This window comes from Mesoplodon mirus (assembly GCF_964341445.2).
Source record: "Mesoplodon mirus genome assembly, chromosome: 10".
Classification (NCBI taxonomy): domain Eukaryota; kingdom Metazoa; phylum Chordata; class Mammalia; order Artiodactyla; family Ziphiidae; genus Mesoplodon; species Mesoplodon mirus.
This window is the reverse complement of record NC_138986.1, coordinates 24,121,687-24,193,775: the sequence shown is the minus strand read 5'-3', so window position 1 is coordinate 24,193,775 and position 72,089 is coordinate 24,121,687.

Below are 72,089 nucleotides of genomic sequence, written 5' to 3'. Positions count from 1 at the left end.
CCCTCTGCACCAGGAGGTCACATGAATCCCTTTCCCATATACCTGGACCCCATTTTACAAAGAAGTCAAAGAGGGAGGGTTCAGAAATAAGAGAATTGAGTAATTAACTCAATAGATTGGGCACACTTAGAGTGTTTAAAGTATTAAACCAAACTAAGTTGCCAACTATATTGGATATTGGTCATTTTCCCATTGCATTATCTAGTGGATAGGGTGCATGTGGAAGACCAGAACACTTAGAGATGAAAATAGAGAAAATACATCTTTACTGCACATTCTGGTTATAATGTGAGTATCATATATATGGCAAAATAATCTGAGAATTTGACAATGGTTTACCTTCTCCTGGAAAAATTTCATGAAGGAATAAATATAGCAAGTATTTTTCTTCACACACCTTTTTCTCTCCAACCTCAGTCACTACTCTATATAATCAAGTATCTATAGACTGAAGTCAGTAATTATTTACCTTACTTAGGAAAAGGTGAACAGATTGCCATAAGGACAGATAGTATCATGTAGTGGCTAAGAACATAGACTCTGGGGCCAGAATATATGGATATGAATTCTAGTTCTTCTCTTCCTGGCTTAATGACAGGTCACCTAACCTCTCTGTGCCTTAATAGTCTCATTTTTAAAATGGGTACAATAACAGTACATCTTTCCTCATGTTGCGATTGTTAAACAAGTTAATGCATTTGAAGTGCCCACATATAGTAAGTATTATTATTGAGCTTGGCTCTTATTGTTACTGTTTTTGGAAAACCCAAGCTCACTGAGATCGCAGCCAGAATTTTCCAGCCCTGAAAGATGTTTGGAGCTCTGTTTGGAGAAGTATAATAAGCAGAACGTGGCCAACTTGTGTGTAATTGTGGCTCCCTGTTCCTGAAGAGTGAAGAGGGTGGTGAGTACATAGGTGATGCCAGCTTGATGGTGGGACCCTGATGTGGATGGAGGCGTGGTCTGGAAACAGACCCCCAAGAGACACTGCTCCGGGACGTGGGCAATGGTCCCAGAGTCAAGATGGCTATGAGGAGGGCAGAGGCTGGGAGTAGTGGAGTTGTCAGCACAGCCCTAGACCGTGATGGCTTCAAGGAGAGAGGCTCTTACATAGGAGTACCTGTCTCCCAAATATATGTTAGGTTTTCTACTACCCAGGCTGGTGGGGTCAGAACTAGAAGTAATTTGATTTTATAAATAAAATCATGTAATTTTTCTTCTCCCTTAACATCAATGAGAAAATCAATAACCACTGATTATAGTAATAGCCAAAACTAGAATGTATTTGACAAACCTTAATGGTTTTAAGATACCATTGAGCTGTGTTTCATGCAGTGCTATTTTTAGATGGGTTTCTTCAGTATTGTTAATTAATGTTTTCTTCTAAATTGTTGAGAATACAGATTAAGTCATATTGTGATGGACTCTCTTCTTAAAATTATCTCAGAAGAAAAAAAGAAGACTGAAAACTCCTACTTTAAGAATGTAATTGTAGCCCCTATGTTAAGTCTCTAGAAAATGTCTAAGTCTGAAACCAAAATGACGTCTGTGAAGTTGGAGAAAAAAATCTAATTCAAGAGCTACAGGGCAAATATCATGAAGTAGGAAAAAATTAATGTGATTCTGCAAATTTTTAGAGCTAATAAGTCTATACTATTAGAAAAATTCAATCACATGCTCATTACACTGGCCTATGCTTTCATTTCCTGACTGGGCCTGGAAATTATTCTCATTAAACTAAGGCATATGGGGAACACAGTCCCAGGGAATAGAAATCCAGATCCTCAGAACAGCAATTTCTCCCTAATGTAAGAAAAAATATAAGAGAAGCAGATTGACTAAGACATTCTCCCAGAATAAATTGGGAGTACCATGATAACAACTTAATTTTTCCTTCCTCAAACTGTAAGAAAATGTTTATTTCTTTTGAAATATGGAAGAAAAGTCACTTTTCATGGCCTGAGATTCCATAGCTAGCACCTCTTTGCTATTTTTTGCATACTTTCCCCCCCAAATTTTAGCTAGTAGGCAAAAAATAATATTTAACATTGTTAATTTCCAAAGTAAAAATGGCCATTGTTTAAATTAATGGAAGTATAAATTCAATTATTACATCAGTGATATGGACAAAAGAATTTGTGATTACATGATGATAAACTATAAGCCCTACTGATTACACAGACACAAACATACACACGCTCTCACTCACACAACACACACTTTGCAGCCCAAAGTAGTAACATTCACAGTGCCTTTCTGAGTCAAGTTTGCACAAAGTAATATGATATTTTTAAAAGGTAGTGTGGAATCCATGCAGGAATGAGGGCTATGCCAGCATGTCTGGCAGAGATTCATATCAAACTGAGACCATGAGGGTACAGTTTTGCGGGAGGACATGATGTCACAGAACTCCAGATGCTACTGAGCTCCACTGTCATGCACATCAAAAAGTTTTGTTTATAGAGCAATTTTGTACATCAAAGTGAAACCCTCATATAAGTAAAAAGAGTACTTATATTAAGAAAAGTGTGTGTACATGCACTTGGGAGGCACGGCACTCTTACAAGTATACCAAAGATTCAAGATGGATTGTCTTACTCTATTTTCATCATAGAACTAGGTGGCAGATAATTATTAATGAGTCAAGTTTGGCAAGAAAGTCATCAAATAGTTTTATATAAAATGATAAACATGCAAGTTATTTATAGTGTCTTGTACTACGTATATCATTCTTTATGTATGCATGCATGCTTATGGACCATATAATCAATATATGGGTATTAGTTAAGTGATATTCAGTTATATTAATAAATAATTTTTCATAGAAACATCAAAGTAAGTAGAATCCTGTCAGTGATATATTCTTATTTATTTATAGCTCCCAAATGCTTTGACTTGTAATCCAGGTGCTTCTAATTATCTATTGAATGTTATAGTTAGTACCTAGAAGAAAACAAACAGCCTGACATAACCTAGATCTTGAAAATGTAGGTAAACATCCTAGCAATAAACACTAATACAAAGAAACATTCAGTATAACAATGATTTTTTTGTTTTAAAAGCTGATACAAAGAAACAATGTTTTGTTACCTCGTTTACAGCCCATTCTGCACAATATGCATTGTTGGTCTCGAAAAAGACTTTGTGTATGTAAACAACCTAACCTTACATCTAGAGCAATGAGAGAAAGAAGAACAAAAAAACCCCAAAGTTAGTAGAAGGAAAGAAATCATAAAGATCAGATCAAAAATAAATTAAAGAGGGGCTTCCCTGGTGGTGCAGTGGTTGAGAGTCCACCTGCCGATGCAGGGGACACGGGTTCATGCCCTGGTCCGGGAAGATCCCACATGCTGCAGAGTGCCTAGGCCCGTGAGCCATGGCCGCTGAGACCTGCGTGTCCAGAGCCTGTGCTCCACAATGGGAGAGGCCACAACAGTGAGAGGCCTGCGTACCACAAAAAAAATAAATAAAATAAAAAATAAAAAAATAATTAAAGAAATGAAGGAAACAGTAGCAAAGATTAATAAAACTAAAATCTGGTTCTTTGAGAAGATAAACAAAATTGATAAACCACTAGCCAGACTCATCAAGAAAAAAAGGGAGAAGTCTCAAATCAATAGAATTAGAAATGAAAAAGGAGAAGTAACAACTGACACTACAGAAATACAAAGGATCATAAGAGATTACTGCAAGCAACTATATGCCAATAAAGTGGACAACCTGGAAGGAAGGGACACATTCTTAGAAAAGCAAAACCTTCTGAGGCTGAACCAGGAAGAAACAGAAAATATAAACAGACCAATCACAAGCACTGAAGTTGAGACTGTGATTAAAAATCTTCCAACAAACAAAAGCCCAGGACCAGATGTCTTCACAGGTGAATTCTATCAAACATTTAGAGAAGAGCTAACACCTATCCTTCTCAAACACTTCCAAAATATAGCAGAGGGAGGAACACACACAAGCTCATTCTACAAGGCCACTATCACACTGATACCAAAACCAGACAAAGATGTCACTAAAACAGAAAACTGCAGGACAATATCACTGATGGACATAGATGCAAAAATCCTCAACAAAATACTAGCAAACAGAATCCAACAGCACACTAAAAGGATCATACACCATGTTCAAGTGGGGTTTATCCCAGGAATGCAAGAAATCTTCAATATATGCAAATCAATCAATGTGATACACCATATTAACAAATGGAAGGATAAAAACCATATGATCATCTAAATAGATGCAGAAAAAGCTTTTGGCAAAATTCAACACCATTTATGATAAAAACCCTCCAGAAAGTAGGCATAAAGGGAACTTAACATAATAAAGGCCATTGATGACAAACCCACAACCAACATCGTTCTCAATGTTGAAAAACTGAAACCCTTTCCACTAAGATCAGGAACAAGACAAGGTTGCCCACTCTCACCACTATTACTCAACATAGTCTTGGAAGTTTTAGCCACAGCAATCAGAGAAGAAAAAGAAATAAAGGGAATCCAAATCATAAAAGAAGAAGTAAAGCTGTCACTGTTTGCAGATGACATGATACTATACATAGAGAATCCTCAAGACCCTACCAGAAAACTACTATAGCTAATCAATGAATTTGGTAAAGTAGCAGGATACAAAATTAATGCACAGAAATCTCTGGCATTCCTATACACTAATGATGAAAAATCTGAAAGAGAAATTAAGGAAACACTCCCACTTACCACTGCAACAAAAAGAATAAAATATCTAGGAATAAACCTGCCTAAGGAGACAAAAGACCTGTATGCAGAAAACTATATGACAGTGATGAAAGAAATTAAAGATGATACAAACAGATGGAGAGATAACCATGTTCTTGGATTGGAAGAATCAACATTGTGAAAATGACTATACTGCCCAAAGCAATCTACAGATTCAATGCAATCCCTATCAAACTACCAATGGCATTTCTCACAGAACTAGAACAGAAATTTTCACAACCTGTATGGAAACACAAAAGGCCCCAAATAGCCAAAGCAATCTTGAGAAAGCAAAACGGAGAAGGAGGCATCAGGCTCCCAGACTTCAGACTATACTACAAAGCTACAGTAATTAAGACAATATGGTACTGGCACAAAAACAGAAATATAGCTCAATGGAACAGGGCAGAAAGCCCAGAGATAAACCCACACGCATATGGTCACCTTATCTTTTATAAAGGAGGCAAGAATATACAATGGAGAAAAGACAGCCTCTTCACTAAGTGGTGCTGGGAAAACTGGACAGCTACATGTAAAAGAATGAAATTAGAACACTCCCTAACAGCATACACAAAAATAAACACAAAATGGATTAAAGACCTAAATCTAAGGCTGGACACTATAAAACTCTTAGAGGAAAACATAGGCAGAACACTCTATGACATAATCACAGCAAGATCCTTTTTGACCCACTTCCTAGAGTAATGGAAATAAAAGCCAAAATAAACAAATGGGACCTAATGAAACTTAAAAACTTTTGCACAGCAAAGGAAAACATAAACAAGATGAAAAGACAGCCCTCAGAATGGGATAAAACATTTGCAAATGAAGCAACTGACAAAGGATTAATCTCCAAAATTTACAAGCAGCTCATGCAGCTCAATATCAAAAAACCAAACAACCCAATCCAAAAATTGGCAGAAGACCTAAACAGACATTTCCCCAAAGAAGATATACAGCCAGCCAGCAAACACATGAAAGATAGCTCAACATCACTAATCATTAGAGAAATGCAAATCAAAACTCCAATGAGGTATCACCTCACACCAGTCAGAATGGCCATAATCAAAAAATCTACCATTAATAAGTGCTAGAGAGGGTGTGAAGAGGGAACTCTCTTGCACTGTTGGTGGGAATGTAAATTGATACAGCCACTATGGAGAACAGCATGGAGGTTCCTTAAAAAACTACAAATAGAACTACCATATGACCCAGCAATCCCACTCTTGGGCATATACCCTGAGAAAAACATAATTCAAAAAGAGTCATGTACCACAATGTTCATTGCAGCTCTATTTATAATAGCCGGGACATGGAAGCAACCTAAGTATCCATTGACAGATGAATGGATAAAGATGTGGCACATATATACAATGGAATATTACTCAGCCATGGAAAGAAACAAAATTGAGTTATTTGTACGGAAGTGGATGGACGTAGAGTCTGTCATACAGAGTGAGGTAAGTCAGAAAGAGAACAACAAATACCATATGGTAACACATATATATGGAATCTAAAAAAAAAAAATGGTTCTGAAGAACCTAGGGGTAGGACAGAAATAAAGACACAGATGTAGAGAATGGACTTGAGGACACGGGGAGGGGGAAATGTAAACTGGGATGAAGTGAGAGAGTGGCATGGACATATATACACTACCAAATGTAAAATAGATAGCTAGTGGGAAGCAGCTGCATAGCACAGGGAGATCAGCTCAGTGCTTTGTGTCCACCTAGAGGGGGTGGGAGAGGGAGGGTGAGAGGGAGATGCAGGAGGGAGGAAATATGGGGATATATGTATATGTATAGTTGATTCACTTTGTTATACAGCAGAAACTAACACACCATTGCAAAGCAATTATACTCCAATAAAGATGTTTTTTTTTAAAAAAAGAACCAGAGTGTAGAATGCTCCCTATTCCACCACTGCCACTTCCTTGGGACAAGGGAAACTTACATTCTGGCTGTGTTGACCAAGAGCTGCTCCATGTTGGGGAAGTAGTCAATCAATGCAAGGGCAGTAGGAGCTGCCATCGCTCTCTGTTTCCTCATCATCCCAGTGATACGCTGGATTCAATTTTCCCTGCAATAGAAGAAAGCAGGAAAGATGCTCTTTCTCTCTTCTTCCCACACCTCCTCATTTGCAGTCCCAGTGGTGTTTGCAGGTGCAGAAAAATAAGTGGCAGAAATGTTTAGCTGTCCTTTAATAATCTTCCCTTCTTTCCTTAGTTGCAGAACTCTGAATCGTACTGAATTTTTATTGAGTTATTGACTATTCTCTAAAACAACTATATTCTCCTGCCTCCATTGTAGCCAGATGTGGCCATATGATCAAGTTCTGAACAACAAGATTTGAGCATCAGTGTTGAGTGTAATTTCTGGTTCACATCCTTAAGGAAAAGAGGTGTTCCATCCATTGTCCTTTTCTCTCTTTCTGCTGATTAAAAACAAAGGCATGATGGCCAGAGCAGAAAGAAGTATCTTGGACCATGAGATGAAACCAAGCATTAAAGATAGAAGAGCCACAAGTTGGAAGAGGCCTGGGTTCCTGGTTGTCAAATCTCTTTCCTTGTCCTAGACTACAGTGCTCAAACTTTTCATGGGAGAGAAATAAACTTTTAACTTACTTCATACACTGTTATATTGGATCTCTCTATTGCAGAATTGGGGCTGTAATATCTCCAAAACTTACACATAGCTAAATCAGAGCTTCTCAAACTTTAATGTGCATATGAATCACCCAGGGATAGTGTTAAAATACAGGAAGTGTGATGGATACACTTTCTGTGCCAACCTGTCTAGGCTATGATGCCTAGCTATTTAGTCTAGATGTTGCTGTGAAAGTACTTTGTAGATCTGATTAACATCTACACTTGGGTGACTTTAAGGGGTTTACTATCTATAATGTGGGTGACCTCATCCAGTAAGGGAGCCACTTGAGAGCAAAAAGTGAGGCTTCCCAGAGAAGAAAGGAATTCTATCTCAAGACTATAATATAGAAATCCTGTCACAGTTTCTAACCCCCTGGCCTTTCTTATGGATTTCAGGCTTGTTTGTTCCCACAATCGCATGAGCCAATTCCATGAAATAAAGCTCTCTCTACACACACACACCCTTTATTGGTTCTATTTCTTTGAAGAACTCCAATTAATACAGTAGGACAGTAGGATCGGGGCAAGTAGTGAGATTCTTCATTTCTAATGCATTCCCAGTGCTCCTAGTCTGAGCGCTGTGCTTCGCATAGTGAGATTCTGGAGAACTGGCTGTCAGGAAACATGTGTTTCTGTCTAGACTTGGACAGAAATTTACTGCATGAGGCATGTCAGTTGATGGGTAGATCTCATTTCCTCATCTCTGAGGTGAGAATGTGGGACTAAATGACCTCTGTGTCCCCTTTTGGCTCTAATACATTAAACTTCTGTGATCTTAACCCTCATGGCCAGAGGTCCTGGTGAGAAAGCACCCCGGGGCTAGAGCTGGTGTCAGGGCCAAACCCTGAGGTGCATAAAAGCGTGTGGCCCCGGTGCCCGGCTTCTTGGAGAGGTGGTGTTGGTTTGTTGTGTTGTTCATCTAGTGTGGACATTTATAAGTGGAATGGATGGCTGTTCAGCTGGTAACTTCTTATGTCCAGAAACCTGATGCCCAAGGAAAGACAGTAAATTTTTCTCCCTTTGATTAGGAAGAGAAATTCAAGACCTTGATCACTTTTTCCCAGGACACCCATTTCCCAGTGCAAAGGACAGAGACAGGTCTAGTGGCATAAATGACTGCTTTGTGTTATTTCCTTACACATTACCCACATCACACGTTACAATAATTTTGTAGAATAATCTTACATATGAGAGAATTATATTAATGAACTTACCTCCTTCCTAACTTAGGCATTAATAAATCTTGGATTTGGAAAATTTTAATAATAGCATCATTACTTGATTCTTTAAAAAAATAGCAAAGAGCTTGAAAATGATAATCTGTTAAATTGTGCTTCTCTTTGAATGCTCTCATGCCTTGTCAACCAGCCTGTGATTTCGAATCAGATATTCTTTCTGATAGTATGATCTGTACCTATCTGTAAGCTTTGTTTTCTAAAATCCTAAATTGAAAAGGGCTTTGTTGTTATCCTTTGGAAACACAACCAAAATGAAGCTGTGATCATTCTTTAATGGTGGGAATCTGTTTCCACCTATAATATAGAACATTTATTCTTAAAATCAGTAAATGTACAATTCAATCCAATAGACCCAGAGACAAATTTTAGTGAAGGATTGAAATTCCTTTACTTGCTCATTGTCTTAGTTTCCCACAATAAAGTGGCATGAAAAATGTGTTTCCTGCATTGTACAAAATGCTAACAGATTGTTTACTGATGCTGCTTTGGTTAGGCTTATACAGACAGAGCAGCAAAGGAATAGAACTTTGGGAACATATATCTACTTATTTGAAATAAGGATTTATATATGTGTATGTATATATATATATACATAATCTGTTTGAGATCTATCTATCTATATATAGAGAGACTATATAGCTATGGTCAGTCTGAGATAAATAGGTTTCTTATCTCACCTGAAACACCACAGGAGGAGGAGGTGTGTGTTCACGCCCGTGTGACATTGTGTATGTGTGTGCACATTTGCTAAGCATGTGCATGTGCCAGTGTGTGCACATGTGTTAAGTTGGGGGTGGGAGTGGAAAGAAAGAACTCATTTCCTCCTTCTTGGCATGTGAATCTGAATGCAATCGAGAGCTTGAAATCATTTCCTTATTTTCTCAATGTCAAGCACTTTTTCGTCTCTTCCCTTCCCCCTCCAACACAATTACCTTAGGAGATTCTTCTAATAGATGCAACTCCTTTTTATGTCTAAAGGGGAAGGTTCCTAAAAAAAAAATAGAAAGCAGCAAAGGCATGGAAGGCTCTCAGTCAGAGCTAGGAACCTGTTGCTGACTCTCACTGATGTACTTTTCTTTCTCAACATTTGAGTGTGAGGGCAGGGAGAGAAATGAGGGTGCAAGGGGAAAAATCTGTGAGTGTACAAAAGCTTGTATTTTTTAAAAGATGTGAGCCCATTTCTTTCTATTTTAAACTTCCCCTAGAAAGGAAAACAGGATAGAAAGCTAAAAGAGATAGAACATGACATCGGTGTATTCAGCTCTTCACCTACCATATTAATATAGGCTTGTTTGGGGCTTCCCTGGTGGCGCAGTGGTTGAGAGTCCGCCTGCCGATGCAGGGGACACGGGTTTGTGCCTCGGTTTGGGAAGATCCCACATGCCGTGGAGCGGCTGGGCCTGTGAGCCATGGCCACTGAGCCTGTGCATCCAGAGCCTTTGCTCCGCAACGGGAGAGGCCACAACAGTGAGAGGCCTGCATACCGAAAAAAAAAAAAAAAAAAAACATATATATATATATATATATATATATATATATATATATATATATATATATATATAGGATTGTTTGCTCTAAAGGATGTTGATATAACCTTTTATGAACTATTAATGATGTATTAGAAATCCTAACATTCTTCATTTTCTGAAAAACAAACAAACATCTTTCACAGTGTGACAGAAAGCACCCTGGTGGTCTGATTTGTGGGTGTTTGGTTTTTTTAATTATTAACTTTATAGAAGTATTGAAGATTGAATGAATGTCAAAGTAGCAACACGTATAGCTTATATTTGCTGCATTTCTCGTGGCATGATTTTCATGTATTGAGGAATGACAATATCCAGGAGCTACTGGCAAATGAAATCAGACCATGAGAATTTTAGCTTAGCTCAGAGGTAGTGCTCTTGTAACATCAGAGTTCATTGCATTGTTTAAAACTGTTCAGAGAATTGTTAAGTGCTTTTCACAAGGAATTCACTTCATTTGGTGGCAGAATTTATATTCATCCACTTTGACTGCTTCATTCCTATTGCAGTGTTGGTCTACTCAGAATGTGGGATCAGCTGTATGTCTTTGGCCTTCTATCGAACCCTGAAAATATAATGGACCTATTCTGTAGTTAATTCACGGTGTCTGGTATGTCTCCAGCAGCTTAACAGATGGATCTCTAGTCAGCTTCCTCTCAAACTCTTTATTAAATATTTATAGAGCCAGATTGCAAATAGACCCAGCTTCTTTGCTCCTGGAGTTATGTGCACTGACCTCTGGACCAGGGAGGATATCAGCTTGGTCAGCTCAGGGAGGAGAGACAAAATTTTTTTTCCAAAAAGTTTCCAGAAGCACGTCGAGGGGTTAACTTACACACTGTGGTGAGATTACTGATACCCTAGCAGTATTCTCTATAATAAACAGAACATTACCTTGAAAATACAAAGCTATTATTAATGTGGGAAGGTAAACATGTCCACCAAGTTCATGACTAAACCTAAATATATGGGGACAGGTTTTATCACTCCGTGAAACAAATGTTGAAATGAATAATGGCGCCTTTTGCTTAAGTAGTACATATATATATGGAGAGTTGCCAGGAGAAAGTGCTAATGAGATGAGTTTGTGAGAAACGAGTGAACTTGGAGATTTAAAAACACTTAAAATATCATGCATTGGACATGTAGAGGAAGGTGTTAAAATGAAAATGCCAAAGTTGCTCAAGTCTTTTAACTGAATCAAGGCAGAGAGTGGTGGTGGGGGGGCATGGGAAGGGAGGGGGTCCAGAGGATGCTCACCCCAGAAGAGAGGATTCTTGGTGTTCTCAGAGGTGGCCAGTATTTGCAGAACAAATGGTGCTTGAGTTAAGAGCAAAGGTAGTGGTCATTGGGCTGTAAATCTGTGAGAGAAGATTCTGGAATTCCAAGATGTGCTGTCATGCCTCTAGAAAAAATGCCAAGACCACAATCTTCATGCTGTATTTATGAGTTAAATAATCACTGGGCCAAAGAAGACTTCCAGTCCATCTCTTTTTCTTTGGACAGTCCCCTTTGAAATTGTTCCAAAGACTTAGAGACTAATCCAGGGAAATGTCATCGTGCCAGATTGTAACCACATACTTAATTTTAATGCCACAAGATAAATTACTAACTCTATCCTTTAAAGGTATTTCAGTGGTTTCAGGAAATTTTTCAAGATCTTCATATGTAAAATTTTAGATGACAGTGCTAATTTGGCAGTATATGAAACCATAAATGTCCTTTTCACTTGGCTAACTCCTTGAATGAAATCAAGTTATATTATGATAATAAATGCACTTTATGGTAAATAATCTTTATTATTATAAATACTGGACATGTTGCTTCTCCTTTAGCCAAGAAAGTTGCTAGCTGTTCTTATTTTTTAAAAAGCTTCTTTTGTTTCCAGTTCTATTGACTTTGTTCTTTGTCACTAACATTCTAAGTTGTCCACGGCACTATATTAAGAGCTATAGAAAGGCTATAAAAGAAATAGATTCTTGACCCAGTCCTAGCTTTTGGGGAGTTTATAATCTAGTCCACAGGGAGGAGATATGAAGTATAAATGAAAAACTTTAAGAATATGTCCATAGAAAACTGAGTTTGACATGCCAAGGACACACATACAGTGAATAAATGTTATGAGCAGATAATCAAGTTTTTTCTTAGAGATGTGTTGATGTTTCTATAGTACTGCCAATGATGGCTGAGTTTAGTGTCTGGTATAATGTAGGAACTAATGAGTATTTGTTGTTGATGATATGTTAAAGCAGTGTTGGTCAGAATGTTTATATCCTCCTAAAATTTGTGTATTGGAAATCTAATCTGCAAGGTAATGATATTAGAAGGTGGGGCCTTTGGGAGGTGATTAGGTCATGAAGGCAGAACCCTCATGCATGTGACTACTGTCCTTACAAAAGAGGCCACACGGAGCTCCCTAACCCTTTCTGCCATGTAAGAGTACCAAGAGAAGTCTAGTCCTGGAGGAGGGCCCTCAGATGACTCTGCTAGTACCCTGATCTCAGACTTCCAGCCTCCAGAACTGTGAGAAATACATTTCTGCTATTTATAAACCACCCAGTCTGTGGTATCTTGTTATAATAGCCTGAATGAACTAGGATAGATGGGATCCCTGAAAATATTCTTCTATTAGGATATGATGTTAGCATCTCAGCTCTGGGGCTTTGTGGGTCAGAGAAGCTCTTAACACTGACTGTCACTATTTAGATGATGTAAGCAGACACAAGTGCAAGGTTAGGAACCTCCTCACTCAAGCACATCTATGGGAAATGCTGTAGTTTAGGGGAAAGGCCCAGGTGAAATATTAGAAATGCAGCACCACACCTCTGCTGACAACACACAGTTCAGACGGCCTAGGAACTCAAATGCTCTAAAGGAACCTCTAATTTTTCAGGGTTGCCTCACTGGAGGGGTTGGCATGTAGATGCTGCTCTGTGTCTTCCTCCCCAGAGTGAAAACTACACTGAATCATGTAGCATCAAAGGCACTTGCCCCTTCTAGAACCAGTTCTGAAGATTCTAGCCATACTTGTTAATCTGAGGAAATGGCTTTGTGGATAACACAGCAACAAGGGTGCTGTGGGTTTCTGATATCAGGCCTGGTTTGAAGGCTTCTTCCAGTCTCTCAAAGGATATCAAAAAGGAAATGAGACATTTGTATGATTGTATTTAAATTCTCAGAGGTAGAAGAATAGAAGATTATCACATATGCCCACCCTTGAGATGTGTGAGGAACAATGAAATGATACAGAGTACCTGTTAAAGTCTTCAAAAAGAAAAGCAATAGAAAGTATGGTCATATTTCAGACTTTGTTTTGGGGTGACTTTGGGTTTTTATTTCTCTTTTTACAGACATAACCTCATTGCAAAGGAAACTTTTGGACTTCCTGTTGAAACAGATGATATTTGTCTATTATATAGTGAGATGACCATTGTGGGAAGCCGATTTTACTGTCCACAAAATCCAAATAATAAAATGCAAGAGAAGTGTTTTCTTTTCTTTCTGTTAAAACTCATAACGTCCAAAAAAGCACATTTCTTATTTTTCTTGTTTCAGAGTTCACCAACTAAGACAGACTGAGCTGGGCCATTACCATTCTCTTCAGTTGAGATTTATATGATGCATGCATTGAAATGAACATCTGGACAGTTAGAGAATGAATTTCATTTGGAGGCCCTTGTAGCATTTTTTTTTCACATTTGAAATGTCCCTTTGGAAAACAGAATAAATAGGAAAACAATATCCACTAAAAGAGAAATATTTTTAAAAGCCAGAATTTTTAGAAATAGGATTATCAATGAGATTTTTATTGCACACAATAAGGTATAAGTGGGATCGTAAAGCACTGTACAGAAATAAAATCTATTGATGATTTGGGCTTTATCTTGCATCCAGAGAATGAGTGAACTTAAACTTATCTGTGACTTCCAAGGCAACTAACTCTAACCAGTTTCCACTGTCTCCCAGGCTTAAGTGGAGATTTTCAGCCTGGATAAGTGTTCCATGGACACATTTGATCCAGGTGCTTTATGTAGTAGGATTGGTGATTCAGTGTGTGACATTTAACAATGTGAGTCAGAATTAGATGAATGTCTCAGTTTTATAGTTGAGTAGCTAATGGAAGGGCCACCTCTTGGATGAGTCATTGAACACAGATCCTGCTGTGGGCCACTTGGTAAAGACTGTGCAATCATTTTCCCAAGCAACTAAGATGGTGACCTTGATGTTTTGCTCTTTCTGAGTTTAGGTGATCAAGCTGCTCATCTCTGTTTCCTTAAAATAGATTTAAGCAACAAAACTACCTTTTATCTTCATTCATTTTTTTTTCTGCATGGGTGTGGTGCCCTATTCATTACATGTGAATAATGCAGTTATTATATTTTAACCTAATGTATTCTGCTAGGGATAAACTATACTTGTTATTTATAACCTCTCTTTCCTCCAAAAATATTTGAGGCAGCTTGGAATAAAAGATACAAAAGATATACCGAAACTATTCAAACAAGGGCAGATGAATGTGATTATGGGCTATGCCAGGTCAAGAGAGCTATACCAGAATTTATAGGCTAAAGATAGCTCCTGAAACATAGCAGCAAATTTAGCTTTGAGCTTCCCGAAAATTATTTTCAACATGTATCATTTTGCCTTTTTTGTAAATGTCAGTGTCTGCATTAGAATCTTCTATGTCAGAATATAAATTCCATATGAGCATGGTTTATCAATCAGATGGCAAGTTTTATTGAGGATTAGTTGTAGTCAGAATATTATGTGAAGAGTGGGGAAGTAGAGCAAGACATCAAAGAAAAAGAGAAGCGATTACTTGTCTCTGTCCTCAGTGAGGTCAATGGTCAGTTAGATAAAACAAATCATACACTTGAGAAGTCTCTTACCACAGAACACACAAGCTAATAAATGTTAATAGAGTCCTAATTGGGGAGATGAGTGTGGGAAAATATAGCTCTTAACATATGCATGGCCTGATATTTGTCTGAGCAGTTGTAAATGAGAAGCAGAAGGCTGGTTTTCAAGGGAAGTCTTTCACTCCTCTACCGGGCTGATGCATGGCTGTCCCAGGACAGCTGTCACAAAAGAGTCCTCGGACAGTCTCTGTGGGATTAGGGTGACAGAGACACTGTCTAGTCAGATAATAGGACTGGGCTCTATTTAACCTACGTGTCCCTGTACAATCTGGACATTAAAAAAAAGAAGGAAAAAAAAAGAAAGAAGGAAAAAATGAAGGAAGGAAGAAAGGAAGGAGTGAGAGAGGGAAAGAAGGAGAGAGAGAAAAGAAATTTTGACCAACTTCATGGACTTCTTTTTATGCTAAGGTGAAAACCATTTAGGTAAATTTTTTGTCTGTTTTTTTTTCTTAAGCTTAATTGGTATAACAGAATTAGAGATTGTTGATGTTTTATGGAGTGATAACCATATATATTTCTCCTGTGTTTTAGGAAGCAATTTTTGAAAGGAGACAAAGAGGCTGGACACATAGAGATAAATTATTAGGTTCATTACTGTCAAAGCTGGGTTGAAAAATGGCATCAATATATAGCCACACGTGGCTTCCTAACATTTACCCCAAGTCAGACCCTGATATGACCTAACTGAGGGGCTTTTTGGTCTGTGGGGGAGACATACTTACCCAGGTGTGCTGCTTTATATCTCCACCAAATTTGGGACAGACACACACACTAGTCTCCAAAATCCATCTTTAGAGGACTAGCCGGACCCTGAACCAGGTGTGCCCACCATGTGGAATCAGGAGGTCCAGAAGGTATGGATTCATAAGAGAAGAAATACAAAACATAGGGAAAGGAAGGGGCTGTACCACACATGTTGGTAAACGTCTTCTGCTCTTACCCATCCCAAATAAACCACACTATCACCAATAAGCCACACTATGGTGAGGGATGAGTCGGGGTGAGGAGAGAGACCAGACAGACTACCCAAGTGGAGTGGTTCTCAACCCTGGCTGCCCAGTAAATACACAACACAAACTTGCGTGCACACACACACGATGCCTGGGCTCCATGTGTGTAGCTAGAGTTGAAAACAGGAGAACAGGGAACTGAAGCTCCCCCAAACAGAGGCCTTTACTGAACTTACAGTAAATGGCTGGGTGTACAGTAAAGGTTCAGTTGATATTTGTTGAATGAATTCCTAAAGAATGTATTGGATATTGACCATAGGTGAAGTTCTCCACATTTAACTCTGTGCCACATTACAGGAAAGTGGTAGTCTCCTTGCCTGAGCCCTGAGAATTCTTCTTTGGGAGACTCCACCTTTGTAAGAATATGCCTTGATTAACAATCATCAGGCCTAGACTGGACTGGCAGGTGTGCTCCAATGTTCAAAGGGAGTTACTTTGTATAAAGCAGAAGGTGAAGATTGGGAATCTATGGGAAAAGGAGAAAGAAAGAGGAGAGTGGCAGAAAGATGGCAGAGACAGGCACACTTAGTGTCGTAGGATGTGACCTCCCATCCCATGAACACCCAGATCCTCCCTGAAGACTACAATGCACAGTAACACTTTGTATGCATAAATTTCTCATAGAAATCCGTGAGAGGGCTAAATGCTGCACTCTGGGTCAAGGGCTAAAATAGCCTTACTGCAAAAAGGCAGCTGTGGATGAAATTAGGTGGTGTAAGGATCCTGAATGCCTCAGTCAGCACCTGTATTGATATCTAAACACAGAATCCATAGACTCTTATAAAAGTGAATTTTTCTACAGAGGCTGGTAATGTACCTATTTACCCTAATCAAAAGTAGGTTAATTTCTCAGGGACCTGGTTAGTATAGCATTACATCAGAAATACAATAATAAGGCAATAAGTGTACCAGACTTTTCATTCTAAAATATGACATTTTAAACCTTGAAGCATGAATAGAAATGCAATAATACTCAAACTTTTTAATCAATTTTCACAACTTATAATAGATATTCCAATTATTTTGTATAAATTACATTACCAATTCTAAAAGTTGCATAAATTTTTAAATCTCTGGAAGGAAAAAGGGTTATAATTTGACTTGCAAACATTTTTAGCAAACAAAACAAGCTTTCGAAAGCAACAAAAATGAGAATAGGATGTATACAAATATAAAGTGTTATTTAACATAGTGGGATATCTAAATCTTCTGTGAAGCTGAGAGATTTGTGCATGTAAGAAAATACCAATTTAGTTACTATTGTTTGTAAACTTTGTATACACACAAATGTGTCTCTTCCCTTCCTTTTGTACTGTCACCAGCTTAGAGTGCCTTCATTTTATACATCCTTCATTATGACAACCAACTTCTCTCTGATACTCAAACTCAATCTCAATATCTTAAAATACTCTCCTGTTTAAAAATGACAAAAATACAGTGTATCCCAATGACTTATTTTATCTCCTAAACATTAGTCATTCAGATACTGTATTTTCTGAGTTCTTGTATGGTTCTGAAAACACTTTTTATTACCTTTGTACCTGAAACTTGGCTGGATACACAATTCATGTGGCACATTTTCTTCAGAACTTTGTAGATTTTCCCACTAACCTTTTAGCCTTAAATGATGCTGTGGAGAAGTTTCAGGGGCTCCTGATTTTATCTTCTAGTGTGTGACTTGGGTTATCTGGAAGTAGCCTGGAGAAATCATTTTTACCTTTGAAATTCAATAGTGAACAAGGATATGTTTTGGCTTTGAGTATTCTGAATTAATTTTGCCTGGATTACAGTGCATTCTCTTTATCTTTACGTATTTTTACCCCATTATCTTATGGAAATTTTGTTTTATATCCTTTAATATGTTTCTGGTTTTATGGTTGAGCTTTGCTCTTCAAAGAACCCAGTTGTCTTATGTAGGCTCATCTTTATATGTCTTCAACATTGTCTTCCTTCCTCCCTCTCTCCCTCCCTCCCTTCCTGCCTTCCTTCCTTTCTTCCTTTTGTTTCATCCTTCTTTGCCCCTTTCTTTCTCCCTCTCTCTATCTTTTGATTTTTTTTTTTTTGCATTCTCTGTACTTGTGATTATAAAAACTTAATTTAGGGTAGCAATGTTTATTTTTAGCCTTGCCTATCGCATTTCTTCTTGTTTAAAATTGATTATTGTGTTTCATAATGTCACTCTGGACACAGATTTTACTTGATACTGGATGCTTTCTTTTCAGGTCTTTCAATTTTCTTTTTTAAATCAAAATCATCTCATTACATTTTTCTATAGCACAATGCATTTATGGAGAATTCTTTTTCTTTCCTTTTGCTGTGCTTTCCTTCATACATTTTTTTTTGACTTGGGCATTTTTTTTCTGTTTTTTCACTTATTACTTATTGATTGGTTCCCTGCCCACCTCCCCACCCCATAATGTCTTTGAATTGTTGGCATGAGGGTTCTTTTATTCTCGCTTATACTTAATGTGAACTATTTGGTGCAGACTATCTGGTTTGCTGATTTTAGTAATAAAATGCAAGCAAATTATTTTTTACACCTTTCCAACCATGGTTGATAGCTATTTTTTGTTGCTCCTCCTTGGAGCTACAATTTGAGAACATGATGAGAATGAGCTAAGTTGAGGCTGTGTTGAATATCTTAAACCATGGCTTTCTCTAAGCAATAGGGTTTTTATTTCATCTTCATTCAGATTACCCCCTTTTCATTGTGAACTCTGAAAACTTTATTCTCATGTTTTATATTTCCTCCTTTTCACCATCCCTCGCAGGAACTATTTCCACTGCTTGTCAGTTAGAAGAAAAAAATTTAATTTGCTTCTCCAGAGTTTGGCAGTGTTACTGAAAATCATCAGTATGTTACTGACTGAGCATTATGTTTCCAGAATATTGGTGAAGGTTTGGAATCCAATTAGGTTTCCCACACTGCATTGCTCTAGTTTAGAATCTTCTGTTGCTTCATTTTAGTTTCTTTACTTATTAATGTATATTACTTTCAGTTGTGCATCTTTCTTTTTTTCCCCTTATTTCTTAAAAAAAAAGTCTGTTCATTTGAGAAAGCAGAATGGAAAATGGAAATGATATGACCTAACTTTACTCTATTATCTATCATCTTTACTAAAACTTTCAGCCATCAACTTTTACCTTATTATTCCCAAACTTATCTAAAGATGGATTTATTTTTAGAATTTCAGCCAAAAAATACCACTTAGACAATAAGTCTTATATATTTATTACCTGTTGAATAGAGTGATTTTTTTTCACTTACCCTATGTTACAGCTTTCTAATTTAATGTAAGCTATATTCTTCTATTCAGGGTGTGTTGTGTAAGTCTGTGTGCAGTCTGTCCATATGGTTTATTGTTTTGCCAAATTTGATCATGGACCATGTTATTCTTTGTTGTGAAAGTACTACACTTTTTCACTTGCTGCTTTCATATGCTGATTTCATAACATGCTTCAAACTCTCTCATTATGTTGTAAAGGTTTTTCCATTATTCTGTGAAATAATAGAAATTGAAATGTTATAGATGGAGAGGAGATTTTATTTAATTAAACAAAAATAATGGATTAGACCATGCTATTGAAAAGCAGAGGGGAGTGTTGTGGAAAGCCCTTGTATATAAGAGGAATACTAAGGGTTGATTTAAGAAGAAAAGATGAAGTTAAAATCAGAATCTTTATTTAGAATGATATTAGTAAATGAAGGAAACTGGTAGAGTCAGTTATTTTTCATTGTGTAGCTCATAAAAAATGTTAGGTTGTCATGATTTTTAGTTTCTCAACTGGTGGCCTTGGCTGGGTTCCCACCCTCAGTGTCAGCACTGACTCCTTGTTGTAAGGAAGAGCACTACAGATGGCTACAGGCTGGGTACAACAAGGGCCAGCCTCACTAGGGACAGGGCTGGGAGGGGTAGAGAGCATCTCCACAGGTAGTAAATACACCTCAAGTTTGGTAATAATAATACGGAATTGCTACATTTGAGTTACTTGAGCTTTTTCCTTTCATTTTTCTAATGTTTAAGGTGGTTGAACACAATTTTTTTCTGTGGCATAACTGGTTACATTTTCTAGTGAGCTTTGTGGCTCCCGTTGTTTGAGAGGAAAAACACTAGGAAATATGCAAAGTCTTCTTGAGTGAATAATCTGAATTGTAGAAAGGATCCACTGACTTCTTTCTCAGCAGTGATTTTCCATCTGAGTGGCTCCTGGGTAGCTAGTGCATAAAGCTATGTCAGTGCTGGCTGGGTGCAAATTGCCTTCTTCTGAAGATGCCTGCTTTGTACCATTACCTGCCTACAGCACAATAAGGCCCTCCCAGTAGAGAAGCCCCTTAACCAAATATCAAACAAATTAACCTTTTAGTGTGTTCCTAGGAGCCTTTCAAGAGAAGGAACACTCTGGTGACATCACTGATGGCAAAGGTTAGCCTAAAAGTAAAATGAAATCATCTGGCCAGGCAGACCCTGCAGGAGAATCAAGCCTTGTAATTAGATTGAAGCCTCCTAGGAAACGGAGCCCTGTTGCAGGAAGAGCGTTTGCAGAAGCTAATTGGGGTAAGCTTTTGAATCAGTGCTGGTCCACCGCATCACTTACAGACTTGAAAATAGCTGTGATGGTGTATGATGATTGAGTCATCCCTTAATTTTAGCAACCTAGGCGAACATGAATTACATGACGAATGTGCGCTTGAGCTTGTCCTATTTGTGACTTCAGACTCCAGAAAGATTCCAGTCCTCAGATTGGCTGATAATGGGGGTGTTTTCTGAGAGTTACAGGGATTGGGCAGCCCTGTTGCAGGCAGGTGCTGAGAGCTTTGCCCTGATGGTTCTACAGATTGACCTCTTCTAACTGGTGCTGTCCCTGCCTTGTCATCCCACCTCTTTCCCATACAGTTTCATCAAAGTGTGAGTCCTTAACTGAGCCTAGCAATTGCTCTAACTGATTTCTGTGGTGAATTAATGAAAAAAAATCTAGTTATTAGGCCAATAATTTGTTTTACCCCATTTGGGCCGCTATAACAAAATACCATAGACTGGGTGGCTTATATATAACAGAAATGCATTTCTCACAATTTTGGACACCGAGAAGTCCAAGATCAAGGCACTGGTGGAGTCAGTGTCTGATGAGAGACTGCTTTCCCAGAGACAGCTCTCTTTTTGTTGCAGTAAAAACCCAACATGGTGGAAGGGGCTAGGGAGCTCTGTGCAGTCCCTTTTATAAAGGCACTAATCCCATTCCTGAGGATGGAATCCTCATGATCTAGTCACCTCCAAAGGCTGCCAGCTCCTAATACTATTGCCTTTGGGATTTAGGATTTCAACATACGAACTTTGGCAGGGGGACACAACCATTCAGAATGTAGCATAAGCTGAGAATCCTCCTTGCTGTAGCAATGCAAACCAGAAACGAACTGAGTTTGAAAGAGTGAAAAGGTGAGCTGAGAACCAATTTTTACCATCTTACCTTATCCTCAGACGATTACCTCAACTTTGATCTACACAGAGCCCTTCTAGCATTTTTAAGGAAAAATCAACTGAAGACTTTATGTTTCAGGATTTCTTTGGGTTTCAAGTGGCTGTTAGTCTTTGAGTGACATTAGAGTGTCACAGTAATTAAGTCCGGGACCCATCACTAACTGCCTGTGTGACAAAGGCATGGTACTTAAACTCTCTAATACTGACACTTCTTACCTATAAAATAACAATGATGGAACAGTCCCTGGCACATAATCAGCACTCATAAGCATTAGAGTGCTGTTATTTGGGGCAAAAAGGTAAAAGTAGGGTTATGTGAGAGTTGTTATTTATTTTGGTAACCATGTTGTAAGAACACTAAAAAAAACAGCTAAAATGTTTGAGTGTTTATGGTCTGCCAGGTACTGTGCTAAGCACATAATATGATGATGTCATCCAGAACTGTCACCAACCTGCTTTATGCTCATTGCACAGGTGAGGAAACTGAGGCATCTGGGTCACATCCCAGGTACTAACACAATAAGTAATTGTTCATCAAAGAGTCACAGAAAGAAGCTCTAAGAACAGGCTCATCTCATGAAAACATGCATAATGATAATGAGTCATCTGTTCTAATCACATCACTGTAGCTATCCTAAACCAAAACCCCCCTCTTGAGCTCACGTTAAATTTGTTTATTTCTCATATCTGGATTGCTTTTACATTCTGCACCAGCTAATCTCTGGTCCTATTTCAAGTCAGAATCTGGATATTATTTACCATCTGCCTCCAAGGGAGGTACTTGCCAAGTCCCTTAATTTGCTATAATTGGCAGGTTTTCAGTGTACATAATTTATATCAAAAAAAGCTACCCTGAAAAAGAAGATTAATTAAACCATTTCTTCTGGGTCCCTAAAAGTGCGGCAGTTTCCAAGAGGATGACTTTAAGGCCTTAAGGTCTTCTGTGTGTATAGGCTGTCACAGCTGAGCACATTAAAAATGTATGTTGGGTTGGTCCCTGGTGCCTCTGAGCTGGTCAGAAAGATGTCATTGGCACCTGGGTAACATCACAAATACTCACTGAATTAAGCAGCTTGCATTTGCATTTGAGTCTTTTGTTCCAAGCTTTCCAGGCACTAGAAACTACTAGACTGCAATATAATTTATGGATACCTCTGTGTTGGCAATTCTGTCACTGATATGATAGGAAACACTAGAAAAAATAACACCCAGATGTACAGAATTCTAAATAGAGTAAGTGAGAGACCACAAACTGATTCAGACAGGCAGCACATGTGGCTAGTAAATAGACGATCTACAGGGTTTTTTTGGTCTTTTTTCCCTTCTTTCTCTTTCTCAGGCTTCCCCGAAGCTCATGGTCCAAAACAGGGCATGCCCTAGGCTTTGTGGAGGCATTCTTCTCTCTCCCCAGCTTCTGGATAATGCTATCCCAGGAGTTTATTCCTTAATCCATGCCTATCAAAAGTTGGCAAGTTTATACCGCATTCTAAGAAAGAAACTTCTGTGTTCTCTACCTTTTTCCAGAGTGGTTTTGTGATTTACCAGTCTGTGGGTGGATTACATAGACTAGCACAAGAAAGGACATAAAGTTGTGACATCCTTCCCCTTTCCGAGAATGCCTGTCTGCCCATCCTTATGTAATGTTTCCCCCACTTACCTTCAAAATCTCAGCTGAGATATTGCCAGGTTTGTCTCTGTCCCATCTTGACCCCAAGTGATGAAAGTACTCTCTTCTGTGCTTCAAAAAAGATATCTGGGGCTTCCCTGGTGGCGCAGTGGTTGAGAGTCCGCCTGCCGATGCAGGGGACACGGGTTCGTGCCCCGGTCTGGGAGGATCCCACATGCCGCGGAGCGGCTGGGCCCGTGAGCCATGGCCACTGAGCCTGCGCATCTGGAGCCTGTGCTCCGCAATGGGAGAGGCCAGAGCAGTGAGAGGCCCGTGTACCAAAAAAAAAAAAAAAAAAAAAAAAAGATATCTGAAGATTATAAATAGGGCAAAAATGCCTTATGAGAGCAAAGGTCACCCAAGGATTAACTAGGGGAATGGATTAATACTTAGGTCACCTCATTGTTCACTCAATTAAAAATCCCAGACCTTATGAAGTTACACATTAACATGTAGCTTTTTGCATAATAGAGATGCAAATAATTTCTGCCAAGTGGAGCAGATAACTCCAAAGGCTTATGGTCCTGTTGGATATGAACCAGTTTTGTATCTACTCATCAATTTATCCTAAGATTGTCTCTATCAAGCTAGTTTCTGAAATGCTCTTTGATTTGGTTATAACATCTGACTCATTAATTGATGAGTTGACTAAAATGTTCATTTTCTATGTGGGTGGGAGTCATGGTTTTGACCTCCATTAGGGTACAGCACTCTCCATGCTCTCCCAGGTTGACTTGTCTACCTTCGCCACTAAAGTATAAACCCCATGAAGGCAGGCTCCTGAAGGAGGCTTGGTGACTTTGAACCCTCAGTGCACAGTGCAGTGCTTGACACAGGACTCACTCAAGAGGAGTGTGTTCTATGAAAAAATGATTTTTCAGTTTAATTCTGAGTCACTCAGTTGGTCTATGCATCATTGTTCCAGGTCAGTGTGAGGTCTCTATTGCCCAAAGAACAGCTTCTATTTTGAGAGAACATAGACATGGAGTTGGAAATGTTATGAAAGTCTTTTTTATGACTTGATGAACTCTATGTAGTAGCTTTAGTCTTAATGCCTCTTTATTACTTTCATTTTGTTTTGCAGTGTCTTTGGATTAAGAATAGACAATGTTGCTCAATACCCATCTAAGTCAGGACTCTTTGCAAGGACAAGTAGAAATTTGAAAGATAGTTTTACTTGTCTTTCTTTCTTTCTTTTTTTTTTTTATTTTTAATGTTGCTCCTAGTTGTTGTAGCTGGTTGAGAGGTTGAGGGAAGGTTTTTTGTTTCCGTTTTTGATTTTTTTAATTTAAGAATTTTTTGACCGTGTGTAAGAAAAACAAATTCCAAATAAGCAGTTTCATGCCTAACTTGATCTTATCAGCCTCTGTGGTATTGAAGTTAGGCTTTAAAAGTGTTTACCTAAAAACATCAGTAGACATGTAGTTTGCAATTATTGATATTGAATTATTGTTTAGAAGATCAAATATATCTATATATATATATATATATATATATATATATATATATATATATATATATATATGACCTCCTACAAATCTAGAGGCAATTTCTGTGTCTTGCCTTCTTGTCTTTTCCTTTCTTTTATACTTACTATCACAATAATACATTTCCCGTCAAAGTACTGCTTTAGTAGCCTATTTTCCATTTTGTCTATATTTAAAGAGAGTTCTGAAGAGAAACATTGACTAGGATAGTTGTTTTCAGAAACTTATTTGGAAATCATATCATGTGATAGAGAATTAAATATGCTTCCAGTAGGTATCCAACATTGAAGGCAACAAAAATTAAGATAGCATCTAATTTTTAAGAACATAAAAATAACCAGATACGTTAAGTTTAAACTCCATTCACTGTCTAAGGATTGTCAACAAATGAAAATTTGTGGAAGACCACAGACATAAACTTTCATAATATCATTAAAGTTGTGTTCTAGACCAAGAGTTGGCAAACTTGTTCTATAGAAGGCCAGAAAGTAAATATTGTTGATTCTGGGGATCATAAATGTCTGTTGCAACTACCCAGCTCTGCTGTTTTACCACAGAAGCAAACCATAGACAATACATAAACAAATGAAAATATGACTGTGTTTCAAATCAATAATACTTTATTTACAAAAACAGGTGGTGAGCTGGATTTGGCCCATGAGCTGTAGTTTGCTGACCTCTGCTCTAGACTATCCTCATAGCTCAGTTTTCTCTAGTTGGTCTATGAAATTAAAGTCACTACCCTTGTACTGTATTTTGCAGAGTTATGAGGAAAAAACCCACCTAAATTGCTTTGACCAGTAGAAGACATAATTATATGTCTAGGTCCTTTCACTTAAGAATCTAAATGTTTTTAAAAGAAAAACAGGTATTAGAATGCTTGGAAAATATGTATTTTAAAAATAAATATTACATGTATTGAATTGTCTCAATATTGAGGACAACTAAGATGTTATGAAAGAGGGAATAAAGTGTCTATCTAATGCTCCAAAGGTCTCATTAATTCACAAAAGCCCAAAGTAAGTTTGTCCAGGATTCTAGGCTGTAAACCTATTCTGTAATTTTATCCTTTACCACAGGGCAGTAGCAACTAAGACATAGAAACTACTCACATGTTAATTCCAGGGCTAGGTGATAACTTGACTGGTGCTTTCTTCATATTACAGGAGGGTAAAAACCTTCAGGCATTTGCTGTAGGACATACTGAAACTTGCCACTGCTCTTTTGCAATTGAAACTCAGTCCTAAACTCATTAATGATTGAGTACATTGGGGATGTCCTTTATGTCAGGAATATTTAATCCATGGCCTTTATGCCAGGGATATTTAATGCATGAATTCGGTATGCATTTCATGTCCAGTTCATAATGGAAAATTAAATAAATGAATAAAAATACAAACAAAGTGGAAATCCAAACCCTCTGCCCTACTCCCAGAAACTGAGGATGATGGAAAACTACCAATGAATAGGCTCTAAAATATGGTGATTTGACAAGATAAATAAATATTTTTTCTTACATTTGATTCCATTCTTTGTTATTAACCCAAAGGCATTTTGTTAGCAATTTACATATCATATTAATGGAGACATCCCTGTTTCTGATCCCTTTCCAACTTTATGTCCCAAAGAGAAGAAATATAGGAACTTCAACTAATTTAAATGTTCTTGCTTTTGTTCTTATCTGAACCTTCAAATTTAACCTTGGGGTTGCAGCTGAGAACTTGGAGTAAATCCCACCATCATGGCCTTTGTTGGAAGTGCAAGGATTGCATGAACTCCTGGGACAATAAAAGAAATGGGACCAATTTTTTTGTAGAAATTATGCCTTTTTTGTATAATTTTTTACTATCATTTATTAAGTACTATGTTCTTATGAGGACTTTTCATACAGTATTGTTAATCTAAACAATTATGGAGCCTATAAATTATTATCTCTTTCTGATAATTGCAAGGATCAGAAAGGTCACATGACTTGCCCTAGGCAGGCACATAGGCAGCACATGGCAGGTCTGGGTTTCAAGCTGAGATCTATCCATTAAGAACACCTGTTACAGAGACACTCACTGTCATTCTTCATTACTGTGAAAACGGAAGACATTAACAACATATCATTTAGGGAACACGGTGAGATCCCAGCTCCCATCTGGATGATATTCCCACCATTGAAGTCTCTGGTTCAGGTTACAACTTCTTCCCATGGGGCTGGCCACAGCTATCAGAGGTCTTTATGAAGATACGTCCATGGGAACTGGGGAGCCTTCCAGCTCTCTTCCATTAGCCTAGATAATCAGCCAGATAACATGACATTTCAGAGAAGGAAAGAACATAAGTGGGTATGTTGGGGCACAATATCTGTACAACAGGAATTAGGGGGATCCAGCAGCTTCAAGTAAAACATTTTGGGAGAACATCAATGAGATGAAAAGTCCAAGATACTGTTTCTCCATCTGAGGATTTTAGATCTTCTAAAATTGGGTCACCTGGAGTATTTTTTAAATGCTAGGGCTTGTTCCTCAATAATCTGAGTTTAATAGGACTTATTGGCCTCCAGGAAGTTTTGTAATTACCATTCAAATTTAAAAGCCACTGATGGGGAGTATTTGGGCAAATGTGGGAGTGTCTAAGGAAGGAGATGACTGCCAAAAAGAGGAACTCAAGGGGAGTTTCTAAAAACTGATGCTACATAGAATAAGTGCACCAATGTGTGTCCTGTGCCCTAGAAATGGTGGGAACACAAAAATCCCTGAGAACTGTTTTTACTGAAAAATATTATAGGATCAGTACCATATATTCAAGCATGTCCTGTTTCTCTTTTATTTGGTTTCTGCTCATTTTTTTTCTCGCATTTTTAACATTCATGGGCAATAATATTAATTTTATCAAACAAAGGGTCCCTCTTTCATTATTTAATGATTACACAATGAAATTGCATAAGTTGAGAGGATAGCAGATACAGATCAATCTGAATTAGGCAAAATTATATACTTTAACCAGGTAACATTTACATGGATGTAAACAAATATATTGTGGATAATGAGTTAAAGGAATTGGTATGAAATTGAATTCAAAGCCTTAATTTAAACAAAGTGTGTTCTCTAGTTCATACCAGATCAATACACGTGGCATACGAAATTTCATAAAATACGGTACAGTACATTGCTTCCTCTTTACACCATTCACTATTTTTATAAGTGCAGAATATTTGGGGTTGATAAATATAATTAAATAGAGCAAAACCATATGAATTGAAGCCATGAAGATTTTTTTTTAAAATAGAATTACAGGCTTGCTACAGAGCTTGAAGGCATTACTAGTATAATATCAGAGAAATGTATTAGCCCTTAGGGACACATTCTTATTATCAGTTATAGATTCTGTGGGATTTAAATTAGAAAGAGAAATGCTATGATATTTTTCTTTGAAAGCAAGGGAAGGAAACTACTGAAAATTTTAAGCAAACAATTAATATTAGCTTCAAATATAAGAGTATTTGAGTTTGTACACAGCTTGCTCCCTAGTTTAAGCCAAGATCTACACTGCATGCACAATTGCATGCAAATTGGACTTGATTTACTGCATGCTTTGCCTCTTCAGTTAAATAAAATCAGAAGATGATTTTTACTTTAGAAGAGTAAAAATTCAATGAGTTAAAATGTTTTACCTCTAAGTTTTCCATTTGTGTAACCAAATGTTTATTTTAAATAATTTATTTAACCAGTATATATTGAGTTCAGCTTTTCATGAAAGGCATAGGTTCCACCCTCAAGAAGCTTATAGGCTCATTGGGAACAGAAAATACATTGACATGGTAAATGCCAATTATAGATTTATCTTCTCAAAACACCTTTTAATTTTTTTTTTTCTCTTTCAACTCGTACCTTCCAAGCCCTTAGTCTTCCAAGTCTCTATCACTGTCTGAAATACAAAATCCAAACACTTTTATTATGTGTGTTAATTTCTTAGGACTGCCAAAAAAATGTACAACAAACTGGGTACCTTAAAAAGAAAATTTATTGTTTCCCAGTTCTGGAGGCCAGATGTCCAAAATTAAGGTGTTGCAGAGCCATTGTTCCTCAAAACCTCTAGGAGAGAACCTTTCTTCATCTCTTCCTAGCTTCTGGTGGTTGGTCAACAATCTTTGGTGTTTCTTGGCTTACAGCTGAAGCATTTCAATCTCTGATTCCCTAATCATATGGCATCCTCTCCTGTTTCTGTGTCTAAATCTACCTCTTCTGATAAGGACACCAGTCATATTGGATAAAGGGCCCACCCTAGTCCAGTATGAGCATCTCTTAATATAGCTAACTATATCTATAATTACCTTATTTCCAAATAAAGTCATATTCTTCAGAACTGGGGGTTAGGACTTCAACATATCTTATTTGTGGAAACAATTCAACATGCTACATGAAACATTTAAGTCCTTTCGTAATCCTGCCTGTTCAGCCTGTCTTCATTCCTCATTCATTAGGGGAGAAAGAACTTGCTAATTATTGATCTCCTTCTCTGTGGCAGGCACTTTACATATGTTAACTAATCCTTGGGAGGACCCTAAAGAGAAGGCATTATTAGATAATAATTTATTGGTGAGGAATCTGAGACTTACAGAGTGTAAGTACATTTCTCATGACTTACTTGTTCTTCAGGTCTTAACTCAAATCTTACCATATCCAGAAAGCCTCCCTGTAAACCCAGACAAAGTGGGGTTTCCCCAATATATATCCTATGGAACCCCAGATTTTTCCTTCATAGAATTCATATCATATTGTAGTATTTCTGACTCAGTCATCTGATGAGTGTTTGCCTCTTTATCTAGACCATAAGCACCATGAGGTAGGGGCCATGTATTTCCATCACTGAGCATATAAGCACTCAGTAATATCCATGGAGCAAATATTTGAAAAAATGACTCTCATAACCAGTAAGTAGTAGAATTAAGATTGAAATTTTACTCCAAAATCCAGAGTTGCTCCACCCATAATGATTAACAAACATTTACCAGACATCTGTAGTGTAGTAGGCACTCTACAATGAGCTCAGGACGTTAAGATGAATGAGATCAAATCCTTGTACTCAAGGAGTTCACAGTCAGTAGAGAGGACACACAAGAGGAGGGGATGACTAACTTCCTGAAGCTGGGGATGGACAGTCAGGAAAAGCTTATCAAAGGATGTTGTACTAATGTCATATCTTCTAGTCACAAGTTGGAATGATTCAAGGGAAGGGAGTTGGGGGGCTAAGAAAATGTTTGTGGCCATCCGGCAGAGAAGCAGGTATAAAGGGAAGCACAAGGCTGTGGGAAGGTGATATTTTCACGGAGAGGTAGATTAAGGAGGAAGGTTGTTGAGTTAGATGCACCTCCTCTAAAATAATATTTTCCTGAGCCAAATTGGTCTACTCATGATCTCATCAATATATCCCACATATTTGTGACTCATCTCAATGAAAAGCTGAGTTTTCTAATTGTTAGAACTTTCCAAATCTGGCAAAGGCTCTCTTTAGAGGTAGTGAGCTCCCAGTCCTTTGGACGTGTTTAAATGTTGTTGCACAAGTAGTCAGGACCTATGTTACAGCAGTGCTTCCTATCTGTTCTCATGCCACAGCACATAGAAAACCTAAGTATTTCTACTGCACATTGGGGTAACAACAAGAAGCACTCTGTTTTTCTAGGGCCGAAGTGATCAATATCTCATCCTCTCTTTACTCTTTCATGGCACAACATGTGTGATGTTCTAGGATAGGGATTCAATCCTTCTGGAGTTTTAGCTATAGGAGAAATTAAGATATCCTTTAATCCTGAGGTTCTTTAAACAGAAACACTCATTTATCAAATTATTCATATAGAATCCAGGGTAATGTATTAATGGTGCAAATCAGATCATGTCACTTCCTTTCATAAAACCCTTGATTTATTTCTTGAAAATTTTCAAAGAACATCCAGAATTCTTACCTTGTACTACGGGCCCTGCACAGCTTGGTGCCTGCTTACCTCTCCCAAGTAATTGCCTATAACTTTCCCCTTTGCACACTAACATTCAGCCCCAGGGATTTATTTCAGACTTTCAAATAAGCCAAACTCAGTCCTGCCTCAGGGCCTTTGTACATGTGGTTACCTCCAAAGGCAAAGATACTAGGGTGACTCTCATCCTTCAACCCTCAGCTTAAATATCATACCTTACAAAGGCTTTTCATGACCGATCTATCTAGAGAGTTTCTATGTATTACAGTCTATTGCACCACCTGTTTGTTTCTTTCATAGAAATTATCAAATATTATATATATATATGTAGTTTTAAAATTTCACCCTTTTATTGGCCCACCCCCATCCCCATATACCACACTTACCCTGCATCCTTTCCTTGACCTGTGAGTTTGACTAGGCTGAGAGTTTGCTCTACTCATCCAATGCACACACTAATGCCTGGTACATGGTAGGAGCTCAATACTTATAAGTTGAATGAATTAATTAAAACACTTCAAAGACAATTTGACAAATAGATAAATGGGAATATTGTAAGCTCAAAGACTATGGATGTTTCATGAATGAGATGGGTACGAAGGATAAATTTAAAGGATTAATCACATCAGGATGCAAGAATTGAGAAAGATTTCATGGAGGAAGCTCTAGATAGCTCCTGAAATATCAGCGTATGAAACCAAGGGGTGTGTGTGTGTGTGTGCACGCATGTGTGTGCACACATGGGAGGGGGGTTAGCAAATACTTTGGGAGGAATTATTATTGATAAAAATGCTTTGTTAGATAGGAGAAGAGGATAATTTAGGAACAATAAGTAATTCAACTTGATTTGATTATAGCAGTGCTTCTCAACAAGGAGTGATTTTTTCCCCAGGGGACATTTGTTAGTATGTGGAGACAGTTTTGGTTGCTACAACTTAGAGGTGCTACTGACATCGATTGGGTAGAAGCGAGGGATGCTGTTCAACATTCTTCAATGCACCGTACAGTCAATCTCAACGAAGAATGATCTGGCTCCAAATGTCAATAATGACTAGTACTCAGAATATTGGATTATAAGAACATATAGGAACATTACAGGAGATAAGGTTGAACCAATAAGGCAAGGCAAAACTATAGAAATATTTAAATATAAAGGTCAGGTATTTGCTCAGTAGGCAGAGGGCAGTTAATGCTGACTCCGTGCAGAGGTGAGATAGGATTAGAGCAAGACTTGGGAAGGTCAAACCCAGCACTTGTATGAGGGCAGCCTGTAGCAGGATTGGAAAAGGACTGTTTGGAGGCTACTTTGATGGTCTAGATAAGAGATTAGAAGGGCTTACACCAGAGGAATGCCAAAGGAGATGGAAAGGACTGGGTAGATTTACGTTATTTCGGCATTGCAGTATTCAGGGATTGCCAATGACAGAACACATCCATTTTAGATAAGAAGTCTTAAATACAAATTCTTATGTCTCTTTGATTCAGTTCACATGAATTTTGAAGGGAAATACCACGAGTCTTGATGTTTTTGTTCATGAATGCTTGGAATACCCCTGAGGTTTCTTCAGTATTTCATATCACATGATTTTATCAGTGAGTGGAGAACTTAAAAATATGTATTGTAATCACTAACAACACTGTCCCTTTGGTGAAGGAATTTGTTATTGCACCATATTTGGAGATGGGATGGGTGGAAAAGAGAAAGTAAGAGGACAGAGAGAGAGAGACAGAAAGAAAAGGAGAGAGGGAGGCAAACACACCAAACTATAATTGTAGAATTTCTCTTATAGGACATTTGTTTATAGGTTACTTGAAAGATGAGGATATTTGAAAAATAGAGCCATGGAATCTTAGTGTTGGAAAGTTATCTAGTTCAGTCTTTTTTATTCAAGCACAGGATCAAAAAATTAAATGGGATGGCTGACTACTCCTGCCTTAAAGATCTTCAGTGCTTGGCCAGCTGCTGGGTTGTTCAAAATCTGTGCTCACATTTGCAGTGGGTTTCTATGATTTCAAGATATTGGCAATCTGACAAAACCCTATTTCAAAAGGAACTTGTAACTTTATTAATGTATGACAAATGAGATGTGAATAAATACTTTGCAAAAGAGCCAAGGTAAGAATGCAATGTAATTTTCATTTGGACTTGACCCTTTATTAGATGTTTCATAGACCTTAGCAAAATGAAGTCTCTATGGATGTTTTTTTAGTCCTTAAATCCTCCCATCTAGGAAGAGCCAAATACTGTGATAAATAGATGTTATTTGTCAATCAGCAGTAGCCCCATCATGTCTTGATGTCAGCCTTAGGAATTCTGACCTCTAGGTAACAGAGCACATTCTACCCCTTTGTGGTCAATAGGTCAAGCCTGACACTGTTCTTCTAACTCCTAGATATGAGGGAGAGAGGCTGAGCTCTGCAGCCTCCTGGCTTGGTTCAGGGCATCAAGGCACATTTAGTTCACTTATACTCTTGCACTCTTGATAATGTGTTTTTAAAATTACCCCTGCACTTTGATCACAGAAGTCAAGAGCATGTAAGGTCCTTACCTTTTCTGGAAGGAGCATTAGATATGGAACTTTAACTCTCCTAAGAGAGCAGATGTCTGGTCAAAGTGTCGCAATTCATAATAAATGGAGCCCAGGAGAAGGAATCACTAATGAGGACTGGGATTGAGTAAGGAGGGGAAGTCTCTGTCAGCTATTAGGATAGATGGTTCATGTAGAAAAGGGTGATTAGCAATGTAAGTTTACATTCTGGATTTCTAGATATGGCCATATGTGGCCGCAGATTGGAGATACAGGTAGAGATTGAAGGTTACCTTTGCCTACCATGATTTCAATGAATGCAGGATTATAAAAATGTTGCCTTAGGTCATCCTCCTTTGTATTCTCATTCCTGGGCCTGCCTCCTCTGACATTTACCCTGGTATTTCCACTATAATTTGTAGAATAGATAATCACTACACCATAATCTGCCCTAATTTTGCTATCATGATTTATGTTCTCTCTCTCTTTAGAAGAAGAGTTCCATAGGAGACCTTAGTAGGTAAAATGACAGATTCTTTTTTTCATGTCTGAGGGAATTAACAGAATGTATAACAGACAGTCATATAACCAGAATTCTTTGTAATTGAGAAAAAGCCAAAATATTTTCTCTAAAATAAAAGATCTCCTACTCTACCAAAGTTTTTTGGTTCTTTGAGGGGGATAAACAGACTCTTGTTAGAGTTCTGTAGTTTTTTAATTTTTTTATTTTTAACAGTCACTGATGTTATAGCCTCTTGTCAAAAGTTCACTGGTGATACCATGAAAAACATACTACTGGACAGAGTAGAACATATAAGACCTTATAAACTTTATAGGTGTTCTATTTTCTAACTTTGAACTTTAAATATGTGCTGCTAAATATATGTGCAAAAGGATTTTTTTTTAATTTGAGTGATTTTTCAACTATACAATGCTAACTTACTACTGATATGATTTTTGTCTTATATACATACCTCTAAACTATTATTTACCCAGGATTTTAAAGATTTTTTTCCTAATTAATGCTACCTGAACAGGAAAGCAATACTAATGCCCCAAATCATGGATTATATATATATATATATATATATATATATATATATATATACATATATATATATATATATATATAACAATATATCATCTAAAATCATGGTACACGTTCCATACTTTAAGCAACACTATCTTAATATTACTAATATGATAAAAATTGCATTGAAGGTTTCTGTGTAAATGAGGGTATGTTGGTTAATTTTTATTCCCAGGTGTGTGTGTGTGTGTGTGTGAGTGTATGTGTGAAGTTCAGTGTTTATCAACAGTGTGAAATACAGACTTCTTGTTGTCAGTGCCTACAACAACAACAGAAATTGTAAAGTCGATTACAATGAAGCTGTGAGGAATGTTTCCTTGCAACAAGGCACATGGGATCTTGGTTCCGAGTGGAAAAAGAGCACTGCTGCTGTTCACTTCATCAGTGAGGGACTCTAAGAGAGCAAAAGGCCGTGAGGCAGCACTGAAGAGAGAAACAGGCAGTGCTTGTCTTTTCAAAAAGAAAGAAACTCATCCTTTTAATAATTCCCTTAGATGGCACAGCTAAGCCAAGTTGGCTCTGCAGCCCGCTCTTGTTTGTGAAGTGTAATTCTGTGGTAATGAGATGGTGACAACGTGAGGAAAAGAGTCTAAACATTCTGAAAAACAATTCCAAACATGACTAAAGACAAGAAAGAAAAGAAGAAGGAGGGATGGAGGTAGGGAGGGAGGAAGGAAAGAACTTCCAATGACCACTTCAGGGGAGTTAAGAGCATAGTGGGCATGCGCAATTACCTATCAATATGTGTATCACTTATTCATTGTGTATGTGCGTTCTAATGCCTCTTCCTTACCAAAGAGGTGTTCCATTCTGCTGTAAATGAACAAACCTCATTCTCAGAAGATTCCAATGTATTTGTATCCTTTAGCTAACTTTAGTAGATTCTGAATAGTTGATAGACCTCTTCCCAACTATGAAAAATGCCCGAGAATATGCACTATTCATTCGAATATATACAAAACTCAGCAATTGTGGGAAACAATTACAAGAAAAACATAGGCCTAGTAACTCACATCTCTCTTGCTCCTTTCCATTTATCAACAGGTAATCTTAAACTTTACGGCTTCTAACTGCTCAGGAGAAGCTATAGCACAGAGTTAGTTGCTGAGTGTGTTTCCCATAAAGAAAGAAATGGGTTTTCTTAGTTGTAGAAAACAAATATGGGACAGGGGGTTTTCCAGGAGAGGAAAGAAGTGATCAAGGGAGAACAAAGGCAAAATACGTTTCTCCAGTAGCTCAGGAAAAAGAAGTTAAGGCTTTGTGTTGTTGGTGCTGAACTACAGAAAGGGAGTAAAAAGCTTATTTTTCACTATATGGTTTATTTTATGTTCTACCTAACGATATATACTATTCTGGGACACATGGCATTCTTAGTTCATGGAAGGGAATATGAATTCTCTTGGCCCATTCTTCCTGAGCTGAAGCAGGCAATGCAATTCCCAAACATGCCAGGTTGGAAATGAGATAAAAAGAGATTTCAGGACATTTGATATTTGCATTAAGGACTACTTGCAGTATCTGGCTTTTCCTATGAGTTTCAGTCGGAGCCCTTTAGTTTATTAGTAAGCCTTTCAAAATTTAAAGACACGTATTTGTCAATCTACCACGGAATAGCTGGTTAGTAGGTTCAGGAAAAAGGAAAGTAGATTCTTTCCTGCTTATCCGATCACCTTCCATTTCCTCAGTCTCTTCTATTTTAGTGTAGTGGGTAAAAGAAGAACCAAGTTTTCCTTTTTGATAAAGCTTTTAAGATAGGAGTGCCACTTTTGTTTTATTGGTTGGACTACAAAATGAGATGTGTGCTCACACTAGGTGTTAAACTCTTTGTTTATATATGTACCTGCTCTTTAGTATTTTTTTGCTGCTTAGAAGCTCTAAGCTACAGGTGCTCTGATGTATATAACTGATGACTTGTTCTTACAAGCAATAAGAAATTTACATCCAGCGTTAATAAAGATTCCAAGTGCTCTAAGTTTCAAACCCTTCCTCTTGACAAAGGTTGACCTGTAGCTCTTTAACATCTACTAGGAAAGCACATTGCTGAGGTCACAGTCAACCACTCTCTTTCTCCAAAGCAAGCTCAGAAAACCGGGAGCTTGATTTACAGACCCGTGGCACCAACCATTAACTATCTATATGACATTCCTTGAAAACGTTCAAAGCCTCTCTTTCTAAGTTCAAGACTAAAATTATACCTCTTAGAATATTAGCTAATTTGCATATGACGTCTTTGATTTTTTTCTGCTTGTGTGAACTGTGTACAAACCACACAACTGAAACAGGACCCCAGAAGCTGTCAGCAGAAATTCTCTCAGTTCTTAATTTGTTCCCTTTTTCCTACAGCATGTTAGTTTAGACGTTTTAAACATGAAGCTGATTCTGTGTCTCCATTTATAGACTTTTATTTTAGTTTGGACATAATAGTTGGAAGTTTTATACACATGATGACTTGGGCACTTAAGGACAGGCTACTTAGAATTTACAGAATTATACAATGATATACAGCAATGACTGAGACAGTCTTATATTTCAAAATGTATTGCCTGGAAAGTGTTTTCAAAACTGTAAGAATATTTTGGAAGTACAAATACCAATGTACCTGTTTATGCTCTGGGGGACTTTTAGAAAATCTCAAATCACTTCACTGTTGGAGCAACTAAACAATAGAGAAGGCGATGAATGAGATCACATAGTAAGCTTAGAGTAGAAGTCTAATGGGATATGACTGGGCTATCTCTAACATGTTTGATCGCTTGAAACCCCAAAGTATAGATACAGGTGAACAAGGCCCAAATCTAACAGTTCCACCCATTTAAGATCACGAGGGATCAAGCGAGAAAGTCAAAGACAGTGTATGATGTCCAAACTCTCAGTAGCTCACAACATGGAGTTAGTAAGAGTAATTACTAAAATTTAGTAGGTGTATGCTATATTTCTGACACTCTGCTAAAAGCTTTATGAATATTAGCTAAATTAACTTCATAACAACACTATTAGAGAGATTCGGTTTCTACCCCATTTTACAGATGAAGAAACTAAAATATACAGAGGTAATTTGTTAAAAGACTCACAACTTGTAAGTGGATTTCAACTCAGGTGATCAGAACCCAGAACCAATTCTACTCCCAGACAATACAGTACTCCAGGCTATCTCTCAAATGTCTAAGGTGATGTTATTAAGTGTGCAGGACCAAACCAGGATGCCAGAACATTAAGCAGAAGGGCTACAAGAACAGGTTTCCCTCAAACTGATAAAAGAGAGATCAGATTTGTGGTTACCAGAGAAGGAGGATAGAGGGAGGGGAAATTAGATGAAGGTGGTCAAAATGTACAAATTTCCAGTTAGATAAGTATAGGGATGTAACGTACAACAGGATGACTACAGTTAATATTGCTGTATGCTATATCTGAAAGTTAAGAGAGTAGATCCTAGGAGTTCTCATTACAAGGAAAGAAACTTTTTTCTTTTTCTGTTCTTTCTTTTTTTTATCTGTATGACATGATGTGTGTTAATTAAACTTATTATGGTCATCATTTAACAACACATTATGCTGCACACTTTAAATTTATACAGTGCTAAATGTAACTTATATGTCAATAAAAGTGGGGAAAAAACAAACAAGTTTTCATAAAGTATGAGTTTTTATTTTTTTTAAAGAACAGTTCCTTTGATAACACCCAAAGCTTTTGTTCCTTTTATAGACAGGAGTAGTAGATTGGGCTTCCCCCTGCCTATCTGGAACACAGGTTATACAGGGACCACCCCGGGTCTGGGAGAACACACTTACTGTTTGTACCAGGGGCAGGGTTGTCTTTGAGGAACGTTGTGTTGTGTTATCTGGATCATCAGCAGTTTTGGTTGAAAGGCCTAGGCGTGGAGCTCATACCCCAATTGTTCTTATCATTTCTCACTCTTGGGTTCAGATAGGGGTCCTACAGAGGCAACTCCAACAATAGTACATTAATCGTCTACTTGCTTTTACCCTAACTGCAGATTCTGGAGTATCCAGTGGCCTCCACAAGAAATCAGGCTGGCAGCACTGTGGCAGTCAGAGTCACTGAAAAACTAGGTCCCTAGGACTACTTTTGCAGCATATCCCACACAAGAGTCCAGTGACAACTTTAGTGTAATGTTACTGCAAAGTGAATATCCAAGCACCGATTTTTGTATTTCTTCCACTATAAAATGGGATCAGTGTTCACATGGAGAGAAAGTGCAATAAGTTTAGCAATCAGCTATGCTTTGGGGGGAAGGGGCTAAATCTGTGGGGTCACTTGGGTATGTAGGACATTGGTTTTTGCAAACTATGGTTGCTAGTGAATAGAAGTTTTAATTTTCTTTTGAAGATATTCTTGCACAATTTTTTACTTCTTTTCATTTCTGATTTCATTCCTTGGAATTGTTCCACATTTAAGCATTCCTTATTGCTGCATATAGCTCATGGAATTTTTTTTTTCTTCCACTCCCTTAATTACTGACATATTCTAAAGAGCTGCAGTTTCTTCCAATAGCAAGTTTGATTCTGTTGCATTTACAAACTTCTAATATAGCTAGGATAAAACTGACCTGCTCCACCAGCTACTGCTTTGTAGCACAGTGAACACTTGAAATTCTATACATTCAGGACATTAAATATGGGCAATTTCTATCACAAATGTGTAACATAAGAATAATGTGAACTGATAATAAAATTAATTCTGGAATAAATAGAAACCCAGAGTTTGAGTCTCAACATCAATCACAAATTAGTATAATTTTCTAAGTATTTCCTTTCATAGAGAAAAAAAAAATTGTATCTCCATGATGCTGAACATTCAAACATAGAATTTGCCAGCTCTCAGATAGCTGGAAATAGTAAGATATGCCATGTAGGCAAGTCACCAGTAAAACTTTTACCTATGTTTTATCTGGATGTTTTGTTGTTACTTAGACTTATTAACTGCAAAGTAATGATATTCTCACTTTCTTCCTTTGAATATGTTTTCTGTTTTCTATCTTGCTTTGTTTTTTTCATCTACAAGGCCTGTAACTAAAAATACTGAAAGAAAATGTCATAAAAGAATTAAAATAATGTGGAGACTCATAAAAAGGAAGCTTAACAGTTTTTAAAATCTAAGAGAACTTTTCCTTAATTTGCTCCTTTTCTTGGCAAGAATTATTGAAAACAGGGTGACAATCTGGTTCTCATTTTTCTTGCCTTATCACCACATAAACCTCTATTTAATAGACTACATAAATAAATAAATATTAAAAAAGCTCTTTCTTGGGTATGATTTCTGACACAGAAAAAGCAGAGGTATATATAAGTGGAATGGTATAGTTTGATGGGTGTCAGAAGAAAATGGCAGCTTGACACAAACTGTCAAATTCTGCTTACACTTCATGTCTGGGTGATCTCCCAGGAAACTCATGTAATTGAACAGCTATACAGATCCTGATGGCAGTTTTCCCTTGTTTTCTAACCCCTTTTCCAGCCTTTATTCTCTCTCTGTTGCCTTATTCTTTTCCATATAAAGTAGACAACGGAATCCGTTTTAAGAAATAGGCATTACTTAGAAAGGTAACACATCCTGAAAATTGTTATTCATGTTTTGCTTAACTTCAGATACACAGTGTTGTTTGTTCAAGAATCCAGACCTTATCTCTGTGAATCAAAAGAGCTAAAAGCCATTTCTTACTAAATCTAGGGTGTGTGTGTAACCCACACACAACTATTCAAGAATATTTATAGAACCTTCCTTATATGTGTTCATACTCGTCTTTCCTGCCAATTTATTGTATAGAACAAGTTTTCCAGTGAAATGTCTACTTAAATTCCAATAGTTCGACTTTGTCTCTTATTCAAAATGTAGCTTCAAATTCTTGATCTTCGCTGATCTTCTCTAGCTTAGCTCAGCTGGTGTGGCCACTGCAAGCCCTCCAATGATCAGTCACAATGCACCAGTGCACATCTCTTCTTTTTTTCCTTTTATCTGATTTTAATAACTTTCAAAGTCTCTGAAGGGCAAGCAGTATCTATTCTGTGTATGACATGCTAACCTGATGTCCCTGACTAAACAAAGATTCTTGCCAAGGGAAATGGGGAGAAAATGTGTAGAAATCTTTAGCCAAATGAAAAGAGTGATTTTCCATCCTGACCACAGTAACACGTGGGAATTCATTCTGATGGCTTTGGAGACTCTGTTAAAGGTCAACTAGCTATCCTGGTAAAGTCTCTGGCAATTTTCTTTGCAGTTAAAGTGGCTTTTGAGATAGAACCAAATTTGGCATTAGAATTGCAGATACACATGAGAACTTGTACGTGTAGAACAAACAATTTCTTGCTGCCTATTACTTGTGGGAGGTTTGCCAAGAAAAAACAATTTGCTTTGCTTCAAGATCCCAGCTAGCCATTACTGGAGAATGTTTTTCCAAGATTGCTTATCACTGTTTTTAATAGGGCTCAGAGGTTTGTGTGGTTGCACAAAATGTTAGTTACTTTTTAAAAGCCCAAATTTCTCCCCTTTTTCTGCCCTAAGTCTGAACTCTTTTCTAATTGGAAAACAATCAGCACTTCCCTAAATGAGTAAATAGTAATGAATAGTTAAATGCTTATGATAAAATGGATTTAACTATTATGTTGCTGTTCCAAATAAAAAGCTGTTCTATTCAAAGAGGCTCTTTGGTTTTACACAGTTGAAGCTGTTAGCTACTAATTTGGTTTTGCAATTGTGTACTCTGTTCATGAGAGGATTCTGCGAGGAAGATATTTCTTCAGTGTCTCTTCATTGATTGATTGATTGATTGATTCATTCATTCATCAAGCATTTACTGGCAACAATTATTCACTTAACAAGCATTATTGAGCCATACCAAGCCATAGAGAGAGAAATGAGTAAGGCACTATTCTTGTCCTCAGTGAAGTCAAAGTCTAGGTATAGGTGATTGACATGCAGAGAAAGAACCACTGTTTAGGGTAATAAATAAAATAATAGCAGTGTACATCAGGTTCAGTATTTCTGCTTGAATTGGAAGCCCATGTAAACACTTTTAATATGGACCCGAAACTTGGCATAATGTAAATATTTATACATTTAGAGATTGAGACAACAGAACATAGAGATCTGGGCAGCTTAACTCAGTTGTTAAATCAGGGTGTTATGAGGCCAAAATCATGACTTGGACTCCAAAACCAGAAAATCTGCCGTGAATAGTGAAAAATTCTACCGGCTTTTTAGGCTAATCCTATAATGCTACTCCATGGTGAAGGGTGACTTAAAGCTGAAATTGTACAACTCAGGATCAGTCCAATAAATTCTTTACTGATAGCATATGGACAGCAGTTATTCTTCCTCATCATAAGGGTTCATGGTATATAGAATTTTGCTTGAAAGTAAATTAAAATCAATATGTAATATGTATGGCATTAAGAAAAATTATTTGATATTTTCCTCACTGAACCCATTTCTGACCCAGGACTCCTCACAAACGAAACAAATATGCAGTGATAAGAGAGATGATGAAGCTGCTAGAAGAGATTTAAATTTTTAGCTCTAGGAAGCCTTTGAGGGAGGTTCAACATAAAATGCCTTGGCCTTATAGACATTTTGGAATCATCTCTATTTCTTATAGCAAATTAAACTGGGAAAGTTTCCCCTCTATGGGACCCAGGCCACTCAGATAGCTTCAGAGTGGCCGTAGCTGGCCTGGAGTCATGGACCTTGCAATGCTGACTCTCTCCTATCTCATCTCTCAGACCAGGAGCATCAGGAAGTGTAAATCCTGGCTTTTTCATTAGTCTGCATTTCCTAAATGAGGATACACTAGGTTAGAGGAAAAGTCTCTGCTCTTACTTTCACCTTTCAATGTAGGAAATTAGTCAATAATTAGACTAGAATGCAGACATTACTTGTAAATTCATTTGTGTTTTCTGGTCTCATTAGTGCTATTCTGGACTACATGATAATGAGCATAACATAATTAAAGAGTAAACACTAGGCAACTACAACCAGAGTTAGGGTTTTCAAGTATCAGATGGTAACAATCAGAGAATGAATAATTTCGGCTCACTGAGGGTGGTCTTTCTCCAGTTTGAATTGAACTTGTTCTCTTTTTCCCTGTGGCCAGGACTTATATAAAAACCTCTTCTTATAACTTAGTTTAGAGTATATTCAAGAGACAATGGTACTGAGGAGAGTTGTAGGAGATGCTGATAAGAAATTGTTCATCTCCTAATGAGGAAACCGAAATGCCTTGCAAATAGATATGTCCAAACAAGGAAGGTTTGACAGCTGCCATTTGCGGTGAAAGAAAACTGGCTTAGAAATATAAAAAGGGGTGACTCTATATTTAAAGTACCAGTTTGATCAATTAGCGACTGAAAGAACAAGGATCTGAAAATTATCCCCAGTGAATATTTGACACTATGACAAAAGCAGTACTTATTTCATGGGAAACTGATGGGTGAAGATTGCATGGGACACCCGTGAGAAATGAAGATTCAAAAAAGATACCTTCATCAGCTGCCAGTTTCTCCAGTTCCCCAGTGAAGAGAGAGGTAGGAAGTGAGAATAACGAAGTTTACATAAAGTGTTTCATAATCTGTGTAAAATAGGCTGTTGGCTGGCATTTACAGATTCAACATGTATTTCGTTCTTCACAAGCAGCAAGATGTCCATGTAAGACGGTACTTGAGATGATTTGCATTTTGCTGAGGCATGAATGTGCTCTGCACAGCTTCTCTGACCAAACAGCCTTGGTTCTCACCAGGCATCTTCTTTCCATCTTTATTGTTCAAAATATTGCCATAACTGGCCTGAAGCGTTAGGCACTAGGGTTCTTTGCTAAATTGACATAGATCGGGCAAAGAAGTGGGGATAGCAAAATAATGCTAGAGAATTAATGAGAAGAGAAAGTGAAAAAAAATATTTGTGATCATTTTTAGTAAGAAAAACTATGTATTTTATTAGTTCTATATTCTTAGACACTTCAAGAGTTTGAAAGGCTTGCTTAAATTTTTCAGTTGAACTTTATTGCATTTTACGAGGAGATTGGTTATTAAAAAAAATAATACTTAGGAAATTGGAAAATCATGGATTTCAAAATGTATTTGTTATAAATGGCAAGAGTCTACCATATATCTCTGTGTTCATAAAATTGTGGTCCCCTTAATGGAAAAACAAGCCAACAATCCTCTCCTTATTATAGAGTGGCACTTCAACAAGACTTAGATATTATTTGGGGAGGGCAAAATATTATAGAGCTCTTCAGTAAAAACTTGTTCAATGAATAAGGGATGTCCCCTCTCTCTACTGGGTATCTGTACCCTGTTCCATTCACAGCTCTTCCTAACCACATTTGACACTCTCACTTTTGTCTCTCATTCTGTCAGGCTAATTGTTGCTATCTGCGTGGGTCCTCATCACTCTTGTCTCCAATCAACATTACTTTGTAACTTTTGTCTTTAGGGCCAATATTGAGCTAAAGTAAAAATTAGTTAATTTATTACATTAATCTACATCTTTAAACTAATGAAATAAGACTAGAGGAGACTTCCAGGGATTTTATTCCCTTCCAGGTAATAAAGGATATATTCACAGCCTCTCAGACATTTCTGTTTGAACCAAGAGTATTCATACCCATGACAGGTTATATTAGGCAGGAAGGACATTTTAGAGAAGGTAGGAATTTCACATCTCCTTTCTATCAAAGTGTCATGTAAATGAATGACCAATATCTCATCTTCACGATTCACTCTTTTAATTCCATAGTACTAGGAAGCATGGGAAGATAATGCCGATTTGCTTTCCTCAGCACCCATCGGGTGGGATACTGATGCTATGAATTGGGAAGACGATATACAACTAACTACCAACTTTCTCACTTTCATCTTCAAGGTGACTGACGACAAAAGGATGAAATCTAGAATTTATTATTCAAAATCATTTGTTACCTGAGTGAATTTTTAAACCTTATTGTAAAACTATTATGATTCACCATCACAGGAAAAAGGAAAATTTATTCTGATCTGTGGAGATGCAATGGATTCGATATATGTTGGAATAATTTTTTGAGATACTATTTCTAGATGAACATTCCTTGAATCACAATCTAACCTTTTTCAAAATCTTTTCCACTTGTGCCTTGCTGACCATATATTGAGTTTTCACATTTTGCATTTTTGTCATTTTAACTAATAATATTTGATGTTACTCCCTGGCATCATATTTCTACTAATTATTCTCTAGCTGTTGCCTGTATTTGCCCCCTGACAGGCAGAGAAGCAAATGTTTGTAATTCCAAGTCTCTAGAATATTTGAATTTCATCAGTAGCAAAAACATGTTTCTCGTTCATAAACATTATGCCTCTCAAACTAATCACAGTACAGGGATATGTGCAACTTTTATTGCCACCTGTCTTTTTCAGAGCTGTTTGTTCTTGTATTTTTCTTATTATTCAGTTACTATGTGTTTGTGTATTTTGAGACTATTTTTTCAGGAGAGAGAATGAAACATTTACTTGTCAGCAGTAATTTTTTAAAAAATCACATAGCAGAACTGTACTGATTTCATCAAAATATAAAGACTAAGCATGAAAATCTTAAAAAAGCACCCACGTGCCCTCAATTGAAACTATAAAATAACAGACAGAAGTATCCAGTTGGGTTTTAGCAAGACCCTGGTAGGCATTAGAATTTGTCGTGTTTGGCATTTTTTTAGAAGAGTTAAAGCCAAAGTTTATTTTAAAAGAAAGGTTAGGCAAATGTAGTCAAAATTTGCATAGGGATGAGAAAAATCAGTACAAATTTGAAATTGTGTATGAACAACTAGAGTTAACTTTTACTAAAACACGAGCATTTAAAAATATTTCCTTTAAGTTTTATCTTTTGTTGCTAAAGTTGGAGAAACGGGAAATGACCTAAACTTGTTAGTTTCTGGTAAACTTTGCATATTGGAGAATTTCTCAGACTGAAGAGAAGAATAGAATCACACAAAATCTGTATGATCTATAAAACAAGAAGCATCCTGTTTTTTGATGGGTATGATGGCAATCCCCTTTTCTTTATAAGAACGAGATGTAAAGAAACCACTTGTAAAGGATTTTTCTTAATAGGATACATGTGCCCTAGTGAGAGAGATGATCTTTTCATAAGTACATATTTTAGAACTGTATATATGGTAGGGCTTTGCATATTTTGTTACCTCCCCTTACTGCTTTGAAGTTATTATAGCTTCGCTAAAAAGTATAAAGAACTCACTTGGAATATACTTAAAGGTCTGCACATCTAATCTGAATATTTATGAAGGATTTACTATAGGAAAAGATATATTAGCTTTGTCATTACTGATTTTTCTCCTACTATTTCAAAATTTTTATATGAAGTTTATAAAGCTGTTAAGTGGTAAAGAGATATTTGCAGAACTTATTTGTGAAGAATTACACATAAATGAGAAGTTAATCTTTTGGAAAATTTTCTCAGGATTTCAAGGGCAAGAGCCAGTATGAGAATAATATAACACTTCTGCTTACAAAGCTGTTAAATGCATGCTCTCACTGACTCACAGTAGTTGTGTAAAGTTGCCCCTATCATCACTGTCCTTCTTTAAAAGGAGGTAACAGGGACTCAGTTCCACACTCCTCAGGATTCTGTTCTTCCCCCCATGTTGCATAATCCCCACACTCTATCACACCTCTTCCTTTTGCCTCATTGCTCATTTCCAGGACAACCTTGGGTCTGTACATCTTCAAGGTAGTAAGTATGCTGATATCATTTCCTGTTTTGAAAAACTTGATTTTTAGTCACTGATTTATTTTTATGTTAAAATTTTAATTTATTTTTTATTGAATGAAAGATTCTTTAAATTCTATACTGCACAATTTTTAAAAGTGTCACACACATGATTTGATATAATCCCATAATAACCCCTTTTTTAATCCACTGCCATTCCATTGCTCCTCCCCCTTTTTTTCTCTCCCCACTGGTAACCACTAGTTTGTTCTCTATATCTGTGAGTCTGCTTCTTTGTTGTTTTATTTGCTAGTTTGTTTTAGTTTTTAGATTCCACATATAGGTGATATCATACAGTATTTGTTTTTATTTGTCTGACTTATTTCAGTTAGCATAATGCCCTCCAAATCCATCCATGTTGTTGCAAATGGCAAAATTTCATTCTTTTTTATGGCTGAGTAGTATTTCATTATATATATATATATATATATATATATATATCACATCTTCTTTATCCATTCATCTGTTGATGGACACTTAAGTTGCTTCCATACATGGGTAATTATAATGCTTCTATGAACATTGGTGTGATGTATCTTTTTGGACTGGTGTTTTGTTTTTTTCAGATATATACCCAAGAGTGGACTTTCTGGGTCATATGACAGCTCTATTTTTAGTTTTTTGAGAAACCTCCATACTGTTCTCCACAGTGGCTGCACCAATTTACATTCCCACCAACAGTGTAGGAATGTTCCCTTTCTCCACATCCTCGCCAACCTTTGTTATTTGTGTTCTTTTTGATGATAGCCATTTTAACAGGTGTGAGGTGATATCTCATTGTGGTTTTGATTTGCATTTTAATATTTTATTATCATTTATTTTTAAAGAAGTTGATTGTGATAATTTATTAGTGTCTTCAGACACTATTTATAATGATGTCTGGCACAGAGTAGGAACTCAGATATTTGTTAAATGAACGGGAAACCTTGTAAGATGTAAGGGGAGACTTTTAAAGGGATGATTCCATGCTTTTGCACAAAGAAGGAAGTCATTTGGAGGGCAGAGAAAAAAAAGCAGAAGTGGAAGTCCTGCAGCATCTTGTTATTCAAGGTGTGGTTTGTGAGCCAGCAGCCTTAGCATCACCTGAGGAAATTGTTAGGAATGCAGACTCACTGGGCTCCATTCCAGATGTTCTGGATCAGTCTGCCATTTTATAGGATCCGAGGTGATGCAGTATGAGGATCACTGTACAGTGCAGTGGTTCTCAAACCTGACTACACATTATATTTACTTGGGGAAATTAAAATAAAATAATAAAATAAAACAAAATGACCTGTCTTCACTATAAGTCAATTAAATATAATCATTGGATGTGGGAACTCAGTATAGATTTTTCTTGAAATTCCACTGATAATTTTAAGGTGTAGTATAAGGTCCTCAATGAGCATCAGAATATCTCATCCTATTGCAGGCAAGACACTGGATTTAGTGTAAGATCCTTAATCTCAGTAGAGCTCATTATCTCATTCGTAACAGGGTACGGGTCATTTGAAGGTCTCTAAAGCCTGGTACATTCCTAACACTTAGTGGAAGGTGGATCCCCATCTGTAGTCTAAGATTTTTCACCTGTGTGGCTTTATACCAAATGATTGTCAGCCATTCAAAAACTCCCTCCAAACTGAGACACTACCTTGGCCCATGTTTCCTTATCAAACATTCAGCTCACTTTCTTTTGCCAGGGAGTTCAAATCCAACAGTTTTATAAGATGAATTTTGGCCCTGGGCAGAGAGAATGCTGCAAAGACCTTGACTCAACACCATCTCAGTTCTTGCTGCTGGAGATAGAGTTCTCACCTAAAGCTATATCCTTTGCTGTATTCGTATATTTTCTTGGATTTTTCCTTCTGATGTTTTATCTGGAATAAAGCCTTCTGCAGAGCAATAGTAGGAGGTATAAGGACAGAGGGTTTGAGGATACATGGGAGGTTCATGAAGGGCAATGAAGAGAATTGCCTTTGTTTACAAGGTAGTGGAGAGCCATTGGCATTTTTGCAATGAACCCATTATCTGAGACACTGAAATATGAATGAATGAAGAATGAGTAATTAAGAGAGGAATGCAGCTATGTTGGTTGGTTAAAGAAGGATAAGATGGCTATTGGCTTATATCCTAAATGGGAATGAGTTAGCTGTGAGAGGTAAGAACATAAAAAGGGCAGAATGATGAGAGACAAACAGACACCTAATTGAATTTAGGAGACGTATAGCAGATTAGAGTATTTCTTCTCATACTATGACATGTGTAAGAATCACTTGGAGAACTTGTAATCATGCTGATTCCTTGGTCCCACCTCCAGAGATTTAGCGATCTGAGGTAAGACCCAAGAACTTGCATTTTGAGAAAGTTCCCACGTGATGCTGATGTGCTGATCTGAGGACCACATTTTGAATAGCCCTGCATTGAGGCTTGGTTCTGCCACTTACTGACTGTGATAAGTCTAGCAAGTCTATTATGTTTCTTAGGACAATGCTAAAAATACTATAATGCAGCATTTACTTGGAATCTTGTTAGAATGCATATTCTGATCCAGCTCGTCGGGAATGGGGACTGAATTTCTGCATTTTGTTAGAAACAAGTTTCCAGGTGATACCCATGCAGCTGGTCCATGAACCAGACTCTGATTAGCAAGTTCCTAGGCCATTATTTCTCCCTTACCTCACATGTTTATTATTACAATGAAATAAAAGCATGTAAATTAAAAAAGACTCTGCGTATCATGAAGCAAAATGTAAATGTAAGGTGATGGAAGAAATAGATTGATAGAGGAAATAGAAGACATCTCTGTGTTTTGAGCTAACTAGGAGAATTTTGGCAAATTTATAGAAATAGAGAAGTCAGGAAAAATAACTTGCTTTAAAAATGTTGATTTGGGAGAAAAGCAGCAGGCAGTTGAAAACATAGGATAGAAATAAGCTTGAGAAAATTTAGTCTTCACATACCAATTTAGGAGTTGTATACATATGACTGAATGATATTTTTGAATACGTGGATGCATAGAAAGAAAAGAGATTAAGTACGGAATCTGGAAAGAGATAACATTAGGAAGATATGAGAAGGAAGAGAGATATCAAAAGAGAGATCATATTTCAGCACTTTGTCAGAGAGACATCTCTTGTCCAACTGTGAGCTGTAGCAACAGATTTTACATCCTCGTGATTGAGGATAACAGTCGGTTGAGTTTTCTAGGCATTCCCCTACTTGGTTATTATGGAAGCATCTCATTTATGTGTGGGGTTTATAAGCAGCTGTTCCATGGATTATGGAAAATACATATCCAGGATTTATTAGTGTGTTGGACCAAGTCACAGGCACTGAGAAATAGAGCAACTGAGGGAAATCATGAATTTTATAAAAGATAAAAGGATGAAGATGTGAGGGATTCTGCAACTGGAGAGCCATAAAAAAGATGTTGATTCCTTGTCTTGTCAATCAGTTTAGGTATTTGGACATCTATGAAGCTCAAGAGAAAATGCAGTTCATTAGTTTGTGGAGAGTGGCGTTTTTCACAGAGATAGTTCTTCTATTGAGTAGAATAACAAGTGGATTTGCTGACTGTTAATAATTGCATAATTTAAAAAGAAAAGCAAGTGTGGGATAAGACACTAGTGTATTTGACTAGGTCATGATGTTGTCCTTAAGGATCCTTCCAAATAATGACATTGGATGCTGAGAAAGGTTAATAAGAATTCTTCTTTCTTTCTTTTTTGTTTTTCCCATAAATCATTGGCTCTTTTGCTTTTCAGATACTTTTATTTTCCCTCTTAAGTTTTAAAATACTCAGTGTTAAAATGTGGACATTTTAAAGTTTGATTTGCAATCATCTATACTCCAAATCAACAAAGGTCTCTTTCTAACATTGATTTACTCTCAGAGGGTCATTCATAAACATATTCATTACAGACACACTCCTCGAATATTCAATAATACATAAATCACTGAGCTGTTTATGTTGAGACACAATTGAACAATATAATTCAATAAAATTACTGGTCTTTTTATTTATTCATCTAAACCCTAGTTGCTCAGTCACTGTAAACAGATCCATTGAAAACAATTCAGTTTTCTGTTGTTTCACGATTGATCTTCTCAAACACATGATTATTCTTAATTCAGACAAAATATTTTATTTCTTTAAGTACATGAAAAGGAATTAGAGCCAGCTGAATGCAATAAGGGATGAGGAAGGAAGACGCTCAATAAAAGGAAATCAAACCTGTTTACAAGTCTGGAATCTAAACACTTGTGAGGTTTGTGGTTTTGGAAACTATGTTCATATGTTAGAGGAGAAAATGATGAAGGCTGGCTAAACATGGGTTTAAAATGGCCTGGGTCAAATTCTTATTACTCCTTGCACCCTAAATACCTCTTTTAAACAAAGAGCTCCCCTTAATTTCAAAGAAATCCTATTCAGGCAAAACACACCAGTGTATATTGGAGAGAAAGAGAAATTCCTTTTTTCTGAGAGGATCAAACATATTTATTATTCAGAAGACAGAAGTTAAAACATGGAAGTATTCATAAAAACAATTAAGGTATATACTGATCATGAGATACACCAAATTATCATCTCATGCGAGTAGTAACTCTTGGTTTCCTAAATCTGTTTTTTGTTTCCAGTTCTTCTACTTTGAATATATGATACTGAAAATATGCTAAACACAGCCCTTGGGCAAATTAGAAACAGAGATTAGTAAAACATTAGGAATATTTTTTTCTTATTTCAATTTAAATTGTTGTGTTTATTTAGAAGGTAAAAAAAGTTAATATAAGTGTATTCTGGAATCAGAAGGATGACCATCTGCTAACCAATTACTATCCTGGAGTTTCAGTGCCCCTTAGGCATATGTATTTATTTATTTACATTTTTAAACCTGATAATTGTTTTAAAGAAATGAGCATAATTAGGTTCAAACTATTATATATGCTGTGTATGCAGTATACATACCTGTAGTATACTGCATACTGTATATGCAGTCATTTTGGATCAATGTAACTTCAAGTGATGGGTTACCAAAAAAGACACTGACTGCAAGAGCTTTTTAATTTGTGGGCTTTGAAATTCTGATGACTGGAAAAAAAAAAAAAGAAAGGCTGAAGGGAACTGGCATTTTAATTCCATGTGGCTGAGCTTTTTAGTTGCATTCAGACACTTCTATTTTTATTTCTTCAAGCTGGGACCATTTCCAAGTAGGAAGCTGTGGAATTATTGCTCTCCCACATTTAGTGCAATCCCCTATAATACTAAGGTTAGGTCAGCCTTTCCCCTGTCCCCTGCTTTAAACCTACAAATAGATCAGATTTCATGATAAGGAATAAGCGAAAAAGGACAAAAGATTGTAAGTGAAACATTGAACCAGCTTGACTTGAATTAGAATTGAATCAACTGCATAATCTAATGTTCACAGAGTGCTTTGGCCTCAGATCCTGGTTGGTTTCACCCCATAGCATTTAAGTTATTCTTTCTTTTCTTCTTCTTCTTTTCTTTTCCCATTGCCCTGCTGTGTGCTGATATATTTAAAAGGATAGCTCTTTGTGTTTCATGCAATGGAAAAATTGCTGTTGAAGTCTTAGCCTTGAAAGGCACTGACTGTATCTAAAAACAGAAAAAAGCAATCTTTTGCCCCGCCTCCCACTGGTTGTTTGGAAACAGCTGTTGGACGCCAAGTTTGTACTTCACCCTTATCAGCCCATTTGGTGAGATCAGAACGTGCTTGAATAACTCTGAAGGTTAAAATATGTTGACTGACTTTTCTGCTGCTACCATTCCAGAAGGCCAGCTCATACCATCACTGACTGTCAGCGGCAGCCAGGATCTGCCATTCTCATGACCATGCCATGTAATGTAAATATTCCTGGTTTCTATACATCCTAATCCCTGCATGACGTGTGTCACACTCAGGATAAGCACAGCAGGATGGCCTGCCAGTGGGCCTGACAGATCTGACCTACCGACATATGGAATTGCCCCTCCAATATAAAACACACTATTACACTGACTTGTCATGATTCAAGGACCTGGATTTTTATTTTGATCTTCTTTTTCTCAATCACAGGTGTCTTATTTATGGCATCTATTACATTTGTCTGAAAAAAACGGGCATTATGATTTCATATTCAACCTCATAATTATTTTAACACCCCCCAAAATGATGCTCCACTGGTCCTGATTGCTATTTGAGTCCAAGATGTTCTTTCCAGACCTTATTTACAATGCCACCTAAAGTCCTTCATAACGTGAACAGAAGTCTTCAATTTTTATGATTATTTAATCATCGGTCATCTTACAGAGTTGAATCATGCTATATTATTATTGTTACTTAGCACTTAGAAAATACTCAGTGACCAATAAGAACTTTTAAATATTACAAAATCGTGTTCCAGAATCTTATGTTAATGATACATTCTTCTTAGGTTAAAAACATCATCTAAAAGATACTAAGTATTAATTTTGCAGTTTGCAGTGTGCTCACGTTTATCTCCAAATAATGTGCAGTGATTTGTCAGTTATTTATCTAGTTAGTTATGTATTTATATGATCCCTATTTCTGGAATATTCATATTCATGGAAAAGGAAAGTCACTGTAAATTTTAATGCCTATTTGTGTTGTACATATTTTGTATGATAGTTATTTACTTCGCACAACAACTCTGAAGTAGGTATTAATATCCAATTTACACTGTTTGTAAACTGTGGCTCAGTGAAGCTCAAGATCCATAGAGTTAGGAAGTAACACAGCTGGAGTACTTGGATTTGAGTGACTTGAAAGCCCTTACACGCTCTTACCAGATCACAATGTGACTTTTGTTCATGCGGGTGGAAGAGCAAAAGAAAAGTGTGTATGGGAGAGCTGAGTAGCACGTACAATAAAGAGCTTTATATCAAGGCTCCCATATAGTTCCAAGATCAATACATTTTATTAACCTTTGAATTTTTATTAAAACATTTCTTACCCAGAACAAATTAAAATAAAGTAGTTAAGACCCTATGTGGTGCTAAGAAAGACTTATGTCTGTTGATTCTGTACTATTAAATGATACTATAATGTTAATCATAATGTTAAAATATTGACTCAATAAATAAGGATCCTAGCCTTGAACTAAGGCCATCATTGTCTTTTCTCATAACAGATATACTTTCATAAGAATGATAGGCACATAAAATTTACCCTCTATGAGAGATTACTTAAGCGATTATTATTATTTTGTAAGGTTTGTATTGTACCTCAAATCCATTAATGAATATTGAGGGCTTTGTGTTTAGATCTGTGAAATGAAGCAGAGTGTATGCTTATTCTTGTAATAACTAAGAAGCTATCAAATATGTATTATTGGATTGAGGTGATGGAAAGAGTGAGAAGAAGGAAGAATGAGTCTATTTTTAAAAGAAGAAAAAAGCAATTAAGTCTTTTTGGGTTATAAGAATTTCCAGAATTATTATAAAAAGAAGGGCCTATCTCAGCTTGATTACTTCAAAACAGCTTCCTGCAACCTCCCACCAAGTAGATGAGCAATTAGTATAATCACAGCAATAAGTCAAAGACACTTGCTGTTCAAACTTGTGTTGCGACTCTTCCTTTTGGCATTGCTTCTGGGCTATTCCAATTGCATACCCATAGACATGCAAGCACATATTTAATAACACTTTATTTGGTAAAAAGCAAAATGCCTAGGAATGACTTCTTTTTGTATCAAGGTTAAATAAAGGGCTCTGAACAATTAAATCTGTTCCGAAAAGAACAGTGGCCAAGTCAGGGATATTCTTATACTCCAAACAGTCGTGCAGATGGAAGTCTGGCCAACAAAACCATAAAGCACCAAGTCTAACTGTGAGTCAATCTGTCAGTGCAAGTACAAGGTGACTCAGGAAAAGATTGCATTTTGTTTTTCTGACAAATATTCAGGGGTTCTAGTACATTTGTGTGTGTTGGATATTGATGGCAGGAAAGGATTAAAAACTACTTCACAAATGGGAGAGTGAACTTCTAACAATTGATTATCTGCTAAAAAAATAGTGAGTAAGAGTAACCAATTGAATTTTTAAAGAAATTTTCAATGGGTGGATATTCAAACTACTCTGTATCTACTTGTCCATTTGAGAGACTACTAAATATTTGCATATCTTCTGCTACTGAGTTGATTCAGTACCAAAGGAATTGCTTCTAAGAAGAAGCAATGCAATAAAATATATTTTGCAATGCCAATAATGTGCTCTTTTTGCTATGTTATTAGAATATCTAATTTTAAAAGTTGCTTTAAGTCTCAGCTAAGTATTCAATTAATTATTACTTTAAGTTCCCAGGTTATTGGTTTGTCTGGATAAGTGATGCTCTAGTTATGGTAGCTTTGATTTTTCACTAGTTTGGAAGTTCTTATATGGGTGTTTTCTAAATGCTTCCCTTCTTTTATCTCTAATTAAAGAAATTCACGGGCTTCCCTGGTGGCGCAGTGGTTGGGAGTCCGCCTGCCGATGCAGGGGACACGGGTTCGTGCCCCGGTCCAGGAAGATCCCACATGCCGCGGAGCGGCTGGGCCCGTGAGCCATGGCCACTGAGCCTGCGCGTCCGGAGCCTGTGCTCCGCAACGGGAGAGGCCACAACAGTGAGAGGCCCACGTACCGCAAAAAAAAAAAAAAAAAAAAAAAAGAAATTCACAAACTTATAGGAAAATGTCACCTTTAACTTTTCATGAAATTCTGCTAGAGGTTAAAGAATGAATATAGCTAATGCATTGAATAAATTCACTCTATTAAAAGGTAAATAATAAGCTCCTTTTGTTATTATTTTTCATTGTGAATATGCATTCTTTTATGGTCAAAAGGAATCTAACTTTTCTGGTTAAATGATGTGTAGGAAAATGTGAAAACACATCAATACTTAGTCTGTGTTCTCAGGAAATAGTATTTTGTATCCCTAAAAAGTTTTGCTTACTGAATACATGATTTTAAGAAGAGAGATTATTAGTAACACTGATAAATATCAAGGCATAAAATCAAGATGGAAAAAAGAGTGGACATATGAAGATTGGTTTGTAACAGTTTAAATTATTCTGAAACTAGATACATGGAAAGATGAGAACAGCAGGAAGAGAGAAGAAACTTTAGAGGCAGAAATTCAAAGTCAAATGTCAATGCCATATAGGAATCTGAATCAACTTGCCAAGAAAATTGAAAACCTTAACATCATCTTGAAAAAGCACAAAAGGAAAGGAATAATACAACTGTTTAAATATGTAACTTATCATAGATGCCACACCATGATGATGCAGCTGACTGAAAGAATACTGTTGTATCAATGAAAATGCGTAATCTTTTGAAATATAAAGGCAAATCCTTGATAATTTTGTGAAATTTGGCTTAAATTTGAAGAAAACCTCAGTTTAATGTAATGTGGATATTACCTGCTGAGGTATGTTTCCCAAAATTTATATGAAGTTCTAACCTCTAAAAACGCTAGAGTATAACTATATTTGGAGAAAAGGTCTTTAAAGAGATAATTAAGTTAAAATGATGTCATTAGGATGGACTCTAATACAATATGACTGGTGTCCTTATGAGAAGAGGAAATTTGAACACAGACGTACACAGAGGGAAGACCATGTGAAGGCAGAAGAAGATGGCCAAGGAGAGAAGCCACAGAAGAAACGAACCCTGCCAACACCGTGATTTTGGTCTTCTATCCTCCAGAACTGTGAGAAAATACATTTCTGTTGTTTAAGCCACCCAGTCTGTGGTATTTTGTTATGACAGCCCTAGAAAACAAATACACTGGGTCAGCATTCTATCTGAAGGACATTAGAAGGAAAAAAATGTCTATAGAACATGCAAAATTGATGATTCCTTTGAAGGACATAAAGAACCTCCTAGATTTCACCTGGACCAAGTGCTTTGATGGTTAAGAAGCTTCATGAGGTCCAAACTGGTTTTCCCTTACAAACCACCTTGGAGATGAGTAGAATTACCCAGAATGCTAAATGGAGAAAAAATGAAAACTCACAAGACCTTTGGGTGATGAGAAGTGTGTTTGGTGGGGTGGGGTGGACACTTTGCAGTGAGGCATGTTTTGTGATTCATCAGTGATGTCTATCCTAGGAGAGGGTATCGAGTAGCCACACGCAACTACATGGTGCCTTGGAATTAAGTTGTAAAGTGTTTTTTATTCAAAATGTTTTTGGGGTATTAATCAGATTTCTCATGGGTCATTACTCTGATCACCTTGGACTTAAAGTTATTAAAATGTTGAATAGTATTTACATTTAAGGGGGGTGAGGAGGTATGAGGGGAAGCATCCTATAGTTATTACTTCTTAGTAAATGAGTTCTTTCTAGATACGGTTACTACCTAGATAGCACATCTACTTAAAGAATCAGTGTCCATGTTTCACAGAGTTTAGACCTCACAAAGTCATTTGATATTTAAAGAACAGCAAAATACGATGGATATCACAGTAATCATTTTCTCTGGCACGAGAGGAAGGGAGAATATTAATATATTTACCTGTCTATTCTCTCATATTACCTGTATTCACAGAGGTTATAGAATTCTTCCCCCTTGGCTTTTGGAAATATGATACAAAGACATGTCATTTTTTTCTTTTCTTTTTTTTCATTTTGGTGCACTTAAGTGGCTGAAGTTAAAATCAAGCCTTAAGAGGCTTCAACTTTTTCACTAAGGGAAAGCTCTGAATCTGTAAAGATGTTTCCCATTCAGGTCTGCCAGAGAGCTGTGCCCTCTCTCTTTTGGCAGGGAACTCAAAGGATCAGAAGCAGTCCTTTTTGCTCTGGGCTCATGGTGACAACTTTGATGCTGACCAGCAAGGGATGCTCAGCTATCTATTAGGGCAATTTTTTCAGCAGAGGAAGGAAGCTGCACAATTGGATTAAGTATCAAGACATCATTTTTCGAGGGATGCTCTTTTTGATTCACAACCATGTTCTTTCTAAGGAAAAACCCTCTTTATTTGCCAATTATTGGCTAATCGATATTCTTAGTATCACCCTTCAAATGTCTACAATATTCAGTGTTATTTTTAACACGGTTATTGGATCTATAACAGGAAACCTATTATTCTGTTGAATATCCTGAAATTAGAAATATAAAGAAGACAGAAAAAGCAATTCATAGATGGATCAAGAAATAACATACCAAGGAGACTCTTTCCATGTATTTTCTTCTGAATATTATTTTTATATTTTTCTAAATTTAGTTTTGTTTCTAAATTTAGAGATAAACGTGAGCACACTGCAAACTGCAAACTAAGTATGCTTGGTACATTTTAAGTGTTCATTTTGCTCTTCTAAATTTATCAGTCATAAATTAATCTATTACATTAATTTATCAATATGCCTTTTCTTTCGTGAATCTTTGAGCAGTTTGCAGTGCCTCTTTGAGACAGTTATTCTTGTCCTTATTTTACAGATGTGATACCAAGGCAGAAAATGGTAAGGTAATTTACTCACAGTTTTCCAGAAATCTATACCATGTCAACTTTAAATTATACATCGCAGTGCATGCTGGGGCATATGTTGGACTTCCCTTAAATTAATAGGGCAGAGTCTGGGCTTGATGACCTCTTGAGGAGGCTTTCAGGTCTATAATTTTAGGATCTTAATTCTGATGAATGCTTCTGATGGTAGATAGAACCAATCTGTTTCCTTACACTCTGGTTCAAAATTTAAGAGAGGGCACACACTCATACAAACTGATATTTTTTTTCCTCCCTACTAATTTGGAGGGAAAGAAATCTATTTCTGCAAAGCATTATTATATTCTCATTTATTTGTAGCTGTGTGTTGGTAGAAGGACCTATCTTATTCACATGGCTGTTTGGAAACGTTACAGAGATTTTGATTTGGGGGAGGGACACAGTGGGAAGTTTGGTTCCAACTAAGTGAATGACATATTTATACTGGACAGTGTGGCATAGGTTCTCCTAAATTTCTGGTCTGGACATGAGCTGACTGCACTCACAAAATAAGCTGATGATATTAAGATTTTTACCAAAACTAATTAAGCAAGATTCAAATTCCCCAGTAGATCTCTGTGACTAAGGCGTGAATTTAGTTTTTTTAATTAACAAATTTATTTTCATTGTCTTTTTTGTTATATTAATTTTTATTTTGGTTCCAATACCTTGATTCTTGGTGCTTAGCAAGAACAATAATTTCTGACTGTGGCCAGTAAAAGGGAGCACATATTTTACTTTTTCATCATCATTTCATTTGCACTCTAAAATGGCAGGTTTAAAATAAAGACAGAAGCTTCCCTGAGTGAAAATATGATAACAGTTATGGTATGTCAACTTCTCCTGAGCACCAAGGTTGTCTTGTCTATGGGAAGTGTGTTTATCACCTTAGAAAACTTGCTGAGGATTTAATGTGAATGTGGGGAACTGGCCGAGGTGTTGGGATTTGGAAGAGGTCCAACTTTTTGTTCCTTTTGCCTTAGTTACCCTTGTTCATCTGATCAAAATTTGGAGTTTAGAGGTTCATCTTCAATTTCTGAAACTCTAAAGGATCTAGAAGATGATGTGAATTAACATATGTTCAAGGAATTTGAAATTGGGTCAAGAACCCAAAAGAAATGTTCGCTAACAGAACAGTAAAACAAAAAATAAGAAGAGAACCCTTTCAATATTGTTTAAAGAACTCAGGTTGTAAAGTTTGTCTGTTATACAATGGAAGCATGCCAATCTACGTATAAAGGTAAACAATTTTAACTGAAGATTAGGTCTGACTCTGTGGTAGACAATGTACTTTCCGCTCTATCACGTCCTCCCCCAGATACCCTGACTGTAGGTACAGAAGTGTATATTATGTTAGTTTGAGCTGATGTAAGGCATACTTCTCTTATTTTTAAACATTTTTATTTTTATCTATTTATTTGGCTGTGCTACACAGCTCGCGGGATCTTAGTTCCCCAACCAGGGATTGAACCCACGCCCTGGGCAGTGAAAGCAGTGGAGTCCTAACCCCTGGACCACCAGGGAATTCCCAGGCATACTTCTCCTAATGTAAGCTGAAGCAGAGATAAACTAGAGGCAGATGCCAATGACATTTTCATCACAATGAGTTACTTAAAAATACACTGTCAAGCTATAGAATTCAACCAAACTCATAATTCCCTAAGTCTGAGTAGAAAAAAACATTTAATGGAAAAGTGAACTTCTCAATAAAGTCTGGGACTTCCATAAAATTTTATATTTTCTCATTCTCAAGAAATATAATATCTTCAACATTCATGTTCTGATGACTCCTGTGTTTGTCAACCCTTGGAGACATATGGTACCTTGATTTGGTAGCAGAGGTGCTCTGACAGAAAATCCATATTACAATTGTCCCATAACGAAGGAAAAAAAGTAGGGGATAATATTTTTAAAACAAAAGTTTAGAACAATAAAGCTGATGGAAAAGCCCATGCATAGTATTTTGATGTTTTCAGAAATTGAAATATATTTGAAAGATTCTGGGACCTTGTAGTAAAATACGACAGAAACAGACCAAAAAAAATAATAATAAAGTGAAAATTTGCCTAATGATAGCTCATGCTCCACAACTTTATAATGATGTCATAGAACACCCTCTTACTTGATATTCACTGAGAAAGGGGGCATTGTTTTCTCTCTTAAATTATCCACAGATTTTAATAATTTAATGTCTCTCTTGTAGATTTCAATATTTAAAATCTTTGTTTTAAAATTGAAAGCCTAAGTCCATTGTGAAATGATACATATGTTTAACAGAAGACTTTATCATGTATTTAAAAGGCATTGTCATAGTTTGGCTAATTTAGACAAATGCATATGTCTGGATATTTTGAAGTGATTTGATAGAAATATAGACTTTACATCTATGGATGTTTTTTACTCAATTGTCCTAGTACTTCCTATTCCTGGGCATAAATCTGGTTCCCCATGTGCATTTTAATGGAATCTCGGGTTTCTTTTTATAATAACTGAGAAGATTTTCCCTATCTGAATCTAGATTGTTGGTCATTTCTTTGAAGTATTTACTTATTTTCTGAAGACAATTTGAAAATGCAGGCTTGTTTGGAATATTAAAACTAAGTTGGCTAAACTCTATGACCCAAAGAACACATTAGATACTAGTTACTATATTCAAGTAAAATATTGAATCATATACAAAACCTTTAGTTCTATATGTCCTATGCATAATCCATTCGGTACAACATAACTCAAATTCTTCTTGGTTTCCTACATGTGTATGCAAAGAAAAGAGCTATTCATTTATTAAAACTAAACAGAATGAATGTTATTTAGGTGGCAGCTTCATATTCTTATAAGGTTTTGCTTTTTGGACGGATCTTTAAAGTAAGCTACTTATGAGGGCATCTTGTTATAGCAGTGCTTTGTGTCTACACTGGCTCCTCTTGCACAGCTGGGAGGAGTTGCCAGGGAGAGCTCTTTGACCATTGTTTGTGGCATTCTGACAAAACTGATAGCTGCTTGTGTCCCAAGATTTTGTCAGTTCTATTTGTACTTTCCCCTTTCCATTGTGTAGCCTAGTGCACTTATGAAGTCCCCAGGAACAGAAGTGGGATCTTTGACAGCCAAAGTGAGCGCTTGTCCTTTAAGAGCTGGGAAAGTTGTGACTTTTCAGTCACTATACACAATTAAACATTGAGGATACATTCAGTGCCTTTTGGAAAGGAAACATAAAAAAGTAAGACATTACGTTTAGGTAGTACCTTACAATTCTCAAAGCCCTTTAATATCTTGCTCATTGTTCCAGTTCTGGTAAATGGTACTACCAAGGTTACAGCCTGACTTTTTGAGGACTGAAGCTTATAGAGTTTGGAGAACTTTCTTTAAGAAAATTAATAAAAGTTATAATTTCAGAAAAGGTAACATAGTATTTCTTTAGAAGAAATTACAGCAAATTATAAAATTTTAAAAGCTGAAAAGTAGTACAAAATTGTAAAATCTATAGAGATAACTTAGTATTTTTAAGAATCACCTACTCAAAACATTAATTTTTAAAATATTTTACTGCATATTTTTAATCATTTTTGCATATGACAGTAGTCTATAATATTTTATATAGAGACAATAGAAAGATAATTTATTCTTTCCTCTAGCATGGTTAATACTTTCTTTAAAAATTACACATTAAAAATTTAACTAAAAAGTAAATTAAACTCAACAATAAGGAAACAAATAACCTTATTAAAAGAATGAGCTAAACATCTTAACAGATACCTCACCAAGGAATATATAAAGATGGCAAATAAGGGCATGAAAAGATGCTCCACATCATATGTCATTAGCTAAATGCAAATGCAAATAACGATGAGCTACCACTACAAACTGATTATAATGCCCAAAACCCAGAACACTGAAAACACCAAAATTTGTCCAGGATGTAGAATAACGAGAACCCTGATTTGTTGCTGGTGGAAATGCAAAATGGTACAGCCATGTTGGAAAATAGTTTGATGGTTTCTTATAATACCAAGCATACTCTTATCATACACTTTGGCAATCACACTCTTTGGTATTTACCCAAAGGAGATGAAAATTTATGTCTGCACAAAACCTGCACATGAATATGTAAAGCAGTTTTATTCATAATTGCCAGAACTTGTAAGCAACCGATATTTTCTTTACTAGGTGAATGGATAAATAAACTGTAGTACATCTAGGCAATGGAATATTAGTGATAAAAAGAAATGAGCTATTAAGCCAGTAAAAGATATGGAAGAAATTTAAATGAATATTATTACGTGAAAGAACCCAATCAGGAAAGGCTACATACTGTATGATTCCATCTATATGACATTCTGAAAAAAGGCAAAACTGTGGAGACGGTAAAAAGGTCAGTTGTTGCCAGAAGTTGAGGGTTGGAGGGTGGTGAACAGGCAGAGCCCAGAGGATTCTTAGGGTAGTGAAAGTACTCTGTATAATAGTATAATGGTGGATACATGTCATCATACATTTGGCCATATCCATAGAATGTACAACACCAAAAGTGAAACAATGTTAACTATAGACTTTGGGTGATAAAGATGTGTCAGTGTAGGTTAATCAGTTGTAACAAACATGCCACTCTGGAGAGTGATACTGATAATGGTGGAGGCTATGCACGTGTGAGCCAGGGGGTATACCGGAAATCTCTGTACCTTCCTCTCAATTTTGATGTGAACCTAAATTTGCTCTAAAAAAAAAAAAAATTAAAATCTTAAAACCTTATTCTAGTTCTAAAATTTTAAAAAGTACATTAAAATAAATTTAAATTCTTGATAGTTTAGAAAAGCATATTTCAGCTTCTAATTGTCATTAATAATGTCATAAAATAAAAAAGAATTGTCCCATTTAGAAACCGTGATTACAATAAAGAAAATGAGATTTTTTTTCAAGTATGAGACTTCACAAATGTACTTGCTATTGTATTTCTAACACAAATTTGTGCCCTACAAGTGCAGAATTTCTGATAAATTGCATTGTGTGTAATTCTCATCAAAAAAGAAAAAAAGATGTGGTAAATTTATATGCTACATTTCCAAGTACTTCCATTTTGCTCTGACATTAGTAAGAACCTAATACTCAGAATTTTACACAACTAATACTTGGATGAACTTTTCCCACAGTTATTCTGGCTCTGTAGGTCTTAGCATTGTTCCTCTTCCCATGCTTACACAGTTCGAGTGCCAGACACTACAGGACACATTCATTGTGCCATAGCATCTCTGGACCTGCCCATCAGAGTCATGATGCCAGGAGAGTCAGCACAAGTGTCAGGACTATTCTTGAAGCCCAGCGCAACACATGGAGAGAAAGAATAACTCAACGATATAATGAAGTGACTGGCAAACCATGTAAATATTTTCTACTCAAACCAAAGTAAATTATCCTCATACCAGTTATCCGCTACTGTGTTAAAAAAAACAAAAAGAAAAGAAAACACATAATATAGTGGCTTAAAACAGTAACCTTTTTATTCTTACAATTCTGTGGGCAGGATATATGGGGTGTAGTGAGGATGGCTTATCTCTGTTCAGGGTGGTGTCTATCTGAGGTGGTTTGACTGGGGCTGGAAGACCAAAGTGGCTTCATTCGGTATCAGGGGCTTTGCTGCTGCTGTCAAACTGGGACACCTTGATTCCCTTCCATGTGGTTTCTCTCTCCATATGATATCTCGTTCACTATGGTCTTTCTCTCCAAGTGGCTTCAATCTGGGTTCCAAGATTGAAAATGGAAGCTACAAATCTTCTTAAAGTAGGACTTAAAAATTTAATTCCTGCAACACTCTATTGGTGAAAGCAAGTCACAAGACCAGTGAGATTCAAGGGGAGTGAAGAGAAATAGACTCCACTTCCTGATGGGAAGTAGATTCATATTGCAAAGTTGTGTGGACAAAGGGAGGACGATTCACCACAATCCATTACTCAGCTTTCTTTTAGCTGGATTCCAGAAATGTCTACAACTACTGCAATACCCCTTGACCCAAGGAGTGGTGTGACCCATGGTAAGGAGATAGTGGTTTGAACCTATCACAGTTGATATATCTTAGTTTTGGAAAGTATATGTATATAAAAGACCATGTGAATAAACGTTTAGGGCCCAGATAAGAGCTTCAGAGCCTTGGAAAGATCTTGTGTAAGTGAGGAGCCCTGAGGCTTAAGGCTCATGAACACCAGTGTTTATCTGTAGTTAGGCACTAGCATCCACTCTCTTGATCAGGCCAAGACTGAAAGATTCTTTCTCTCCTACCCCATATCTAATTAATCTGCAAACACCGTTGACTCAGTCTTTTAAAAGTTAGCCCCAATTCAACAATTTCTAAAGAATTTTATCACTAATGCATTAGTCCAAGACACCAGCGTCTTTTTTTGACTCTTACAATGGACTCCCATATTATCCCCCCAATCCGATCCGTGCTTCTCTTATTTTTTGCACAGTAGTCAGAGTTAATTTTTTCAAAGGCAAATTGAATTGTATGACTTGCCTGCTTTCGTTAACTTCAACTAACTCCCAACACATAGAAACGTATTTCAAAACTATTCTACACTGGTCTGTCATTGACTACCTCTGTGATGTGATTTTCTACCAGTTTCTCTGTTTCCTTCCTTTCTCTCTCTCTTACTCTGCTCCACCTTTATTTTCTTAATCACCATTATAATATAAAATCCTCGAGAATAGAGATTTTTGTTCATTACCTAATACCCTGGGCCTTGCCTGTCATAAGTTAGTGACATAATAAACATTTGTTAAATAAATGGATATAATGTGGTTGAATTTTAGCAGCAAATCATATAAGATATATATTATCATTATTGAATTTGAGAGTACAAATTCTAATTTGAAATGAGATGAATGAAATCACCTTAAGCATATGGCAGAGCTGCACCCAGACATTGGCCCAGTGCTCTTTTGGCTAAACATCTGCTAACACGATTTTGAGGCTTATTTCAATGAGAGAGAAACTTAACCCATTTTCTTACTGTTATAGAGAAGCACCATGAACACATGAAAGTTGGCCTTATTTCTGAATATGTTTTTGATTTTTTAATAATTAATAGCAAAATATTTATAAAGAAACACTTGTTGGCCCTTGCCTTTGGCATAACATGTTGTGGTCCTTACTGGTAGAGAATATTTAGGCATGGATTCTATTACTAAAACATTGTTATCACTTCAGAGCTGAAGCTAATGAGACAATTCAACAATGACATGGTAGTCAATTTTGTTTTCTCAGACAATTCTTTCTCAGAAATTGGTAATAAGTGACTATTGTTTCAGTTCCAGAAAAGAAATCACAAGCTATCTTTTAGGAAGTCAACACCTTTTTTATTTGCACTTGGAAATTCATACTCAGCATCCAATAACAACACCAACAGACCTTCCACATCTCCTTATTGCTTTGGGTACTACACGGGTGTCTTTTAATCTGGTTTTGCAGAGGCCATGTAGCAATAGAGTTGGTGGAGAGATGTGTGGAAGAAAGGAGAGAAGGGTGGAAACAAAGGAGAGAGAGCTTAAAGACAACCATGTCTTAAGCATCCTGGTCATAGACGCTGCTGATTATACTCAATATCAATTTTTCTTTCTGTAGGATATGGGTGGTGAAGTTTCTCAGGTATCCTTGGGAGTCAGAGCATAGATTAAAGCAAGCTGCCTTAGGCTCCAGGCAGGAGGAAGCAAAACAAGAACTAATTCCTTTGCCTTGAAAAAGATACAGTAAGCAAATAAGCAGTAAGTTTAATAGAGACTGGTAAAAGCTTTAAACTATTTTCATGAAGATTTCTAACCATACATCAGTCTTATCCTCAAGATACTCTTATATCATGAGTCAAATTCTCTTTAGATATCTATTAGGTATGCTGACTAATTCCATAATAAGCTTTGGAAATTAGCTTATTCCTTAATAAGTCCTTAAAAAATGAGCAACCAACATATTTATCAGGTAAGCAGTGCATAGTGGGTAAACACTATATGTATATTATTCACTTAAGTTACACTCTGATCTTTTATGAATACTGTCTGATGGCTGGGGAAGAAATACATATTTCTCTTCTTTTTTATATTTCTTAAGCCAAAGGCAGGATTTCTACTTCTATTAAAGATTTAATAAATTCAAAAGTAAGGAAATTACGTGCAAAAAAAGAGCTAGATTTCTCTTTAGGCCTTCCACATTAAGATAACATTACAAAGGATGAAAACAAAGAAAATTTAATTTGTTTCCCCTATTTCTCACTTCTTTATTCATACTGCTCTGTCTTCTATTAATTTTCACCAGAGTTAGATTATGTTTTACCTCTCAAATTCCCTCACTTTTGTTGGTTTAAGTGATGCCCACAGGGGACATTTTCAAAGTGGTATGTTAGGATTTAGCTGTGGGAGGCCCATTAATACACCACACAGAATTTTACTCGCTATAATGACATTTAAAGAGAGCTATTTGTTTAGACTGTGTTCTTTGTGTAGGCCTGAAGGTTACCATAGTAAAACCCCTTTGGCAAATGTGCAGTCAAAAATTTCTGGGTTAAAGTGGTAGGGGGTAAGGAAGAGGACAATTCCAAAATATTTTATGAGAAAAACCCTGATAAAAGGGAGAGTATCTGGGGCCTGGTTTTTTCCCATTTCCTTCTCTGAGAAACAAGAGCAAATGACTCTCAATCCCTGCTCCCTCTACCCTCAAAACCCTAACCTTCGAGAGGCTCCAAATTCTGATCTTTCAGATTCATCCTACAAATTAGATTTTTATGATATTATCAGGTCAATTTTTGTTTATGAATATCCAGTTTCTTGGCTATAGTTACAAATGATCATGAAGCTGAAATCTTCAGAGGCAGTGAACAAGGATTTTGAAGTCTGATAGGTTTTTATTCAAATCCTTAATTTGCTACTACTGATGACCTGTGTAAACTTGGGCCAGTCACTTAACTTGTTTGATCTTCATTTCCCCTCATCTGTAAAAATGAAATGATACTAGATATTTTAGCAGAGTTGTCATGAAAAATGTTTTAGATGAGAAATTTCCCAGCCCAATTTTTGGTCCACTGGCAAGCACAGATAAATGTTAGCTTCCCATCTCTTTTTAAATTTGTTACCATTTTGGATGAAATAAGCAAAGAGATGAGCATTCTCTTTTAGTGTAATAAATCTTTTGTAAAGTCCTATAAAAACAGGAAGACAATAACTATCGTGGGTGCTGTAGGTACGCAGCTGGGCGAGTTTCACTTGACCCTGCTTCATCTGTTCTGTCTGAATTCTTTCAGGTACGTCCAAATAATGTAACATCCTCTTCCATTGTGGCTGAATGTTCACATTATGTCTTGATGATTCATGGCTTTGAAGGGAAATTGAATTAACCAAGGAGGGAAATAAAAAATTAAAAAATAAATTTAACAAGATCAATTCTTTTATAATTGGACCGTTTACTCTCAGCCTTGAAAAATAGCATTTAAAAAGGTGTTCATGGTCTGTGACTATCATTTGTAAAGCAAAAACTAAGTTTCTTGCCCAAAGGCTCAGCTGGAAATGGTATCTTTGAAAAGACTTTCATTCTAAAGAATCTTACTGCATCTTTATACCATGTTTTCCCCCAGATTATTATTCTTGTCACTACCCTGCTTTAAACTAAGAGTATGGGAGTGTATTGTACACTCAATTTTGGCCCTTAACCTTGTCTTTATCAAAATGGTATTACTTTTATTCCTACAAATTAGTGTAGCATGCTATAGCTTTTTGGAGTTTGACAAGCCCTATACTACTACTTGATAGCTGTGGGACTTTAGCCAAATCACTTAACTTTTCTCAGCCTCAGTTTCTTCACCTGTCAGATGGAGATAATAATTTGTTTCACATATGTTTTTGTGAAGCATTACTGGGCTAAATGTTTACTGAAAATTTCCTATGTGTTGGGGGTGGGAGCTAGTCTCCAAACACGGCCACCAATGAAAATGTCTTCTGAAATTGAAACCTTGTGTAGTCCCCTCACATATTGAAGATGGATTGCCCCTGTAATGTACTTTGATACAACTAATATTTTAAAAGGAGGTTGGGAGTTAAAAGAACATTTTAAGAAAGATAAAGACCATGAGCAAAAGCCACAAAAGTAATTTGGAACATGCTTATGGGATAATAGGCAGACCGACTGATTAAGAGAAAGCATGCTAGAAAATCAGATAAATAAAATTTGATAGGCAAATAAAGCAGAAGTGACACTCTGCCATGTCTGGTCCTAAACCTTAAGAAAGCCTGGAAGTACCAGATTTGTGCTTTTAGGAGTCCTGAGCTATCATGTAAGAAGTCTGGCTACCCTGCTGGAGAGACCATGTGTAGAGATGATGGGAAGACATCACAGGAAAAAGGAGAGAGAGAGAGACCAAGCCATTACAATAGCTGTCCCAGTGGTCCAGTGGACAATGGGAGCATAGACTTCCAGCCATAGACTGGAAGACTTCCAGCCATTTCCACCAAGGTCTCAGATATATGAGCCCCATCTGCCACCTGACTTCAGTTTCATTATACACCCCAAGCAAGACCAGCAGAGAAATCATAGAGCTGGGTACCAAACCCACACAATTGAGAGAAATAATAAAATGGCTGTTGCTTTAAGTGCCTAAGCCTTGTGAGGGTTTGTTATATAGCCATAGATAACCGAAAAATCTGGGTAGTTTGCATGTATATCTTCCTTCCTTTTCATTACTTTTCTCCCCTACTCTTCACGTTCCCCACAGTTCAGTCCTTGGTCCTCTTGTTATCCTCCTCCAATATACTCTTTATTGAGAGCTAGCTTATTTTCACAGCTTCAAAAACTCTCTGCTCATGACTCCACAGTCTATTTTTCTATTCATGCCTCTTCACCTACATTATGGAACCGCACCCCCATCAGCTTAGTGAATGCTTCTTCTCTCTAACTCTTCACCATTATCATAATACTTTTCTATTTAAGGGTTTCTATAACTATTCATATAAATTTCAAGGACCTCCACGTTCTGTTGACTTTTACTATCAAATCTTATTTCTTTCACTTCCTGGCATGATTTCTGTCCTCTTGTCAGTTGATCTTCTCACTCTCCCATAAGCAACAACTGCTTCTGTGCCTTTGCTGATGATGCTACTTCCTTTGAAATGTCCTCTCAACTTCCTTTTATTTTTCAAAATATTTATTATTCCTCCAGTTTGAATCCTATATCTTCCGTGATGTTTTGCTAATTTCTCTTCCATTGCTTTTCTTTATCTCTGTGTTTCTACAGATTAATCACATAATTTCTAACTCTTCATATACTATTTTATATGTTAGCTAATGGGTATATGTTATTGGCCACTAATCATTACAGTTGAAGGTTGGTCTAATACTGAAGATATTATTTCTCAGCATCTTACTTTAGGGTCCAATTCATGAGTAGAATACCAAATTTAGGAAGACATTTGGAAATTGAACATAGTTCAATTTCATATGGCTTTTGTGTAGAGCACAAGAAGTCAGAGGGCATGACAGTACAGTGAGAAGGTAAAGATTATGAAAAGTCTTCTGTGCTATGCAAAACGTTTTGTAATTTACTCTAGATCCTAGGAGACAACGAAAAGTTTTTAGGAGAAGAATAAAAGCCACTGATTTCTATTTTTTTTGCGAAATGAAATTGATGCTGTCAAGAGAACAGCTTGAGAGGTTGAGTTTTCATGGTAAGGAGTGTGGAGTCAGTGAGATGAGTTAGGATGATAGAGCAATCATTAGATTAGGTGAGAGATGATAAAAACCTGAATAAGAGCAATGGAAGTGCAGGAAGGAGACAGAAGACACATGAGATTTCTTTAGAGAGAAGAATTTTCAGAATGCAGTAACCAATTGGCTGAAGAAGAGAGGATGAATATGACTCCCAGATTTCTGATTTAGGTAATGGCTGTATCTACACAAGGATAGGAAAGGTATGATGTGAAGCAAGCAAATGGTGGTGAGGAATGATCAGGTTTTTTGTTTTTGTTTTTTTTGCATGTCTTAAACTTAAATTATCTATTGGATATATAAATGGAGATGTCCAGAGGGTTATGGAAATATAGGTTTAAAATGCAAGAGAGAGAGAGAGATCTGACTTAAGAATATAGATTTCTGAATCATTACCATATATGTGGTAATAGAAATCTTGAGAATTAATGAAATCTCTCACAGAGAGTTTCAATTGAAAATGGGTCACTGAAGATCAATAAAATTTGAAGGTAGGTGAAGAAAAGAAACACTTTAGGTGGAAAAGAGACTTTAAGAAGGTGATATTGCTCAAGTATTAAATGCCCATGGAGAGCACAAGTAAGATAACACCCAAAAAACACAGTGAGTTTAGTTGGACTTCACTGGAGATTTTATTGAAAGCACATAGTTTGGGCTGAAGGTACAAGGTCTGTGTTGTAGGTGGAAGCAATGAATGGGGATGAATGGGAAGTAAATAAGTAAAGTAGGGCTGTGAAGGAAATGAAAGTTGATTAGTAATAGAGGCAATGTAACACAGTAGGATTTCTTGAATTATTTATTTATTTTAAAATTGGGGAAATTTGAGTTTGCACGGTAAAGGACAGAAACTTGTGAAAAAAAGAGGCTAAAGCTATAACAGTGAGAAAGAGAGGGGATTTGCAGAAATGGAGGAGAGAAGAGAGGTCTGTAGGAAATTTATAATTTCTAAAATTGTATCTATATTCCTTCTTTGTGTGAACTGTATATAAAATTTATTGCATTTACATTATAATTAACTTCAATAATTGTCTTTTATATTTGCTATACAAAGAAAACTGTTCTGTTGCATTAACTTTGTATTTTAGCCAAAAATAAGTTTCCATTGAATGTATTTCATTAGATCAAGGAACACAAGCTAAGTTTTAATTACAAAATGTTTAAGGAAACAGAAAAGAACTTTATTTCACGTTTGATTTGTTTTTACAATTATCTGACATTAAAATTAGATTGGTATGGTGTATTGGCCATGAGTGTAGGTATACAATTATCTTAGAATATGCAATTATCACATAAACTTATTTTTTGATAACGTTTATTTGGCCCACTAAAGAGCACTTAAATGATATATTTTGGTTTTCCATACTGAAATACAAATAAATTACTGAAAAATGTAGAAATGAATAAAAACTAAATCTGATAATAAAATATCCCTCATATTTAATATTTTAAAATTCTTCAGGCAAAATAACATTGTTACTGCCACAAAATGCCTTCATGAAGGAAGAATACAAGAGCCTGGAACAATCAATATTTTCCTATTACAGTAGACCTTATGAACGATATAGCCAAATAGCTTTTGATTATAAACTAATTAAAACAATGACCATATCATTCTCATCATCTTCATTTTCATCAGACATTATTAGCTAAAATTTACTGAATGTCTTCTATATGCCAGACTCACTACTAGGCAATTTAAATTTCTTTCTCTCTATCCTCAGAATTAACCTATGAAGTAAGAGTAAATGGACCACCATCTCTATGTTACAAACAGATACTGGAGAGGAAAATAGCTCTTTCCTCTTCATCACACGAAGCAAAATTCGAAGACTTTAGAGCTTAAGCCTGGCTTTTATTTAGCTGAGGGGGCTGCCATTGTTAGCTAAATATCAGTGGTATCCAGTTCCTTTTAGCCCACCTGAAGGGTCAAAAATTCAAATGCATGGTATGAGGGTGAGGTACCTATACTTTCGTGAGAGGATAGCCTTGCAAATAGAAAAATATCTTCTTATAATTTGAGTTAAATTGTGTGTTAACAGTGAGAGTTAGGTTTGTCCTTGCGAGGCAGGGATGTGTATGTGTGCCGTGTGCGTGCACCTGTGCATATGCATGCTCTAAGTACAAAGATTTAGTAATTAGTGGAAAAAAATGTCAGAAAATTACACTGATTGGGTGATGTTTAAGGTGGCCCTAGTTAAGTGCTTGCACTCATCCCAGACTGTTTTGTGAGACATGAACCACAATGCTATGTGAGTGTGACTTTAGACTGGGGTTTGGGTTTATCTGAAGATCTCAGAAAAAGTATAAATCAACTTGACAAGTCAGTGGTGTGTCTGGATGAGGCCAGGCCCTGTTGGAAAGTGGTGATGTTTTCTAACTGATGGATAAAGAATCACAAGGTGAAAGTTAGAAGTTGAGAATTCTCTCTAAGTTAATTAAGGACATGAGCTTTGAAGCCACAGCTAGGAACCAAGAGGCTCCCAAAGTATAGATTTTTTTCTTCTAGTAATGTGCATACACCTTCATTTTACTTATCTCATGTGTAGTATTTCTACCTCGATTTTTTGAACCCTTCTAATACAAGTTGAGAGCTTTGTAGAAAAGAGATTTGGAAAGGAGTCAGAGATTGTTTTATAATGGAGAATTCCAAATAGAATTGGAGGAAACAGAAGAGGAGGAAATAGCTGAAAAACAGGAAGAGGTTCTAGAGCTGGGTTAACCAGTATGGCGGCCACTAGGCAAATGTTCTACTGAGAATTTGAACTATGGCTAGTCTGAGTTAAGAAGTTCTGTAAGTGTAATTTACATGCGAGATTACAAACCTTTATATGGAAAAAAGGTATCTCAATTTTT